We start from the raw sequence: 72,089 nt of genomic DNA, 5'->3' as shown, positions 1-72,089 counted from the left end.
GACAAGACGGAAGACGTTGCGCATGCGTGCAGACATAGCGGAGGTCTTTCACAGCACCACCTAGCTGCCTGGCATGCACATCCAATTGAATTCCACACATTTATGCGTCACCGTATAGACGCAGATTTCCTCCTTGAAAACGGTCGTGTAGACGCGGAAAAAAGTGAGAACGAAAACGGACTTTTGCGTTTTTGTTTCAGACCGTCCCCGTGTAAAGTGGGCCTTAGATCTACATTTGTTCAGCAGTGTTTGATACAGCAGGTCTGCTTAGCAAAGAGCTAATATCATTAACCAGGGTTGCATTTGCAAGGTTTCAATAAAATTCCAGTCCAACTCCATCTCAGAAACCACATAAAAGGCCTGAAAAATTCAGGCATTAGGAAAGGAAGTATTTTTTCCCATTTTTTTTCTCAGCTTTTGTGTGGGAAACAAGGTGAGCATGGTGCAGATGCATTTCTGATGTCCAGATATTATCCACTCCATAAATGCCCCTTTCCTCTCCTGATCTTAAATATACAGTATATTGCAATATGTCTGAATAGAAATGGTTCTGTGCATCATAGACACTGTGTATGTGTTTCGACTTTGCCTTTGTTTGGGGGGGGGGATTAATTAAATTTAGTTCCCATTATTTGCTAAAATAAATAAATAAATAAATAAAAGACCTTGGCAGGTTGGCAGGCGTGCAGTATTTTTAAATCCAATTTTGCATTATAACCACAAACTTGGCAAGTTTGTCGTTGACTGTCTTGTTCTCTGCTCCTCCTCCAAGCATATTAACACTTGTTGCAGTTCCCATTTTTGACCACTAGATGCAATAGTGTTTGGCACTGAATGAGGTGGTGAGCATGCTACCCCATAATTGTGCATCATCTTGGTTCCAAAATAATCCAAAAATAATCCATCTTAAAACATTACTGATGGACCATCTGCAATTTCTGGCAGATATTTATAGAAAACATTTTGGCCAGACAGACTTTCACGACGTGTTAGCAACATTAGCTTCATAGCCCCTCAGCAAAACTGAGAAAGAGATTTGGCTCTCTTGGTTATCAACTGATTTGACATACATTTGGGCTGGAAAATTGTTTAAATTTGTTCTTTGTTTGTTTATTCTCATTCTCAACTCTCCTATCTGACATAAATAATCATATTCAAAGTGTTAATGTGTGTGTGCGCATACTCACAATGCCTGAGCAGTGCTGGCAGACTGTAGGCTTGAAGCAGTTCGTGGCAGTGAATGTGTGCACAAAACCCATCTTACAGTTTAGTATAGAGTTGGCCTTGGCGAAATAGTCAATCATCTCCTGTCGGCTAATTCTGCCATCCCTTTAGGTGAAAGTCAGAAAGATAGAAAAGTGAGGCTCATCTATATAGTACATGTATCAGAATGTGTGAAAAAAAACCCTGAGAAACCCATCTGACTCAACTCACTGGTTTTGGTCAAGGTCATCAAACTTGCTGAGGTAAGGAAAGTTGTTCCTGATGCTTTCAAACTCTTCTTGAGTGATGCAGCCATCCCCATCCGTGTCAAAGTTTTTAAATACGGACTGAAAAAAAACCCCCAATAAATAAAAACCAAAACAAAACAGTGGCTCAGAATGTGCTGGCTTAGTTTAAAAGAAATCACAAATGAAAAATGAAAAGTCATGGGTGAATAACTTGCCTCAACCATCTTCTCTATGTGTTTGTTGATGATCACTGGATCAGCCTTGGGTTTGATTGAAGACGCCCACTCCTCTATTAAAGGAGATTGCGGCTTTGAGCTGGACGCCTAACAAGCCAAAATAAATAGAGAAATCAGTATAGCAAAATATCGTATGGCACTGATGGATTTGTACAAATGACTCCTGTCTGAGGCCTAAAAGGAATAATTACAGGGTTGTAGTCCAGTTTCCTAGCTTCAAGCCCAAATAAGTGGGTTATACAATCAAAATCAGTACATTAATCTGTCAAAGCCATGTTGTTAACAGTAGTAATTTGATTCAAATTTTTGTCACAAGGTTCTGATTGGTGCTTTATGGAGAACTGATGCCAATAGAAGGGACTCACTGATAATTTCAGGCTGCGTGGTTCTCTCTGCAGTGAAAGCTGATAGATCTCTTCCTCTGTGTTGAACTGGTCCAGAGACACCTAAGCTCATTGAAAAAGAAAAGCTTCCATTACAATACACAAACGAACGTTAAATTCAATCAAAAAAAAAAAATCTGATAATTAATTCATGCTACAAAATTTCAGGCATTGGAAAAGGATACGTTTTTCAACTTTTTCTCAGCCTTTACATTGGAGGTGCATTTGTAATGCTTAGATATTATCCACTCCATAGTCCCCTTTCACTTTTTCAGTCTTCATAATATATCTTACAATAGAAAAGGTTCTGCACATCATAGACACTCTGTCTGTACTAACGCTTTAGCTTTATTTCCAGAAATGTATTAAACTTAATTCCAATTCGTTGCAATAAAACAAGAACTTGAGGCAGTGGAGTATTATTAACTAGCCCAATTTGGAGTAAAAACAATGAACTTGGCAACCCTGTGATTAACTGTCCTGTCCACTGCTCCTTCTCCACTGAAAATGATCATACACTCTCAGAAATAAAGGTACACAGTGGTACAAATATGACACATTAAGGTACACAAATGTACCTTTCAGTTTGATGTACCTTAAATGGTACAAAACTGGACCTTTGTGGTACGACACTGTACCTTTCAAGGTACAAAATTGGAGAAGGTACGTGTTTGTACCTTAGGGCATGGTACTTTGAGCTGCTAGGGGGAGGAGTCCAAAAAGCAACTAACGGTCCTGCTCTAGATGCTAGCGCAAGACAAAATTCTACTACTACTTGCGTGGTCACCTGAAGGATGGCGACTTTGTCCGCCCTCTCCACCGAAGAGCTTTTGGACTTCTTAGTAAAAGCGGGCCTGGAAATAACAGACGACGACAGAAGGAAATTTACAAGTGAGTTACCATACTGTTGTTCTGATTGTGGCTAGTTCTACTGAATTAGGTGGTTCCTTGAAAACCTTTCAGAAGCCTTTCCGTTCAGAAGCCCCCGTCAAAGAAGTGATCATGTACCTTAAAGGTACAAATTAACTTGTCTCTGTGGTGGTACCATTGTGGTACAGATTTGTACCATTGTTAAAGGTACAGCATTTGTACCATCCACTCAAGGTACAAACTTGATCTTGAAGGTACAGATGAGGCACTTAAAGGTACAAAGCATGAAGGTACAAATATGTACCCCTTTTGAAAGGTACAGCTCTGTACCCTCTAAAGGTACTGTCACAGAGACGAGTTTGTACCTTTTAAGGTACGGATCTGTACCTTTTTTTCTGAGAGTGTACTACAAGCATGATGCAACACGGTTCCTCCCCCAGCCAGGCCTCTGTTAGTGCTTATTGCAATTCCCAAAGACAGCAGCTAAGTTGATGGTCCTCATTCTTAGCCCTGGACTCACAATGAGCAGGTTGAGGAGATCAGGATTGGCATCTATTTTAGGTGGAGTGGCCTGGATCAGTGCCAGCTCCTGCAGGATGGCGTAGAGTTGCTGTGTCTTGGTAAGGTTGACTCGGGTTTTCTCCGGATCCACCCAGTCTGGAAGGGCCACATGAACAGCAATCAAGTCTTTCAGGTGCACACCCAGGATGGGGAAACGGAAGCCGGAGCACTCTGAAAAGCGCTGTCGATAGCGGCTGTAGTTCCCGCTGGACGTGATCAACTCCAAAAGTCCCTCAAACAGCTGATAAAACATAATGGGAACTGTCAGAAATGTGGCAGTGTTAAATAGTCAGCATGATAAAAGACAAAAAAAGAATGGAGTGATATAAGGAGACACTCTTGAATGGACATGCATGGGAAATACTGCATTTGTTGGCTTGACAATAGGACCACTTCTTCTTGGAAGACATTATAAAATGTGCTTCCAACATGGTTATTCATACATTTGCCATCACTTTCATATGGGAAACAAAGATACATTGGGAAAATCCATGCTTGAGTGGTTTCTAGATTTGTAAATAGGCAGACTTTACCTTTCGAGCATCACTACTAATAAGAGCCTGAGTGTCTTTTAGTCTGGAGATGGAACTGTTACTCAGACCCCCTACCACTGCCATCAGGGTGTTAAAGTTCTGTAGCTCCAGCAACCGCTAAAAATAAAAAAAACGTGATATTATTGGACCTGTATTCTCAGACGATGCCTCGCAAAGTCAAGAGTCTTGGTCTAACCTGGGCCACTTTAATGAAGTCGCCGATGACTGTGGCTCTCTGCTGAGCTGTAGGTTTACTGAGCACCATCATTTGGATCCACTGTGACACCCTGTTGAAGAGGGTGATGAAGCGCTCCAGGATGGGATTATCTACAGTGCAGCCCTGCATCACAAAGCTGTGGTAGTCCTGGAACTGGAGACATTCAATTTTCAATTAAATTCATTTCATTTGTACCTTTAATAATAGCTATGGTCAGAAAGATGTCTTATAGAAATCCAGATGTAGATTTAGATCCCAATGAGCAACCAGAGGTAACAGTGGAAAGAAAAAAAAAACATGGAGAAGAAACCTTTTGAATAACAGAACCTATTCTCTTCTGGGTGACACCTGATAGGAGCATAAATTATTACTTTTCTACAACTCTAAACTATGAAGTCTATAAAGTATTTGAATTCCAGTGGTTTAGCCTAACTAGCTTTGTATAGCTAATTAGCAAGCGAGTGGTTATTTTACTAGGAAGATAAGTTAATTAGCTGACATTTAACAGTTATTCCATGAAATCGAGTTGTACATGAGCTGATAGCCGACGAAGCATGTAGCGCCAAGTTGACTATAAGACAAGTATGACGAGATTGAGTGGAATAACTGTTTTATTCTAACCACATTCATTGGATTTTGAGAAACAGAGCGTTTTTATTTTTTTGCAAGTTTGATAAATAAAAACTTTATACAAAACGACTGACAAAATCATTTCCGCTTAGAATATAAACAAACTGGCTAAATGACAGGAACGATTTGTGAAAAATGCGATAATAATAATTCTTGAAAAATAAAAAAATATGTTCTTACCATCAAATACTTTTATTCCATATTTATTTTGTTGCGCTTTTTTTTTTTGGGGGGGGGGGGGGTGTTCGAGTAGAATTTTTATTTCATCCTCAGTTGGTTCAGCAAAACGCTCCACCATTTTGTTTTTCTCTACTCATGGTATATGAGCTGATATCCTAGTAGTAGAGTAGCCAATCAGAGTGCGCGATTGCTCATATCCAGTGAATGTGGATGGAATAATAGTTGATAGTCAGTGTCATGTTTTCTAAACCACATGAGTTAATTGGATTGGCAATGGATTCCAATGGCAGTTTACCACATTTAGGAAATGGTATGGTCCATTTTAGAGGTAACTATATCTAACTTTCTGACACAGCTGAGGAAATATTTTTCTGACATCTACTATATATTTTGTGTGTGTGCAAATTTAAGATCCTCCTATTTTGTCTTTGCTTTCATGAAGGATGATTATGTTTTTATTGTAGGGATCAGACCTTCCCAAACAACCCTTCTGAGTAATTGTCACACTTTCACACTTCTTCAGGTTTGTGCCTCACCAGGATCTTGCAGAAGGATTTGTACTCCATATAGGTCAGGTGTTCAGCCAGGGTCGAGGAGTCCAAGTGGTCAAAGAGCAGGGAGGTCTTACTCTTCTTCTGAATACTCGAGGTCAGCTGCCGCTTCCACTCGTATGATGGACTGAAGAGAACAAAAGATAATGTGCATTAGCAAACTCATGTGGTCAGTTATGTGGTTATCACAGAGCTTTAACCATTTCATGACTACTGTACCTCACTAGGGGGGAAACAAAAAACATTAGTAGTAGGCCTACCCAAAACTGACATACACAGCTGCATGAATTGCTTCACTGGATCATTTACAGCAATGATTCTCAACCCCAGGGGTCCATGAGGAATAACAAGGGGGTCTATAATTTTTTTTATTGTTGTTGTTACTGCAGGGGAAATCACAACCTACCATTATCAAAGATGAGTTCTTATGCGTAGTTATTAGGCTGTTTGACTGGTTGCTTAAATTAAATGGGTTTAATTTGAACATTAACTGAAAAACTACGAGGGCTATAAATAATGTCAACTTGGACCTGTTTTGTTGGTTGAAATTCCTGGAATGAAAAGCTCCAATAAATAGCATTTTAGGTGCCATTTAGCACAGCCAATCCACCTAAAAGAAGAAAATGGTTCCTGGTTCAATCCTGAGCTTGGGTTATTGTGTGTGTGTGTGTGTGTGTGTGTGTGTGTGTGTGTGTGTGTGTGTGTGTAGTTTCACACATTCTTCTCATGTCCATATGGTTTTTTTCCTAGGTTCTCTGTTTTCTTCCTACCTCCCAAAAACATGGGGTAGGATGGATGAATGGATGGATACCCTTACAAAAAAGAAGTTTATTCAAGTGTGCTTCTAGTATACATATTTTAAACTAAAAATAAGAGCGTATGCTTTCAGTTTACTTTTTATTTTCTTATCAGAGATATACTTAATAAAGTTATACATAAGTATACTTGGCTTATACTGAAAAGTATATAGAAAAGTCTAAGTAGATTAAGCTTACACTTAAACTTTTGATCAAGATATACTTAACAAAAGTGTAATAAAGTATTAAAATATTTGTGCCTTATATTTAAGTGTACTTGTCCTGTAGTTGTACTTCAGCATTGTTGACTCTAAGGTATGTCTGTGGTTCCATATAAGGTTTCTTTTCTTGTATTATTTCTCCTGAGTGGGATAATTAATTTTATTTATTTATTTATTTATTTTTCTTTAGAGCTTGGATGTCAATTTCAGTTGTCACTGCCATGTTTTTATACTTTGGCATTAATACAATGTTGCTTTACATTTTGATCTCATCTCATCTCATTATCTCTAGCCGCTTTATCCTGTTCTACAGGGTCGCAGGCAAGCTGGAGCCTATCCCAGCTGACTGCGGGCGAAAGGCGGGGTACACCCTGGACAAGTCGCCAGGTCATCACAGGGCTGACACATAGACACAGACAACCATTCACACCTACGGTCAATTTAGAGCCACCAGTTAACCTAACCTGCATGTCTTTGGACTGTGGGGGAAACCAGAGCACCCGGAGGAAACCCATGCGGACAACATGCACAGAAAGGCCCTCACTGGCCACGGGGCTCGAACCCAGGACCTTCTTGCTGTGAGGCAACAGCGCTAACCACTACACCACCATGCCGCCCTTACTTAAGTATACTTAATAAAATGAACTTGAAGTATACTTCTTTTTGATAAGGGTAGATGGATAGATAGGCAGCCTAGATTGCCCCTAGATGTGAATGTGTGCATATATTGGACCCCGTGATGGACTGGTTCCCAAGATAGGCTTAGGATCTGCCACAACCCTGACCATGATAAAGCAGTTTCTGAAGATAAATGAACGAATGCAGAAGTTACTTAAATCTCCAGAACACATGGATATGTGGATAACTGATAGGATCTTGATGTTAGGACTATCTCCCTATGCTTGAGGTGACTCTGTACATAGAAAAGAACATGGATGGCTGTAGTGTGATGTCTGACTCACACACTGTCTATGTCTATGAGTAGACTACGCCTCACATCACCATTCTGCTCAAGCAGCTCTTTCAGACAGCGGATCTGCTCAGCTAGCTCCGGGTTCAAGTCAAACTCCGCTGGGAACTCGCTCATCCAGTACCTGAGAAGAGGAGAGACAGTGAGAGGGGAAGAACGAGAGAGAGTGTGGAGCTTAGCAAGGCATGAAATAGGTCTCCATGCTACATGAAAACAATGAGTGCTTTGGGCGGTCTCGCCACAGCCATTTTCTGTGCGCTAGGATGCTATAAGGGTGCATCAAACAGAACAGGCTTTATTTACAGGTCAGCAAACAAATAAGATTTTTGATTTGATTTTCAACTTACTTGACAAGATGACAAATCTGAGAGCAGCAACCAGCAGAGCAATTCTGAGACCTGTTATGCTGTTACGGTAAATCTCCATTTTGTCAGTGTAATTCAATACAAGAAAGGTTTGAAAAATGAACATGTGACAGTGCCAGGCATTTCTCACAGTGACAGCACCAGCACATGACAAACTGCACGCAGTGCAAAAAACTTGACATCCAAGAGAGGTAAATTATGCCTTCCAGTCAGTTATGATGTTAGGAGGATGAAGTATGGGACGCAGACTGCGCAGTAAATAGAGGTCCGTAAGATATCGGTTGTGTGTTATGTGTTAATCTACATCACAATATTGGTGACTGATAATACTGATAACGCAGAGACCTGTAAATTACAAAGAAGTTCCTTAATTAAAATTTAAACTCTTCAGCATGATTTAAAAAAAAAAACAAGCAAGTTTGCATTAGGACATAATTTTTAAATTTGTACAGTATTATACCACAGCACTGTTCAATTCTTGACTCTGATTGGGCAGAAGGTGTTGATTAATTTTCTGCAACACTTGTCATGACAAAAGCACTAGGTTCAAGGTTTATACTAATGCGCCGGATCTAATACATTATCATTTCGTATAGTAGAAGCTCATTCAGGGCGGCACGGTGGTGTAGTGGTTAACGCTGTCGCCTCACAGCAAGAAGATCCGGGTTCGAGCCCCGTGGCCGGCGAGGGCCTTTCTGTGCGGAGTTTGCATGTTCTCCCCGTGTCCGCGTGGGTTTCCTCCGGGTGCTCTGGTTTCCCCCACAGTCCAAAGACATGCAGGTTAGGTTAACTGGTGACTCTAAATTGACCGTAGGTGTGAATGTGAGTGTGAATGGTTGTCTGTGTCTATGTGTCAGCCCTATGATGACCTGGCGACTTGTCCAGGGTGTACCCCGCCTTTCGCCCGTAGTCAGCTGGGATAGGCTCCAGCTTGCCTGCGACCCTGTAGAAGGATAAAGCGGCTAGAGATAATGAGAGATGAGAATGAGAGAAGCTCATTCACAGGGACTTGTATGGCAGGTGATCCACATAATCTAAGCTTAATCACAAACAAATTAAAATAAGTGTTGTTATTTCACAAAAAGAAATGTCTAATTGTTGATAGGGTATTTTTATTCAAGGAGTCTCCAAAGGTAAAGCTCCTAACTAACATGACAAACTGTGGATTTTTGTCTTTAAAGCTAGATGGCTTTTCGATTTCATAAAATCGGTGAAATTTAATACCCTCTGAAATGTGGGCATCTCATCTCATCTCATTATCTCTAGCCGCTTTATCCTTCTACAGGGTCGCAGGCAAGCTGGAGCCTATCCCAGCTGACTACGGGCGAAAGGCGGGGTACACCCTGGACAAGTCGCCAGGTCATCACAGGGCTGACACATAGACACAGACAACCATTCACACTCACATTCACACCTACGGTCAATTTAGAGTCACCAGTTAACCTAACCTGCATGTCTTTGGACTGTGGGGGAAACCGGAGCACCCGGAGGAAACCCACGCGGACACGGGGAGAACATGCAAACTCCACACAGAAAGGCCCTCGCCGGCCCCGGGGCTCGAACCCAGGACCTTCTTGCTGTGAGGCGACAGCGCTAACCACTACACCACCGTGCCGCCATGTGGGCATTGTGATATATAAAATTTTCCAGCTGGGAGGTCCGTATCATGAAATACCGTGACCGAGGTCTTGAAAATACTGACCAAGGCCTTTGGGCTGAGGTCAGTATTTTCAAGGCCGAGGTCATGGTATTTCACGATACGGACCAACCTTAAGCTGGTAAATAATTTTTTTTCTTTACCAAATTCTAACAGAAAATGAGAGCACCCGAAAGGGAAACCATATTTAGAACAAACCTGCTACAAGCTCGTTTTCGGCTTTCTTCTGAAATGTTTTCTTTTATTTTGTCTTCATCAGGGTAGTAAAACTCGCTTTTGCTCTGAACACTGTCATTATCACTATCCATGCTGTAAAATTAATGCTATTATACTGAGAAATGCGAAAATAAATGTTGACAAAAAATTGCTATTATGTTTGTTGTTGTTGTGAACGAGCGAGTCGCCAAAGGTCCATAACCAGGGTCCGGATCGTAGGATTCCGGACTGCTCGCAAGCCAATCAGAGCGCACGATTTGATGGCAACCGGACCGTGAAAAAAATAAATGTTTATTTCTGTAATATCTCACAAAATATCAGGCTTTGTTGATATGGTATTTTTATACCATATCAACATACATCTTTTATATATCTGTGGCTGGGAAGTTATTTAATTTGAGGGGATTACCTAACAAATAATGTACATGAAATCACTGGCTTCGCACAATCAAGCAGACAGAGGAAGTCTATGTGCACATGCGCAGGTTTACCTCTGACCTGGCACTGACAGTTGCATCACTCTGTTGCTAAACGAACAGCTGATCACACCGAGGTCCTTGTTGACTACTGATATTTATTAGTTTGGTCCTGCGTTTCCATTCCTTCACAACATAACATCTTTTCTTCTCGCTTTTCATTACTATAGTCGGTCTTTCACGTTTCGTTCGCGCACACACGTCCTCCATGTTTCTCTCCTGTTTCAAATTTCTATCCCACAATGCCTTGCATGAACGGTGAAAGCCCACCACATCATGTATGATGTAGTATCTTGAATTGGGTCATGGTGAAGCAGGAAAAAATAGTGGAGAATTTAGGGCCATGTGGCCTTAAATTCATTAATTGTTGTAATTTTTAAAAAGCCTAATAAAATTGGCGGTCTGTGATTTGAATTCAGTAGCTTTCATTCCACTAAACAAAAATAATTCGGTGTCAGGGAAAATTCTTTTTATGACCTACAGTACACTTGAAAAATCTGAAAGGCTGTCTAGCTTTAAGTTCATGAGAGAAGAAAAAAAATGAAAATATGTGAGAATCATGAGAACACGAAAATAGGAACTAACTCATTTCAGGGACATTCCAAAACTTTACATGCAACTATAAATAGATTAAAAGTATGCCATGTCATTTACTAATTATTAAAAAAAACCCCTAATTGTTAGCAATTGTTGAAAGCATGCCAAGAGATGCTGTTGATAGAAAAAAATCAACTTCAGGATGATAAAATCAGTCTACTTTGCATCAGGCTATACAGTTTTGTAGCTGTCAAAAATATGTACTCGGAGGAAAACCCCTGGCTTCCCCAGAAAAAATAAACAAATGAAGTGGACCATGAACATCAACCAACTGTGACAAGGACGTCTTCCTACTTACATGTCAATCATTTCAGAAAACTTCTGCTTTTTCACTAGCATTTAGTAGTTATAGTTTAACCAGTATATGTGTTTTGGTTGCATGAGTTTAGATGGAACACTGAAGTGCAATTTCATGCTGTTTCAAAATCGCAAAATCGTCAATATCCCTGACCGCACCTTCGATTTTGGTGAAATTACTCTAATGTAGGACAAACTTTAAAAGTGACATTATTTGTTTTATTTAAATAAAATGTTCATGATATAAATCTATTGTTATCACAGTGTGTTGCAGTCTAATGGCAAGGTGCTATTTTTGTCCATACAGTGTATAAAAGGATACTTGAGAAGGAGTTTCTTGGCAAAGTCAGTGGAGGAAATGTACCAGGGATGCATCATGAGGAACATACGCACTGCCGAGGCATCCTTTAGCACTCCTTCATCATCTGTATAAGAGAAAGAGAAAGAGCTATATGAGTGAGGCCTGGGTGCATGATTAAAATGTGACTTAAGTGTCTGCCCTCATATCTGTTCCCGAATTAATGAGAAAGACAAAATTGACTGGTTTGGAAAAGAGACCTTCATTCACACTGACACAGAAAGTGAGGGAATCCCTCTAATCAGCACAGAGAAATGTCTGGCCTGCTTCTCAGCTGCTTGATCAGTGAGCTTACACGAGAGTGAGTGCGACTACTGACCGAACGCTTTGATGCAGGCTTCCACCAGTTCTTCCACACTGGCTGACTGATCCGATAATATGCTCTCCATCTTCCTTTGCTTCTCTCTCTCTCTCTCTCTCTCTCTCTCCCTCTCTCCTCTCTCACCCTCTCCCTCTGCTCCTGTTTTCCACCTCTCGATTTTCCACGCCTCTCTTTGATCCGTCTTTGTCACTCTGCAAATACTGTTTGGCAGAAGCGTGTGAGGCAGTGCAAACATTCGAAAATAAAAAAGGAGCTCAGAACAATTTATATGGATATGAGCACCATCAGTAATTCTCATGCAACTAGAAAAGCTCCCGCACCCCCACTTTTCGGAGATGGCTTAGGTTCAAACAACAGTGTATTATATAAATAGGTAATCATCAAATATCAATAAAAGGAATATAACAATCAAAACATTACTAAAACATATTAATACTTATACGATAAGTTATACTCACTCACTTTAAAAGTTTGGAGCAGAAAGATGGTCTGGTTATCCTTTAAAAAAAATCCAAAAAAGCCACAATGTACTTGAAAATGTGCAAAACTCAAGACAAATAAGAGCAGGGGATCACAGTGATCACATCTGTGTGTCACATTTCGTTTCCGGCCTGTTGTGAAACCTGCAGTCCTTGCATTTCCTGTTGTTAACCAAATGGGTTCCTTTCACACGTCTTCAACAAAACGCCCTTAAAGGGTTCAAAACAGTTCCACAGACTCACAAAGTTTCTCAGCACAACCTGTAACACAAATAGATTTGGTTAAAAGTTAAAACTATTACCATAAATAGTTACAATTATTATTATTATTATTATAATCCTCAGATTGCTGCTTTTGCTCAAACACACCCACTCAGTTGCTTGCATCTTGTCGGGTCGTACTTGTGCACAGAAGTGTGAGATGCTTCAGTAACTGTTCTTAAGTATTATATTGGCATATTTATACTTCACTTATGAAACTGAATACTCTCGCATAATTATATTTTTGTAAAAAACAAAACAAAAAAACCCTTTTTACTCCTTACATTTTTTAATGTAGACCTTTGAAGTAATTGTTAGAACTCAGAAAGGCCTCTTCTCTCATCTAGTCATTGAAATTTTTCTACAATCAACAATCGTATCATTTCATTGTCTTCTTCAGAGACTTTCTCGTATTACACAATGCAGTTAGTGTTACAGCTATCCATGTGTGTTTGCATATGGACAAACCACTGCAACAGTGTTGAATTTCAGGATGAACATGCCTGTCCTGTTTCAGTAAAATGTTTTAATATGATGGAGTAAGCAAAAAATCATCTCCTTTGATTCCATAGAGGATATGAACTCTACGATTTGAGGTAAATGTTGCTAATTTGGAAAATTGATATAATAAATTATATCCATTGGACTGATTTCTTTGCTAATAAACACCAAGTTAGACTAGCATCAGTTCCTGTAGCTAATATAACTGGCTAGGAAGCAAATCACATTCGAACTAACGATAATATTCTCACTTACAGGACATTTAACTTCTGATTAATTCAAGCAAGCCTACAGAGACCGAATTATGTTTTCAGGCAAAACATAACTAATAAAAGTTGCTCTTCAAACATTTATTTTTCAGTTTTAATGTAATTTGCATCATCACAGGATCATAGAAATCTCAAACGCTATTGGCAAAATTGAGGAGATATTTATTTGAACTATGAAAGTGTATTTTTACCCAAGTTATGGGTTGCATTTTTATAGATGATCATTACCATATGTATATAAAATACTTATTTTAAATTATTTCGATTATATTTTATCACGAGGGTGTTTATCTTTTCATATTTACATTTATATCTTCATCACAGGATCCCAATCAGAAACTCCTTTAACTTTAATTCACTGCACCACATCAGTGCAGATTTATTTCATCTTCATTATTTAAATAAATGCAGTAATATTTTGTCTATTTATTGGAACTATAGACCTTTTTATTCATGAACCTCCACTGACAAAACACGTTAGATCCCAGTTAACGTTATGCCGACTTGTTTTTGACTTACTGAGATTTGGGTTAAATCTATACAATTCAAGTAATCAGGCAAATTAGCTAAAATAACTATATAATAAATATAACTTTTTAAAATGATATGTTGTGATTCTCACTATTGTGCTGAAAGTTAAAAAAAAGTAGAAAGCGCGAGGGAATATTTCAAAAACTGCTGATCTCATGGGTGTTTTTTTTTGCACACAGCAGTTTCTAGATTTTATACAGAACTGTGTGAAAAACAAACAAACAAACAAACAAACAAACAAACAAACAAACAAACAAACAAACAAACAAACAAACATCCATTGAGTGGGTGAGCAGGAGTTCTTCAGACATAAACGCCTTGTTGATGAATAAAGTCAGAGAAGAATGAGCAAACTATTTTGAGCTTATAGGAAAGCTATGGTAACTCATATAATGACTCTTTACAACTGTGGTGTGCTGAAAAGCACCTTAGAATGCACAATGCATCACACCTTGAGGTACACCAGCAGACAAACACACTGGGTTCCACTCCTGCCAGCGAAGAAAAGGAATCTGAGACCACAGTGGGAACATGCTCAGTGAAACTAGACAGATCAAAAAAATCAGAAAAATGTCACTTTGTCTTACATAATTGGCTGATTGGACAATTGAACTGGAAGAAAACTCGGTACAGTGCCTTGCAAAAGTATTCATCCCCCTTGCTGTTTGTCCTGACTCCTGTTTTGTCACATTACAAGCTGGAATTAAAATGGATTTTTGGATGGTTAGCACCATTTGATTTACACAACATATAAATTCCACTTTAAAGGTTCCCATTGTTTTTTTTTTTTTTATTGTGACATAAACAATAATTAAGATAAAAAAACCAGAAATCTGGAGTGTGCATAAGTATTCACCCCTTTTTTGTATGAAACCTCTAAATAAGAGTTGGTCAAACCAATTCACTTCATAAGTCACATAATTACTTGATTAAGATCCACCTGTGTGCAATCAAAGTGTCACATGATCTGTCACATGATGTCTGTATAAATCAACCTGTTCTGGAAGGACCCTGACTCTGCAACACTACTCAAGCAACATGAAAACCAAGGAGCACTCCAAACAGGCCAGAGACAAAGTTATGGAAAAGTATAGATTAGGGTTGGGTTATAAAAAATATCCCAAACTTTGAATATCCCAGGGAGCACCATTAAATCCATTATAGCAAAATGGAAAGAATATGGCACCACTACAAACCTGACAAGAGAAGGCCGCCCACCAAAACTCACAGACCGGGCAAGGAGGGCATTAATCAGAGATGCAACAAAGACACCAAAGATAACACTGAAGGAGCTGCAAAGATCCACAGCGGAGAGGGGAGTATCTGTCCATAGGACCACTTTAAGCCGTACACTCCACAGAGTGGGGCTTTATGGAAGAGTGGCCAGAAAAATGTAATTGCTTAAAAAAACAGGTTTGAAGTTTGCGCAACAGCATGTGGCAGACTCCCCAAACACATGGAAGAAGATTCTCTGGTCAAATGAGACAAAAATTGAACTTTTTGGCCATCTTGGGAAATGCCATGTATGGCGCAAACCCAACACCCTGAGCTCACCATCCCTACAATGAAGCATGGTGGTGGCAGCATCATGCTGTGGGGATGTTTTTCATCTGCAGGGACAGGAACGCTGGTCAAGACTGAAGGAAAGATGGATGGCACTAAATACAGGGCAATTCTGGAGGAAAACCTGTTTGAGTCAGCCGGAGGTTTGAAACTGGGACGAAGGTTCACGGTCTAACACAGGGGTGTTCAAATTGATCCATAAAGGGCCGTGTGGCTGCAGGTTTTCATTCCAGCCATGCAGCAGCACCCTGATTTGGCTTATTCAATTAACTGACACACCCACCCTTTAATCAAGGGTGGGTGTGGCTGCAAGTATTTGACTGTGTGAAGACAGTTCAGTTGATTGAATGAGCCAAGTCAGGTGTGCTGCTGCATGGCTGGAATGAAAACCTGCAGCCACACGGCCCTTTATGGATCAATTTGAACACCCCTGGTCTAGCAGGACAATGACCCTAAACATACTGCTAAAGCTACACTGGAGTGGTTTAAAAAGAAACATTTAAATGTCTTGGAATGGCCTAATCAAAGCCTAGACCTCAATCCAATTGAGAATCTGTGGCATAACTTGAAGATTGCTGTACACCAAACGCAACCCATCTAACTTGAAGGAGTTGGAACAGTTTTGCCTTGAGAAATGGGCAAAAATCTCAGTGGCTAGATGTGCTAAGCTAATAGAGACATACCCCAAGAGACTTGCAGCTGTAATTGCAGCAAGAGGTGGCTCTACAAAGTATTGACTTTTTATTTATTTATTTATTTATTTATTTATTTATTTGGGGGGATACTAATGCACACTCCAGATTTCTGTTTTTTCATCTTAATTATTGTTTGTGTCACAATAAAAAAACAATGGGTACCTGTGGTAGGCATGTTGTGTAAATCAAATGGTGCTAACCATCCAAAAATCCATTTTAATTCCAGCTTGTAATGCAACAAAACAGGACAAACACCAAGGAAGATGAATACTTTTGCAAGGCACTGTAGAGTGCATGCCTCCACCAAGCCACATTTTATCAACATCAAAATCAACTCACTTGAATCTAGGATAATACTAAAACTTACACCAAATTTCATCAGAATCCGTTCACTACTTTTTGAGTTACTTTGGAAACAGCAAAAAAAAAAAAAAAATCCTTGATCCGCATACATATCTGGATTTGCATCAAAGTCTAGTCAATTGTTCCTTGGCTCATGCTTCCTCAAAAGTGCATCAAATTTTGTTCACTCTTTTTTGAGTTATGTTGAGAACAGACAACCAACTGAAGGCAAAAACATAACCAACAAAGTTGGTGAAGGTAATGAATGAACAGCTGTAGAGTTGTTCCTTATAAAGTGGTCGGTGAGTGTGTACTGCTGCATGTCATGTTCACATAATTTTCACATTATTCTATATCTACTTTTTAAACATCCATATTTAGATCTTCAGCTATTAAAAGTTTCCTTTAAGTGAATACAGTTGCTCTAAACTGCATGATGTGGTCTGATTGTTACTGAAGCCACTTTAGGTCACATGGGGATGCAAGCGCCCCTTGCTGGCTGTGTAATGAAGTGAACTCACTATTACTGACTAATATGACATTCCAGTTCTTTTTGAGTCTGAAGCTTGCACTGGTACAAAGTCACTGTAACAAGTAAACAACTATCCTGAAAGAATGACCACAGGATGCACAAAATCAAGAATGTTTTAATTCTTTGCTCATCGCTTCATGGGAATTTGTGCACTTTCAGAAGACGTGTTTGTCTTTAAAGGTGCCCTTCCACCAAAAACGTTTAATACTGGCTCTTTTTGAAATACCATAGTTCACTCCGAGTTGCATATGCATGCTGCATGTGAAAATGTAATTCTACTCCCATTCCCTGTATTAGCTTATGAAAGAAAATAGTTGGAAAAACGAGCGGATCTGAAAAAGCCCTACAAACTTACTGTACGTCACTTCGAAAATTAGTATTCATGGCCTCGCCCGCCTTGGCTTGCGACCGCCCATGGGAAGAAAGTTCGTATTTAAGCGCGAGGAGAGATAGCAGAGCCCATCTCATCAGTAGCTAACGAAGAGGACCTAACAGCAAGTTGAAAACATGGCTGAACAAGTTCGTGCCTGTGTTATTTGTGGCAGTAACACATCAACGTTGCATTTCTTGCCCAAGATAGAAGAGGTGAAGAAGAAATGGTTGGAATTTATCTTTGGAACACCACCAGCGAAGTATAATGCAACGTTAGTACTGTGTTCTGATCATTTCAACCACAGTGACTTTTCAAACTTCGGTGCCTTCAGTAGTGGTTTTGCTTCGAGGTTGTTTTTAATACCTGGATCTGTACTGTCAAGACGATCGACCACCAGCTCACAAGCTGTAAGTAAAACATGAACTTTTTGTTCAAAGGTTTTTGTTACAAAATAGCATGTTCATATTCTCCATGTTAGCATGCATGACATGGTCACAAGCTAGGCAGGGATGAGAGTTTTCTGCTTTTCGGCGGATTTCTGCTTTTTCTGAGTAAAAAACAACCTTTTTATATTATGCCAAATCCATTGAGAAATTTTTTTTATTAATTTCGGTGGGTTAGGGTATGTTCCTTCATGCTGTTCAAACTTTATTAACTCCAATGATGTTTACACATTATTTGTAAGTCACCATCTTTAGTCTTGTTTAAATCTCGTTGAATGTGATGTAAAATTCGTGTTTTCTACATTGTTATTGGTCAAAACATCGATGTCGAGACCATAATAGCCAATCAAAACAGTTTTTACAAAGACACCCACATCCGCTTGTTCTGACCCACTGGAAGTAGTGTCACAGTGCTGTTAGCCAATCAGAGGTAACACGTTTACTGATGGCTGTTAGCCAATCAGAGGTAACACATTTACATGTCATGAATATTCATAAGAGCTGAAATCCTGTCGTTCTCCTGCCACCCACTACTCCACCAAACTAGAACAGCCTGAAACAGGAGAACCACAGCATTTTTTTCACCAAAACCGGCTCACAGGGCATTCATTCATACTAGAGACCACCGCACAATTAATGAAAAAACGATGCAATGAGACCTTTAAGGTGATTTTATTGCATTTCTTTTTAATAGCATATGAAAATAGCCAAGTATAAGTTACAAAATTCAATCTACAGACTTAACTGTAACCTTTAAGATCTGCACTTATAACGCTTCATTCTGTAGGCTTATATACTCCTCTGTATTTCCCAGGATTTCTCTGCTTCTTAAGATGCTTCATAAAAACAGCCTTAACGAGTCTGTAGCTCATACCGGCCACTGTTGTTGTGTGTGAGCTTGAAATCCAATCAATCCTGTAGGTGGAGTAGCGATTTTTGTGAAATTGCATATGACCCATGTAGCCGCATCCATGGCAGGTGGTGCCACCTGTACCATGTACCTTTTCATGCATGAACAACTCTTGTTTGAATATGTCTTTAGAGTCTTCTGGGTGAGTTTCAGTGAAAAACATCCTAGCAGTTTACGAAGAGTAGCGTTTAATGTCACGAGTCACCCAAAAATTTTAGACGCCCATAAAATTGTAAATATGACAGGTGGCACCATCATCTTGACAGCTTTTATACATACCAACCTGGGGAACAGTTCATATGAGTTTGATCAAAATCTGAGCACTCCTGTAGGAGGAGTAGCGATTTTTGTGAAATTGCATATGACCCCTGTGTAGCCACATCCATGGCAGGTGGCACCACCTGGTGAACAATTCTTGTTGGAATATGTCTTTAGATTCTTCTGGGTGAGATTCAGTGAAAACATCCTTGCAGTTTACAAAGAGTAGCGTTTAATGTCACGAGTCACCCAAAAATTTGAGATGCCCATAAAATTGTAAATGTGACAGGTGGCACCATCATCTTGACAGCTTTTATACATACCAACCTGGGGAACAGTCCATATGAGTTTGATCAAAATCTGAGCACTCCTGTAGAAGGAGTAGCGATTTTTGTGAAATTGCATATGACCCCTGTGTAGCCACATCCATGGCAGGTGGCACCACCTGGTGAACAATTCTTGTTGGAATATGTCTTTAGATTCTTCTGGGTGAGATTCAGTGAAAACATCCTAGCAGTTTATGAACAGTAGCGTTTAATATCATGAGTCACCCAAAAATTTCAGACGCCCATAAAATTGTAAATATGACAGGTGGCACCACCATCTTGGCAACTTTTATGAACACCCACCTGGAGAACATTGTATGTGAGTTTGATCAAAATCCCATCAATACTGTAGGAGGAGTAGCGATTTTTGTAAATTGTGGATGGACGATGACGGATGACGCATGATCGCATAAGCTCATCCAGTCTGTCCGGCAGCCGGATGCGCTAAAAACACCATTTAATGCATCAAAAATCCATGAATACATCATTTAACCATGGTTGCAGGGTGTTTCATGTACCCTTTCATGCATGAATTATCTTTTCTCTCTCCATTTATTGTATGATAAGACTTCTCCAATTATCCTGAACCATACTGTTCCGGTGATGGTTTGGTCATTTGAGATGCTTTAAAAGTCATTAAAATTATAAACATGTCCATGATTTGAGCTAACCTTATTCTTTACAGCAGTACTGTACTGCACAGTTACATGCATATAGTATGTAGTATGTATATATGCATCATAAATATGTGTGATATATTATTCATGACTATTTTTTAAGCTTATAAAAAGTCATGTAGTTTCTAAAAAGCAGTTCTGTTGCAAGGGCTTAGGAAACATTTTGAATTTTGAAATTAAAATTGCAAATTCAAACTGTCCCAGTTTACTTGATGAACTGACTCTACAGTTAAACATCATCAGGTAATAAAAGATGTTGATGTTATGCATTTTATTTTATTACCTTTTATTACCCCTCAGAAAAAACCTAAGCAATATACAATTATATACACAACAGTTTGGATTGTTATTGCTTTTCTTATATATTTACAGTACAGCTCTCCTGTAGGTCTTGCAACATTAGATGAGATAGTGATATCTTCTGGCATTCACAAAGCATGCCTTTGAAATATCACGGCCTTTACAACAGGTCACACAGAGCTATTAATGTCTCAGTCTTCTCTGCTTCTCACACAGCGTCGATCAAGCAGCATGGGATTTTGGGAGTTGTGGTTTCACACTGATGTTACGGCTTTTCCTGGAAATAAAATAGCGTTTACCTACTGTACAATTTACAACACTCAGTTTATAAACTCTTGAAATCATCCTAAAGTATACTCCCTTATTAGAGGCCCTAATATTTCTGTTCCAGAGACAAAAACTAACAGTTCATAAAACCCCGCCTGTTTATGAATATTAATGAGGTTGGTTTTAAATCAGCCCAGCTGTCAGTGTTGAAGTGGCACTGCAGTGACAGCTTTGGGCTTCTGTTAAGATCAGTTCTGTGTGTTTACTGTACTCGGGCTCATCCACCAATATGTCCAGGCCGCTGTCGGACTATGACAAAAGGAAACAGATTTCTGTAAGAGGTCTAGCCGGTGTGGAGAACGTGTCGGACCTGAAGACTAACTTCAACCGGCACTTGCACTTCACACTGGTGAAGGACAGAAATGTGGCCACGAAGCGGGATTACTACTTCGCCCTGGCACACACAGTGAGAGACCACCTGGTGGGCAGGTGGATCCGAACCCAGCAGCACTACTATGAGAAGGACCCGAAAGTAAGTGAAGTTCAGAAAAGTTTCCCAGGGGCCCATAGAGCTGAAAAGATATGTGCATATATTTCTTAAGTCTAAAATATAGGCTATGTCAAATATATTTACTGTATGTACATATAAATTTTTTTAACATAATAATCAGATTTTTAACATTTTTTTCACTGGTGTGGAAAAATATATAAATGAGAGGCATTATAAACCTGAAATAAAGTGTACTAAACTGTACCATTCCTTGTTGCTGGGGTGAGAACCCTTTCTGTATCTTTCGCCTAGCATGTATCTTTTGCCTCGAAAGGTGTGTCCAATGTACCTTTACTTACCTTTAAAAGGTGAAAAATGCATAATTTATTTCTATTTAATATTTTGAAGATAGATGTAATATCAATTCAAGACACTTCTAAATCTGATTTAGATGTCCACGTTCACATATTTTCTAAAATAATGCAGCCACCACGAAACATACCACATTTCATATTTTGTGTTTTCTTGATACAGATAATGCCCTTTAGAATGAGCAATAAAACCAAACATGAAAAATGTGTGAAGTGTAAAAATTATTTTGAAAAAGTCTGTTTTTATCACAAGAAAAGGACAAAATATTTCAAATTCGATCATCACATTTTGAAAAAAAAAAGACATATGATGTCATTCTCTAATTAAAGGCTTACTCTGGAGAGCTTAACCTGAATATGGCAAGGTAATGTTGATTTTTGATTTATCTCCTAAATTCAGAGATGCAATCATGTCCATCATTGCTCATCCATTCTACACCTGTTGAGTCAGCAGTGTTCCTCGCCAAATTCTATAAACATGAACCTCATCTAATAAGAAATGTTTCCAAATTCAAATAAGTGAGGAGAATTAAATTTCATTCATTCATTCATTCATTCTCTATACCACTTATCCATTGTGGATCCCGGATGAACTGGAGCCAATCTCATTTGACATTGGGCAAGAGGCAGGGTATACTCTGGACAGGTCGCCAATCCATCGCAGGGCTAACACAGAGACACAGACAGCCATTCACACTCACACTCGCACCTATGGACAGTTTAGAGTAGCCACTTGACTTAATCTGCATGTCTTTGGGTTGTGTGAGGAAACCAGAACACTCAGAGGAAACCCGCTCAGGCACAAGGAAAACCACAAACTCCACCCAGTCAACCAGCAGGTTCAAACCCAGAACCTGCTTGCTATGCGGCAACAGTGCTAACCACCGCACCACCATACCACCCCATTAAATTGCATTCATATTTTTTTTTTCAAAATAAAGTCATAAGAAAAGATACAAAAGCTATTCATAATTCTAATCTTTTAACCTGTTTAAATCACACTCAGTCCATTTTTTGGCCTTTCCTGTAGATATAACTAAGAAAAATGTGGTTTAATAAGCCTTATTCTCAAAAGTGTGCAATAAAATTAAATCACTCAGATAAATAAGTAAAAGAGTTTGCGTTTAATTTTCATCTAGCCAAATAAAAGGTTACTCAAGGATCATTTCACTCTCTTATACTTGTCATGTGATGTGTTATTTAGTATTATTACATTTCTACAGCTCATTGGCAGTACCACAGCTTTGACTCGTCAGGGCATTTGTGTTACATTAATGTCGCCATAAATATCCATGCTTGACCTTCTCTGACCTTTTTACTGATAAAAACTTCACCTTGGCATGATCTGGAAGATTCCATACACCAACTCAGGAAATCATCTTCAGTGAAAAAGAGTACATTGATCCGAATGATCTCTGAGTATATTAGAGCAGTGTTGCACACCGACTTGCAAGGCTGGATGATAAAGTGTGGGTCATAATGATCACCACATCTTCCTGACATGATGAAGAGAATTCCATTCAGACTGACCTCTGAGTCTTTTTTTTTGTGTCCACAGTGCTAGCGTTCTCACTGGGAGGGAACAGTGATGCGCTCTGAATAAACTATAGTTCTGTTGACAGAATTGCAGAACTGCAGCGTAATGCACCTTGATGTTATAAAGGCATTGCATACGTGTGCTTGCAGTCACTGTCCAAGCCTTATCCTTCAGGTTACTTTATAGAGACACAGTATGCAGGGTTTATTTGTTTCTAATATGCAACTAAAATGGTTTCAGAGTTTCTACTCACATTATATTAAAATGCAGATTCGATTTTGCTCCGTTTTAATTTGATGCTACGTTCAATACATGTTTAGTGGAGTCAGCTCATCTGAAACCCAATGAGCTGTTGCACTTAATGCAAATTACAGCTGACATCAAGCATATGTTCCTATTAATGTTTCCAATTTTCCAATTTGAAGTGCCAGTGCACACTTCATGTTAAATATCTACTCTGTGTTGTGTTTGTGTACTAACGACAACGTAGGCATATTCTAGCCACATTATTAGTGAGAAATAGTTCAGTTCAGTTCCAGCACCTCTGACCTTATGTTCCCACTAAGCCCAAGGTTACTGGGAGTTTAAGGTATCTTCGCTGCAAAGGTCAAGAGTCATTCTCTCATATAATCAAAGGTCACCAAAGGAACCTCCTTCTGTATGGGCTGGAAATCTCAGCCAACATGAAATCAAGCCCAGCAAAGTGGATCATATTGACTGAAATTAAGTCGAAGGAATGTATGATGGTCAAACCATCCATTAAAATTCAAACTTTTTTTTTTAATTCAAACTTTATTGCCATCTCTAACTGTGACAGTGCAGGCTTGCAGACTCCATAACCTTTTCTACTGACCCTGGGGTGGTTATTTTTACTGCAGTCAAAATGCCACTGTTACATAACACCAGTGACCTTCCTCTCCATGCTTACACCAGTCTTAGACCCCATACACCCCCTCCACGCCCATTTATACTGGGCCATATCTCCAACAGTGAGAGGAAAAACCCCTGAACCACATGAGCTCCAATAAAACTGTTGGTCCATGCAAGCTAGTCATTAGATTAATGGACCAGGGAAAACTAAAAATTCTAAATAAAAAAAAAGAATAAAAATCAAATAAACATTCAAAACTAAAAGCAAAAAGAATAAAATGAAAGAAAATAAATTGAAATAAAAATACATAAGAAAATCATTAAAATAAAATAAAAAAGATAAGCTTACAGTAGCCAGATATATTGTATTTCTTTTGATAAATGCAAATTTAAATGGAAATAAATTATATTCAGTAAAGTGAAAAAAATAATGATAAAACAATACTTTTTAATCAATATGACACTTCATCAAATCCAAAATCTCATTAAAATTATTACATACAATTTTTATGTTAAAGTATATTACTGATATTAAGCTTTTATGATCAAATATATTAAGTCCTCCATAATAATTAATCATATAATGACAAATTCATTTAAAAAACACTTATTAAACATGTGGTGTTCCTCTGATTTCTCGATGTTAGGGGCTATGTTTAAAAAAAATGTGTCATTACAGTATAAAACCTATTAATTTTAAAACTCGGTTTTAGCCTGCACCGCACTGTGCAATGTTAATGAGATACTTACCCAATTTATGCTGTATATCCCCCCCCCAAAAAAAAACAAAACAAAAAAACCCTCTCAATAGGGCCCATTAAGCAAAGCCTGTAGTCTGTTTTTCTTTCTTTTTGTGTACTTTTGGTACAGTCATGAAAAAGACAACCTACAATTATCAAACTTATTATGCTTTTTAATGAGTTCTTATAGTTATTAGCCTGCTTGTCATGTCAAATGAAATATATGGGTTTAATCCAAATGTAAATAACTCAAAAAAACAATCTATCAATACTGTCAATCAAAGCCAATTATGTTCAGACAATAAAAGGTTTAGAAAGCGCTATAGTGCTAGACGATAGCAAAATATTGTTATTATTTCCACACAATGGTATTATGAGCCCAATATGTGATTATGTTCATATGATAATTCCTTACTGAGTGTTTTTGAAGATCATTGAGAGTGAAAGTATGTGATTGTAGTAGCTAAGGTCAGGATCAAATGGAGGACTGGAGCTGTAAGGTGGCCATTACACCACCATGCACTCTTAGTTGGCATGTTTGGTGAGGAAATCTAAAATGGTTAGTCTGTTAATATTTTTGCTATATCTATCCAGATGGTTAAGAGTCATCCTCTTTATGAGCTATTTAGCAACTTCCATCCATCAATCCATCCATCCATTATCTTTAGCTGTTTATCCTGTCCTACAGGGTCGGAGGCAAGCTGAAGCCTATTCCAGCTGGCTATGGGTGAGAGGCGGGGTACACCCTGGACAAGTCACCAGGACATCACAGGGCTGACACATAGAGACAACCAATCATTCACACTCACATTCACACCTACGGTCAATTTAGAGCCACCAATTAGCCTAACCTGCATGTCTTTGGACTGTGGGGGAAACCGGAGCACCCGGAGGAAACCCACACGGACACGGGGAGAACATGCAAACTCCACACAGAAAGGCCCCTTCGGCCACTGGGCTAGATCCCAGAACCTTCTTGCTGTGAGGTGACAGTGCTAACCAGTACACCACTGTGCCACCCCTGTTTAGCAACTTCTCCAGTCAAATAATTTAATACTGGCAGTGCTTGTGCTGTATACTAAACCTTATACAGTTGGAATTCCTTGGTCCATCAGTGGTCCATTAACCAGACCTCAAAGTAACATCACAGCATATTTCTATCATGAATCACAGCTGGGTGTGAGGCTTGTTGTTGCTTTGTTTAAGGTTTTTATGGTGCACATAAAAAGGTTTTTTAAGCTTCTGGATGGTTCTTGGTAGACTCTCTGGAATAGGCATGATCATGTGTTAGAAAAGCCAGCAGATGCTTCACTTTAGGGGTTCTTGTTATTTGCTATATGCTGTACACTCTTGAACATTTAAAAAACTCTCAGAAAAAGTGTTCCTCAAAGTTTTTTAGCTAATTCATTCTTATACCCTATCCAAAAACTCTTTAGTGTGCAAGATTTTATCTTTGTGTGCAAAAGTGCATGCCATTAATGGTGCTGAATTTCTTCGATCCATCATCCATAACATAATTTATCCTGTGCAGCGTCGCGGCAAGCTGGAGCCTATCCGAGCTGACTATGGGCGAGAGGCGGGGTACACCCTGGACAAGTCACCAGGACATCACAGGGCTGACACATAGGTGGGGTTTACATTAGACCATATCAGCGGATCATCAGATTAACGTTTTTAAAACGATTCGTGTGCACACAGCAACGCCAATACACGGATACGCTCGGCTCCGCAGGCAGCCTGCGCTCCAAATCACTCCGCCCTGAACAGCGAGTGCCCTCTGGAGGGTGCGCACTCTGGCCCTGCGCAGCTCACAGAGCGCGCGAGTGAAGCGCATGAGCAGTGATTCGGGACTGAGCCGCTGTGTGTGTGATCCCAGTGCATATCGGGCATGCGCATCACTTACCACTTGCAAGTGGAAGGATGGCAAGTCTAAAGACAATCATAACTACACAATGGGCAGTATTTGCATCAGTATTTGCAGTATTTTCATACTTTTATACTCTTTAATGAAAGGTGATACAAGGCGGAAGTCCGCGCCGTTTTTCAGCAGTCGCGTCACATGACCAATGCCAGCGAATCAGGAAGGTGGATGTCACAGTGATGTTGTCCAATGACAATGCCAGCTAGAGCTCAGCACAGCGTATCCGCGTATTCTCAATGTTTACACAGCACCGGACCAGACAAGATTGGATTGAACACGTGGACCCTGGCGGATTCCCGTTTCCCGGCGTTTCCAGGCATTTTAATGTAAACGGACAGTGCATCCGCGAAGAAAACGAGACAGATACGGTCTAATGTAAACTTGGCCATAGAGACAACCAATCATTCACACTCACATTCACACCTACGGTCAATTTAGAGCCACCAATTAGCCTAACCTGCATGTCTTTGGACTGTGGGGGAAACCGGAGCACCTGGAGGAAACCCACACAGACATGGGGAGAACATGCAAACTCCACACAGAAAGGCCCCCATTGGCCACTGGGCTCAAACCCAGAACCTTCTTGCTGTGAAGTGACAGTGCTAACCACTACACCACTGTGCCACTTGAATTTCTTCCTCTTATAAAAGATTTGCGTGTAGGCAAATAATGATTTTAGATTTTTTTTGTAAACAGGTTCTTGGAAAGCCAGACTCAAATTGGTCAATAAATCACTGGCTCCATTTGTTCTCTGTTTAATAAGACTGCATGCGCCAGCTCGTGTGCAGCCTGCAACGAATGCTCCTGATCCTTTTTCTCTATTTTCTATTTTTCCTACTTGTCTTATCTTCTTCTTTTTTTGCTATTTTTTCCTGTTACCAAAACACTATAATCAAGCCACTATGAGGGCTGCAAGAGTTTTGGTGTTTTTGCTCACAGTCGCAAAACTTTTTTTCAGTGCAGCCACGCAATAATGCCACGCCGCCTGCATTGTTTACACCAGGGATCAGCTGATCGAACTGAAGCTGGCCGCTCTAGCGACAAGACCGGAAGAGATCCCTGTGGTAATTTGGTGGAAAACAAACAGAGGATGCAGAGGAAATAAGAAGCTACAGAGGAAGAGGGTGGCTTTGAGACAACGGAAGCTTATTGAAAAATCTTATAAGCTGTGTCTCCCCTCTATCATCATGGGGAATGTGAGGTCCCTCAGGAACAAAGTGGACAAGCTGACGGCACTGGCCCAAAGTCAGATGGAGTATCGGGAGTGCAGTTTAATGTGCTTCGTGGAGACATGGCTGCACCGGGATGTTCCCGACGACAATGCTACAATCAAGGGCTTCCACATGGTGCATGCGGACAGAGGGGCAAAGGGGGAGGGCTTGCCCTTCTTGTGAACAACCGGTGGTGTCACTCAGCTCACATCACTGTGAAGGAGCACATCTGCAGCCCGGATGTTGAACTGTGTGCTGTTGGACTTCATCCATATTATCTGCCCAGGGAGTTTTCTAATGTTATCATGGTGGCTGTTTATGTTCCCCCCTCTGCAAACCAGAACACTGCTTGTGACACTATTCACTCTGCAATAGCCCAGCTACAGACTCAACACCTGAGTGCATTAATTGCTATCTCAGGTGACTTTAATTATGTTAATTTGGACAAAACACTTTCCACTTTCACCCAATTTGTGAACTGTCCTACCAGAGAGGGAAGAACAATAGACCTGCTGTATGCTAATGTTAAAGAGGCTTACACTCTTCCTCCCTCCCCCCACTGGGCAGGTCAGACCACAACCTGATTTACCTCTCCCCCTGCTATGTGCCTCTGGTGAAGGGACTGCCAACCACATCAAAGATAGTGAGGAGATGGACAGACAAGGCCAACAAGACACTGTAGGGATGCTTCGAGGTGACAGACTGGCAGACACTGTGTGAGCCCCATGGAGAAGACATTGATGGGCTCACAGAGTGCATCACGGGATACACCAACTTCTGTGTGGACATCATTGTCCCAACTAGGACTGTCAGCTGTTACCCCAACAACAAGCCATGGGTAACGAAGGACATCAAGGTCCTTTTAAATGAGAAGAAGAGGGCTTTCAGAGCCAGCAACAAGGAGGAGGTGCGAGGAGTACAGCGTGAACTGAGAGCAACGATCAGGGAGGCCAAGGAAAAGTACAGGAGGAAGTTGGAGTGGAAATTCCAACAGAACAACATGAAAGAGGTGTGGAGTGGAATGAAGACCATCAACAAGCCAACCAACAGTGAAGGAGTGGATGGCAATGTGGAAAGGGCGAATGAGCTGAATCTCTACTTCAACAGATTCGATGGCGTGACCCCAACCCACCACCACCACTCTTCTGTGGGATGGCTACAACCACACACTTCACATTCTCTCCCCTCCCCTGCCTCTTCTTGCCCAACCTCATCCCCATTTCAGGACCTCGCTCGCAACTCCTCAACAGACCCCCTGGCTGAGCACACCCTCCCAAGAAACACCTTCATCCCTCCCCCACCCGTCACCTCCACACCAATCATCAGCGAGGAGCAAGTGAGAAGACAGCTGAAGAGACTCCATGCAGGAAAGTCAGCAGGCCCGAATGGTGTTAGCCCCAGGGCCCTGAAGACCTGTGCCCTCCAGCTAAGTGGAGTACTTCAGCATGTCTTCAACATGAGTCTGGGTCTTCAGAGGGTCCCCGTGCTGTGGAAGACGTCATGCCTCATCCCTGTACCAAAAAAGCCGTGTCCCAGTCACCTCAAAGACTACAGGCCCGTGGCATTGACGTGACACATCATGAAGATCCTTGAAAGACTCATCCTGGAGCAGATCTGGCCTATGGTCCAACCACTTCTTGACCCCCTTCAGTTCGTCTACCAGCCCCGTCTTGGAGTAGAGGACGCAATCATCTACCTACTCAACAAAGTCTACGGCCACCTGGACAAGCCAGCCAGCACTGTAAGGATCATGTTTTTTGATTTCTCCAGTGCTTTTGACACTATCCGGCCGGCTCTGCTGGGTGAGAAGTTGACAGCAAGCAGGTGGATGCTCCACTGGTGTCCTGGATTGTGGATTATTTGACTGGCAGACTACAGTACGTGCGCTTGCAGTGCTGTGTGTCGGACAGAGTGATCAGCAACACCGGGGCTCCGCAAGGGATTGTCCTTTCTCCTTTCCTTTTCACTCTCTACACTACTGATTTCAACTACTGCACGGAGACCTGCCACCTCCAGAAATTTTCTGATGACTTTGCAGTGGTTGGACGTATTACCAGTGGTGATGAGAGCGAGTACAGGATGGTGGTGGACAACTTTGTCACGTGGAGCAGGAAGAACCACCTACAGCTCACCGTGATGAAGACAAAAGAACTGGTGGTCGATCTGAAGAGAATCAGGGCTCCGGTGAACCCTGTTAACATCCAAGGGGTCAGTGTGGACAAGGTGGAGGAATATAAGTACCTGGGGGTGTACTTGGATAATAAACTGGACTGGTCCAAAAACATGGACACTGTATACAAAAAGGACCAGAGCCGTCCCTATTTTCTGAGATGGCTGAGGTCCTTCAACATCTGCCGAACGATGCTGCAGATGTTCTATGAGTCTGTGGTGGCCAGTGCCATCCTGTACGCTGTCGTCTGCTGGGGCAGCGGCTTGAAGGTGAAGGACAGTAACAGACTCAATAAGATTATCAGGAAGGCCGGACATGTTGTAGGCATGGAACTGGACTCTCTGACAGTGGTGTTGGAGAAGAGGACACTGTCCAAAATAAAAATAATCTTAGACTGTCCTTCCCACCCTCTATATGAGGAGCTGATCAGCCACAGGACCACATTCAGTATACGTCTGATTCTTCCATGCTGCACAACTGAGAGACACAGGAAATCATTCCTACCTCTTGCAGTCAAGCTGTACAATGCCACTGTATAACTGTGGTACACTGTCTTACCATGTATACTGTATCCTTAACTCAGGTGCAATATATGTATATAGGAATCATTGTATATAAAATTACTTCATTTAGCTTTTACTTAAGTTATTGAACTTATTTAAATTTATTTTATTTTTATTTATTCTTTTTTCAGACAATTTTATCTTCTATTTTTAGACATGTTTACTTCTTTGATTCAGGAGCTTGGTAGCAAATTTGAATTTCCCTCCAGGGATTCTCATCTCATCTCATTATCTCTAGCCGCTTTATCCTTCTACAGGGTCGCAGGCAAGCTGGAGCCTATCCCAGCTGACTATGGGCGAAAGGCGGGGTACACCCTGGACAAGTCGCCAGGTCATCACAGGGCTGACACATAGACACAGACAACCATTCACACTCACATTCACACCTACAGTCAATTTAGAGTCACCAGTTAACCTAACCTGCATGTCTTTGGACTGTGGGGGAAACCGGAGCACCCGGAGGAAACCCACGCGGACACGGGGAGAACATGCAAACTCCACACAGAAAGGCCCTCGCCGGCCCCGGGGCTCGAACCCAGGACCTTCTTGCTGTGAGGCGACAGCACTAACCACTACACCACCGTGCCGCCCCCTCCAGGGATTAATAAAGTAATTCTGATTCTGATTCAATCACTATTATGATTTATAAAAAGTTATAAGAAGACATTATTGCAGAAATCCAGCATGTCATTTCTTGAAGTAGAAAATGCTTCTGGGTCAACATCACATTGTTTTTTCTGGAAGAACATTCCTTTAAGCCAGTTCATACCCAAATGATGTCATCTGTGTGCACCTTGGTTTGAAAACCCCAAATCAGAAAAAGTTGGGATGGGATGGAAAATGCAATTCCTGCTTTTCAGGCCTGCAACACACTCCAAAAAAAGTTGGGGCAGGGGCATTTTGGGGCTAGTAATGACGTAAAACAATGAACTAATGATGTGGTTTGAAACAGGTGATGCCAACAGGTGATTGTAATCATGAGTTGGTACAAAATCAGTATCTAGGAAAGGCCTAGTCTTTGAGGACAAAGATGGGCCGAGGATCTCCAGTTTGTCAACAACTGACTTTATGGAACAGACTGGAGACAGAAATAAAACAAAGTGCAAAAATGCATGAGAAAAAATTTAAATGTTTAAAAACAATGTTTGTCAAAGAAAGATAGGAAGGGATTTGGATATTACACCCTCTATGGTGCATAAGATCATCAAACAATTCAAGGAATCTGGAGGAATTTTGGTGCATAAAGGGCAAGGGCACAAGCCTAAGCTGAACACCTGTGATCTCTGATCCCTCAGACGGCACTGCATCAAAAACCATCATTCATCTATAGCTGAGAGAACCACATGGGTTCAGGATTACTTTGGCAAACCTTTGTGAAGCACTACAATATGGAGTTACATCCACAAATGCCAGTTAAAACTTTACTGTGCAAAAAGGAAGCCTGATGTTAACTGTGTCCAGAAGTGCTGTCGACTTCTCTGGGCCCAGAGGCATCTGGGATGCACCATCATACAGATGAATCAGTATTCCAGATCTTTTTTGTAAGAAATGGACAGCGTGTGTTCTGGACCAAAGACAAAAAATACCATCCAGACTGTTACCAGCAACAAGTCCAAAAGCCAGAGTCTGTCATGGTATGGGGTTGTGTCAGTGCCCTTGGCAAAGGTAACTTACACTTCTGTGATGGCAGCATTAATGCAGAAAAGTATATCGAGATGTTGGAGCAACATATGCTGCCTTCAAGACAACATATTTTCCAGGGATATTTCAACAAGACAATACAAAACCACATTCTGCACACATTACAAAGGCATGGCTGTGGAAGAAGAGGGTGCCTGTCCCCTCTGTCCCCAATAGAGAATGTATGGTGAATTCTCATCTCATTATGTCTAGCTGCTTTATCCTGTTCTACAGGGTCGCAGGCAAGCTGGAGCCTATCCCAGCTGACTACGGGCGAAAGGCGGGGTACACCCTAGACAAGTCGCCAGGTCATCACAGGGCTGACACATAGACACAGACAACCATTCACACTCATATTCACACCTACGGTCAATTTAGAGTCACCAGTTAACCTAACCTGCATGTCTTTGGACTGTGGGGGAAACCGGAGCACCCTGAGGAAACCCACGCGGACAACATGCAAACTCCGCACAGAAAGGCCCTCGTCGGCCACGGGGCTTGAACCCGGCCCTTCTTGCTGTGAGGCGACAGCGCTAACCACTACACCACCGTGCCGCCCGTGGTGAATTCTGAAACAAAAAATATGACAGCAATGACTGCAATATTGCAGACCTTAAAAACTTTTGGCAGGAAGATTGGGACAAAATAACACCTGAAAAGCTTCATCAGTTGGTGTCTTCAGTCCCTAAATATCTTTTAAGTGTTGTGAGAAGAAATGGCAACATTATAAAGTGGTAAATGCCTTATCGTCCCACTATAAACCACTATCTATCTATCTACAGTGGTGCTTGAAAGTTTGTGAACCCTTTAGAATTTTCTATATTTCTTCATAAATATGACCTAAAACATCATCAGATTTTCACACAAGTCCTAAAAGTAGATAAAGAGAACCCAGTTAAACAAATGAGACAAAAATATTATACTTGGTCATTTATTTATTGAGGAAAATGATCCAATATTACATATCTGCGAGTGGCAAAAGTATGTGAACCTTTGCTTTCAGTATCTGGTGTGACCCCCTTGTGCAGCAATAACTGCAACTAAATGTTTCCAGTAACTGTTGATCAGTCCTGCACACTGGCTTGGAGGAATTTTAGCCCGTTCCTCCGTACAGAACAGCTTCAACTCTGGGATGTTGGTGGGTTTCCTCACATGAACTGCTCGCTTCAGGTCCTTCCACAACATTTCCATTGGATTAAGGTCAGGACTTTGACTTGGCCATTCCAAAACATTAACTTTATTCTTCTTTAACCATTCTTTGGTAGAATGACTTGTGTGCTTAGGGTCGTCATCGTCTTGCTGCATGACCCACCTTCTCTTGAGATTCAGTTCATGGACAGATGTCCTGACATTTTCCTTTAGAATTTGCTGGTATAATTCAGAATTCATTGTTCCATCAGTGATGGCAAGCCGTCCTGGCCCAGATGCAGCAAAACAGGCCCAAACCGTGATACTACCACCACCATGTTTCACAGATGGGATAAGGATCTTATACTGGAATGCAGTGTTTTCCTTTCTCCAAACATAACACTTCTCATTCAAACCAGAAGTTCTATTTTGGTCTCATCCGTCCCCAAAACATTCTTCCAATAGCCTTCTGGCTTGTCCACGTGATCTTTAGCAAACTGCAGATGAGCAGCAATGTTCTTTTTGGAGAGCAGTGGCTTTCTCCTTGCAACCCTGCCATGCACACCATTGTTGTTCAGTGTTCTCCTGATGGTGGACTCATGAACATTAACATTAGCCAATGTGAGAGAGGCCTTCAGTTGCTTAGAAGTTACCCTGGGGTCCTTTGTGACCTCGCCGACTATTACACACCTTGCTCTTGGAGTGATCTTTGTTGGTCGACCACTCCTGGGGAGGGTAACAATGGTCTTGAATTTCCTCCATTTGTACACAATCTGTCTGACTGTGGATTGGTGGAACCCAAACTCTTTAGAGATGGTTTTGTAACCTTTTCCAGCCTGATGAGCATCAACAATGCTTTTTCTGAGGTCCTCAGAAACCTCCTTTGTGGAAGTGCCATGATACACTTCCACAAATGTGTGTTGTGAAGATCAGACTTTGATAGATCCCTGTTCTTTAAATAAAACAGGGTGCCCACTCACACCTGATTGTCATCCCATTGATTGAAAACACCTGACTCTAATTTCACCTTCAAATTAACTGCTAATCCTAGAGGTTCACATACTTTTGCCACTGACAGATATGTAATATTGGATGATTTTCCTCAATAAATAAATGACCAAGTATAATATTTTTGTCTCATTTGTTTAACTGGGTTCTCTTTATCTACTTTTAGGACTTGTGTGAAAATCTGATGATGTTTTAGGTCATATTTATGCAGAAATATAGAACATTCTAAAGGGTTCACAAACTTTCAAGCACCACTCTATCTATCTATCTATCTATCTATCTATCTATCTATCTATCTATCTATCTATCTATCTATCTATGTCCACAGTAAATCCAATGTGTATTTTTACATTTTAGCTCAGAAACCTAAGAAAAATGGCTGATTTGTTGAAAATATTGAAATAATGACCATATTTACTACAGTTGACCATTTAACCTCACTTCATTAGCTTAATTGTTTGGCAGCATGAATAAATAACCTTTGAGCAAATAGGCACTAAACTACCTAGCTTAGCATGCTAGACACCCACAAGTACACAGTGCTAAGGGTTAAAATTTTAAAGAGTGTAGAAATATTTTATGTGGGCGGCACGGTGATGTAGTGGTTAGCGCTGTCGCCTCACAGCAAGAAGGTCCGGGTTCTAGCCCCATGGCCGGCGAGGGCCTTTCTGTCCGGAGTTTGCATGTTCTCCCCGTGTCCGCGTGGGTTTCCTCCAGGTGCTCTGGTTTCCCCCACAGTCCAAAGACATGTAGGTTAGGTTAACTGTTGGCTCTAAATTGACCGTAGGTGTGAATGTGAGTGTGAATGGTTGTTTGTGTCTATGTGTCGGCCCTGTGATAACCTGGCGACTTGTCCAGGGTGTACCCCGCCTTTCGCCCGTAGTCAGCTGGGATAGGCTCCAGCTTGCCTGCGACCCTGTAGAAGGATAAAGCGGCTAGAGATAATGAGATGAGATGAGAAATATTTTATGAGCTGCGCTGCACAGAAGGTATTTTCACGAGTCAATGTTTTGTTAGGTCTCTAAGAATTTGTATTCAAAGATAAGTTGAGCTTTATTTGAGCATATGCCTCAGCTAATGTTAGCTAATTAAAATTCCAGCAGATTTTACTGAATTTTATAAGCTGAAAAAACACATTTCCTCTCTTGAAACCAACTGGGGGGAATTTCAAGGAAATATTCAAGTAGCTTTGAAGTTAAAAGAGAAGGAAGCATGTACTGATGACATCAGATGGCAATGGTTGGTTAAAATTAATGTCTCTCCGGGAATTATAAAGGAATGTTCTCTTTGTAAAAAAAATATATATATGCTTCTCGTTTATATTTTGCTGACACTTTTATCCAAAGTCATTTACAACTGAGACACGATACGATTGAGCTATTTGAGGATTAAAAGTCATGCTCAAGGACCCAACAGTGGCAGCCTTCCAATGCTGGGGCATGAAGTCAAAACCTTCTGATGAGTCACCCAAAGTCTTAATCAATGAGCCACCACTTGCCTGTTCACTACATGGTGCTTATAAATCACTCTTTTCTTTCTTTCTGTCTAGCGTGTGTACTACATTTCACTGGAGTTCTACATGGGCCGTACTCTGCAGAACACCATGGTGAACCTGGCCTTGGAGAACGCTTGTGATGAGGCTGTGTACCAGGTGCCTGATCCCCATTATTCCACAGAAGTTTAAATAAATTAAGCAATACACCTTTGATTTGTTCATTCTATTTAAACCAGTGACAAAACTTCTCTTGTTCTAGCTGGGTTTGGACATGGAGGAGCTTGAGGACATGGAAGAGGATGCTGGACTGGGAAACGGAGGCTTGGGCCGTCTAGCTGGTATGTACCCCTCTCTCCTTTCTCTTGTCCTTTAACAGTTTTAAAATGCTCATTGATTCTTTTGTCATGGTTATAAAAATTGATAGGTAAAGGGCTTGACAGGTTTTATGAACATAATTGTACATTATGGGCCAGTTTTAAGGACTTCAATTAAATTTCAATCACCATTGATGGCATAATTTCACTTAAGGACAATCACCAGTGATTGCATCATTGAAAATGGTGACAAAAGCTAAAATGCATTAAAAGAGTGTCGCTAATTGTCTCATTCTCACTCTGTGACCATCTCATCCCTCTTATCCCTACTGCTAGCTTGTTTCCTGGACTCTATGGCTACTCTTGGCTTGGCTGCTTACGGCTATGGCATTCGCTATGAGTTTGGCATCTTCAACCAGAAAATTGCTCATGGCTGGCAGGTGAGTCAAACATCACTGTGTTCCAAATAAATATACAAGCAGGTAACAAATGAATGGAACAAATTCAGCGTACAATGTGCTCCTAAGGTTTTAGGACTCAATGAACCCCTAGAACAGCTTCAATGCACCTTGGCACTAATTCTACACATCTCTAGAACTGTACTGGATGGATGAGCACCATTAGTCCAAAAGATATTGCCTCAGTTGGATATTCTCATCAGATTATTTAGTGAGCCCACATACATGTGCATGGGAGTGGGGTCATCCTAGAAGAGATCCCTCCCATCAGTAAAGAAATGCTTCATCATAGTATAATGGTGATGAGCAGTTTAAAAATAGTCTGTTGCTACCAAGATTTTGGAATAAAGCAAATAATCAGAATTATATCTAATCAATTTGTACAAACATTGGCTAATGGCAAACAAAGCAAAAGGATCAGTGCAGACATCCATCCATTATCCATAACAACTTATCCTGGACAGGGTCACAGGCAAGCTGGAGCCTATCCCAGCTGACTATGGGCAAGAGGTGGGGTACACCCTGGAGAAGCTACCAGATCATCGCAGGGCTGACACATAGAGACAAACAAGCATTCACACTCATGGTCAATTTAGAGCCACCAATTAACCTAACCTGCATGTCTTTGGGAGAACCCCGAGGAAACCCATGCAGACACTGGGAGAACATGCAAACTCCACACAGAAAAGCCCTATCGGCCACTGGGCTTGAACCCAGAACCTTCTTGCTGTGAGGCAACAGTGCTAACTACTACACCACCATGCCACCCTTCAGTGCAGACTTCCATCCATTATCTGTAACTGCTTATCCTGGGCAGGGTCATGGGCAAGCTGGAGCCTATCCCAACTGATTATGGGTGAGAGGCGCGGTACACCTTGGACAAGTCGCCAGGTCATCGCAAGGCTGACACATAGAGACAACCAATCATTCACACTCACGGTCAATTTAGAGCCACCAATTAACCTAACCTGCATGTCTTTGGACTGTGGGGGAAACCGGAGCACCCGGAGGAAACCCACACAGACACGGGGAGAACATGCTAACTCTACACAGAAAAGCCCCTGTCGGCCACTGGGTTTGAACCTAAAACCTTCTTGTTGTGTGGCGACAGTGGTAACCACTACACCACCGTGCCACCCTTCAGTGCAGACAGTGTATCTATAATGTACAAACCCTTGTTAGCTGTAAGATATATTATCTCATCTCATCTCATTATCTCATCTCATCTCATTATCTCTAGCCGCTTTATCCTTCTACAGGGTCGCAGGCAAGCTGGAGCCTATCCCAGCTGACTACGGGCGAAAGGCGGGGTACACCCTGGACAAGTCGCCAGGTCATCACAGGGCTGACACACAGACACAGACAACCATTCACACTCACATTCACACCTACGGTCAATTTAGAGTCACCAGTTAACCTAACCTGCATGTCTTTGGACTGGGGGGGAAACCGGAGCACCCAGAGGAAACCCACGCGGACACGGAGAGAACATGCAAACTCTACACAGAAAGGCCCTCGTTGGCCATGGAGCTCGAACCCGGACCTTCTTGCTGTGAGGCGACAGCGCTAACCACTACATCACCGTGCCGCCCGTAAGATATATTATGAAGAATGCAAAATGAGGCAAAACAGGACTATAGAGTGGATAATAATATTATCAGGCAATGATAAAAAGGAATATTTAAAATACTACAGATCAGAAATGCATGTGCGCCAAAGTAGCCATGTTTCCAATGGAAAAACTGTGAAACACAAGATAAATCTATCTCCCTTTTCCAATGCCTCAACTTTTTAGGCTAATATCAGGTCTTTTTGAGTGGCTTGTGAGAAGCAGTTGGAATAAAAATTTTGCTGGGACCTGGCAACCCTGGTGATCAGTCAGAATAACTTTGGATTGATTTGTAGTAACACTTCCCTCAAAGTGGACAAATAGACCCAAACCATGCCAGCAAAATGCCCCCTACAGTTTAACCCCCAGTTTATCACCTGTTTGTATATAACATTTAAAAGATTATCTTTTCCCAGTAATCACATGACAATATGTCTGACAATAACTAACAGATTGAAGAAGCTGATGATTGGCTACGCTATGGCAACCCATGGGAGAAAGCCCGCCCTGAATACATGCGCCCTGTCCACTTCTATGGCAGGACAGAGCACCATCCAGATGGAGTCAAATGGGTTGACACTCAGGTAAACCCAGTTCTTTGTAATGTACACATGTTTTTCAGACGCTATGGAAGCCATGTGATTTTTGTTGACTTGTTTGTATTGGCAGGTTGTGTTGGCTTTGCCATATGACACTCCTGTGCCAGGATACAGGAACAATGTTGTGAACACCATGAGGCTGTGGTCTGCCAAGGCCCCGTGCGAGTTCAACCTAAAAGACTGTGAGTCACACAGAACTGTGCGATAAGCTATGCAACGATTTCTTTGTTTGGAAAGAGACAGAATTGAACATAGATATATATTTTTTTCCTTTTTTATTTCTAGTCAACATTGGGGGCTACATCCAGGCCGTGCTGGACCGCAACTTGGCCGAGAACATTTCTCGAGTGCTGTATCCCAATGACAACGTGAGTTAACTTTATTTATTCCAACTCAGTATACTTTGTTCATTATCATATTAACACACACATCTCTCTGCTTCTTTGCAGTTCTTTGAGGGGAAGGAGCTGCGTCTGAAGCAGGAGTACTTTGTAGTGGCTGCCACCCTCCAGGACATCGTCCGCCGCTTTAAGGCCTCCAAATTTGGCTCCAGAGAGATTGTGCGCACTGACTTCACTACTCTTCCTGATAAGGTAAAGGATTAACATCCTTGTTCATTGCATCATTTTGCTCATGTTTTCTGAACCCAGCTTTCTTAGTCCAGGCTGCTGCATTTCAGTCCATATTTGTCTCATGTTTGCCCTCAGGTGGCCATCCAGCTGAATGACACTCACCCTGCTCTTGCAATCCCTGAGCTGATGAGGATGCTGGTAGATGAGGAGAAGCTGTCCTGGGAGAAGGTATGTGGAATCGTGAGCTCAGAACAATATATATTTCCCATGCATCTGTGGAATTTTCAATAGCACTATGTGTTGTGTTGTGTTTTTTTAGGCCTGGGATATCACTGTAAAGACTTGTGCTTACACTAACCACACAGTGCTGCCTGAGGCTTTAGAGCGCTGGCCTATTGATCTTTTCCAGTCCCTGCTACCTCGCCACCTTGAGATCATTTACGAGATCAATCGCCGCCACATGGAGGTCAGATAAGCAGCACACAGTCTTTACATGACCAGTGGCTGGTGTAGATGGGCTAGTAATGTTTTTCAAAGACAAAAAAAAATCTACCTGAGAATATTTGCTGTTTCAAAGCACGTTATTTTAGTTTTTGTGAAATCACAAAAGAGCAACAGCACCACCAATGGTCATAAGAATAACACACAGTGGTATGAAGATGTGAGGCTGTGGCTGATTTCTTTCCAGCCCAGACTGTAGATTTTTCCAGCTTGACAGTCAGTGATGCTCATGTCAGATGATTTGGGCTATGCCCATATTGCTGGCATTTCCGGAACCAGACGTCAGAAACATATTAATGGGACACCTAAATTTAAGATAATAGTCTTTTTTAAGGATGTAGAAATGGCATCTACGAGTATTGTGTTCTATAGTATACAAGATCTCAATGTTAATGTGAACTGTATATAAAGTAATCAAAGTCTTTTCAGTAATATGCATCCATGGATATATCTGGTCAGCTTGTGCTCACAGAGTCTGTGTGTGATATTTTCTGTGTGCAGCGTGTGGCGTCCCTGTACCCTGGTGATATTGATCGCCTACGCCGCATGTCTCTGATTGAGGAGGGAGGAATTAAAAGGGTCAACATGGCGCACCTGTGCATTGTTGGTTCCCACGCAGTCAACGGTGTGGCGCAAATTCACTCAGACATCCTAAAAGCGACTGTGTATGTATGACTCAGAAACACACACACACACGTCAGATATATTATATCCTGCTCAGCTTGCTTTATACACATTATGGAATGTGCTAAAAGGTTCAGGGACTTTTATGAGATGGACCCACACAAGTTCCAGAACAAAACCAATGGCATCACCCCTCGCCGCTGGCTGGTCATGTGCAACCCTGGCCTGGCTGAGGTTATTGCTGAGGTATGTATTTAAAACAATTTTCAGCTTAATGCAGTTCATCTGCCAAGACATGTTTGGTGTCTGATGTTCTTTATGCTTTAGTCTGATATTCACTAATGCTTTAGTAAACTACTAATGGAAGTTATCTCACTTTATATATTTTTCATGAATATACACTCACCGGCCACTTTATTAGGAACACCCATATATCCACCTGCTGTGTTATGCAGTTCTCTAATCAGCCGATCCCTTGACAGCAGCACAATGCATCAAATTTTGCAGATACAAATCAAGAGCTTCAGTTAATGTTCACTTCAAACATCAGAATGGGAAAAGTTGTGATCTCAAAGTGTGACTTTCTTTCACTGTGGCATGAGCCAGATGGATTGGTTTAAGTATTTCAGAAACTGCTGATCTCCTGGGGTTTTCATACACAACAGTCTCTAGAGTTTACACAGATAGAATGGTGTGAAAAACAAAACAAAAAAAACATTGAGTTGAGTGAGTGGCGGTTCTGTGGGTGGAAACAAACGTCTTGTTGATAAGAGAGGTCAGAGGAAAATGGACAGATTGGTTCGAGCTGCCAGGAAGGCTATAGTAACTCCTAGCAACTCTGTACAACCATGGTGAGCAGAAAAGCATCTCAGCATGCAACAACAGAAGACCACATTGGGCTCCACTCCTGCAGCCAAGAACAGAAATCTAAAGCCTCACTCACAACCCGCCGTACGTGCTGCTACGGGTGGTCTACGGTAAAAAAAAAAAAAAATTGGCAAAACCGTGCTTGAGACTTGCGCGACACTTGCGTGTGTTCAGCGCCGTAGAAGGTCACAGACTGCCCATAGAGACTTTTGGTCCTGCACATGCAAATTCTACGGGTCTTGCGACAAATCAAGAACGCGTACACTATGTACGGGACCCGTATTCCTTTTGTACGCCTGAACCAAGTCAGCAGCGCGGCTAGTAGGGGCTTTTTGCGATGACAGTAAGACTCATGAGTGACGCACGGTCATTGTATGAGTGACGTGCCTCAGAAATACTACACAAGTATCCACACTTGCTATTTGTGCGGCATGCAAGATAGAAGTACATCTCACTTCCTACCCCTATGTGTGGTGTGCACGCAGCACACGCGACCCGCACGCAGCGCACGCGACCCGCACGTGACACGAGGGGCAAGACTCTGGGTATATATATTGGGAGGAACCAAGGAACCGATCATGTAGCGTGTAGCATTGTGGAAAGGAAGAAGACCACGTCATTTGCTATTTTTATTACAAGCAACATAAACAGCATATATGGTTAATAAGAATTTGCCCTTTACCTTTGGTAGATTACATTTATTTAAAAAAAAAAAGTTTAATAAAATGTAATTTTACAAAAAGAAAATCAATTACAGTCAAGATGTGAGTGGAAAAAAAAATGTTTATCTTCAAATTTACAAATGAAGCAAGGTTTTTCATAACAACTGATTTTTATTTCTTTGAATTTCATTAGAAATTTAACCCATTCAGTTCAGTTTACACAACACAAGCTGAACACATACAGTAACCATTGTCAGTCTATACAACACATCATCCCCATGCTCGTCTTCGTTTTGGGACTGGCTGATGCTCCATCTCATCCTCTTCTTCAAAGTCACTGTCAGACTCTGAATTTTCAGAAATGTAATCCTCACATTCTGAAACGTCTTCCTCTACATCATCAAAAGCTTCTCTCGCTTCCAAAATCATTTGCAAGTCCATCTGAGCAGAGAATCTTTTGGCCATCTTGATCAGTTATGATCAGGAGCCACATTGGAAAAGCTATATTTATTGCGTCCCGCCCCCAATTTATGGGAACTTCTGTCTTGGTTCCTGCAAGACAGAGGGTAAAATGTGTAGGAATGTGAGAGCAGACAGGTGTCGGTGCTTGAACGGCAGGGGCAGAAACACAAAACTCACACACACACACAAACAGCAGGCCCAGACAGGAGGAGGACAGAGTGAAGGTACACACTTTTATTAGCCCTGGGTCCAGTGGACTCGAACATCCTGAATGTAATATAAATGTGTGTGTGTGTGTGTGGGGGGGGGGGGGGGGGGTGGTACAGTGTGTGGTCATCGAAAATGTGTTCTGATGTATGTTCTTCACAGAAAATGAGCCAAGGCCAATGAGTCTGAGTCTGAAAAAATTAGTAATCGTATCATTGTTCCTTTGATAAAAAATGAAAACAGGTCCCACAGACCCGAACACCATACAAGCATACCATGCAAACGTCAAATAATAAAACATGAGTATAAGGGAATAACGCATTTTATTACACTGTAAAAAATCCCAACTAAATAGCCCAACGGTTTGAGCACTGAAACACACTTTGACTCCGAGATACTGTCCTGCTCCTACTCCTGCTGAGTGGTGGGACGGGGTGTCGGGATGTCCTTGTCCTTATCACTGAGTGTGGGTGCAATCAGTTAATTATTGATATTAAGTGATCAATCTCATTAAATCAGTCTCATTAAATTTTGAAGGTTAATAATTAAAATGAATCAATCCCATTGAATCATTTAATTTGACTCGTTTGAATTGAATCATACCATAGAATCAGTCTCATTTGAAGTGAATCATTCAGTGAATCGTTTAGTGAATCATTTAGTGACTCGTTCAATGAATCATTTAGTGAATCATTCAATGAATCGTTTAGTGAATCATACCATTAATCCTGGTGCTTAATAATAAATTACCAAACAGCTAAATTATGGTATATTTCCAAATTATTACAATCACTTACCACATTACATAACTTTTATATGCACCCTTTTGAATTCGAGGGAGATTGGGGACTTCATGTATATATTGTTGTTCACACAAATAAACACAGTTTGTTTAATAAATGAATTTATTATACAAAGATAAAAAGAAAAATAATAAATCAATATATACAAGCAGTGAGGGGTGTGTGTGTGTGTGTGTGTAGGACTTGACCATGTGTTTAGTCTCGTGTAGCTAACTACACGTGGTGGAGGCCCAGCTTGTTGGTAGCTAAACAAAAGAATGTTATCTAAACAGAACAAAGGATTAGCTCTGTGTTTAGCCTTGTGTTGCTAGTGTGAGTTTGCTAAAGGCCCTATGGCCTAGCTAAAGTGTGTTTGTTAGGCCTGGTGAGGCCTACTGAGCACGTGTTGCTAAAGACAAGGGTATTAGCCGTAGCTAACTAAAAGCTAGCTTGTGGGTTTCTAGCTGAGGTGTGGTTTATCAGGCCTGATGGCCTGCTGAGCACATGGTAGGCCTTGATTAGCTTTGTGTTGCTAAGCAGACAAAAGGGAAGCTGTAGCTAACCCACTAGCTCATAACCATACTGAATCCACTGAAATCTTGAGATCAAGATGTATAATAAGAGAACTATATGTTAGTAGTAAAGAAAAGCATGCACAGCCTATCTATTAAAAAAACAATTGAGAGAACATAGAACAAAATAAATCAACACGCTGCGTGTCTAACAGTGTAACAGATAAACCTGGGTTTAAATTCACACTATTTCAATAAAAGCAAATTCCTAAGACTATCCTAATTATGCCCAAATGCCAAAATCTTACTTAATCCTGCCTTTAGCAAGATATGAAGAACTATTCGCCGGTGTAGTTTCAGGCCTCGCCGTGGGAGCACGTGAGCCGCTCGTGATGGAGGCGTAGAAAACTTTCGGGTCCAGCGGAGCACTTGGGTGGTTCCCGTGGAAAGCAGAGGATTCTTGGTCCGAACCTCAGCGTTCGTGAGGAAAAGTCTCTGATCAGAATAAGATGCACAGCGCTTTTGAGTTAAAAAGGATTCAATCGCTTCTTAACTTTTAACTGCCTGGGCTGCAGTCGTGACGTCACTTCTAATGCAAGTAAACCGGTTGTAACTCAGGTTGAGTTTAAAGATCGCGCGACTCTAGAGTTTACCTTTGCCAAGGGTAAGTAAGAAAATCGCGCTGAGTGATGGATCTTGCAAGAAAGAAGACGTCTTTTTGGGTGGAGAGCGCCTCTTTATACGTCCAGATTCATCGGAAGCCAGACGAGAGAGACAAGGATGGTGGAGCTTCCGCTTGGATTTATGCGTGCATGGCAGACTGACGTAGGTGATCCCGCCCACGCGTGACGTAGGTCACATGGAAGTTGCCTGGGAATTGTAGTTCTGACACAAGATGGCGGCATGATACCTACACTGAGCATGGCACAATGGCCTGACAGCGATGATGGGATTGCAATGTCCTCACTTCTGGGCGTCGTTAGCTGAAACATACATGAAAATCAGCATATATAATATTAATTACATAAGCATATAGATACTGAAATGAATGTTTAAAGCATGTGTATTTACCTGTGAAAATCCCTCTGGCGGGGTGCTGGGCCTTCTGCCGGCTTGAAGGCATACTTCTCCCTGTCCGTGCAAGGCTCGCCGGTGCTGCTACCATCATCATCAAATTCTTCCTCCTCCTCCCCCTCTGCTGTTTCAGGCTGGGTTACTTCACTTTTGCTCGCTTCTTCTTGAGTCCCATTTTCTAAACTTTAAACTGAAAATTTTAAAATTTTTCCCACAAAATATCCAATGTTCTTCAGTCGAAAGACAGACGCAGAATGCTGCAGACATGCTGGTTTTATACCCACTCCTGGCTTGCATCACACGCAAGGTATGAGTGATTGTAACGTGCTAATCACATGCATCACACACGCTTCACAAGTGTGACTTGAACTCATAGTGCAGGAAACTGGTAAAATGCAAGTCACACACACTCCACACTCACTGAACACACACTGATCACGTACGTCAGAGATACGCTTTCCATGGGCTAATGGCGCAATTTTTCCCACGCCTCGAGGAAGTCAGGTGTGCAACCTGTACTTGACAAGTACTTTGCCCGTACTCCTCCTCCAAACTTTCTCCCGGGTTCACCACGACCCTGCGGTACGGCTGCGAGCTACCAAACTGTGCGACCTGTGCGTGTCCAAAACACTTACGGTGGGTTGTGAGTGAGGCTTTAGAATCAAGAACAAGTTCTTATTAAAGTGGCCGATTAGTGTATACCAACTTGGTCTAAACAACATTGTTCAGATATCTAAGTTTCCATTTACAAATTGAAGTTAAAATTGGAATTATATGTATAAAACATTAAGTTTTACAATTCCACATTCAAAGAGGCACAGGAAAAAGTGACCTTTGTAGTTCAAGATGGCTGCCCCAATAACATTACAGCATTCAGCTACATGTTGATATTTGGCTCATGTTTATAGGTTACAGTGAGTCATACTGTGTCCTATGGTGTTCTTAGCCTAGTACAGGGGTGTCAAGTTTATTTTAGGTAATGGATCACATTACACTTAGTCTAATGTTGAGGTAAAAAAAAACCCTCAGTTTTGTGACCACTAACATCATCGCCTTAAGTTGGAGGCACAACAATTGCGATAAAATATACGAATTAGTGACAATTTTCACTTGGAATCACACTGAATTGATATTTGAATATTTTACCACAATTGTTGTGTCTCCAACTAGTCACAGGCTGTTGCAGCCCGGCTTTCCCTCGGCAGGCAGGGAAGTAGAGGAAGCCTCACAGAAACTGACTTGAGAAGGGTTTGCGACGGCTTTGCGACACCAGTGACACATTTGCGGCTATTTTGAGAGAAATTTTCTTGCACAAATTTTTTGAACATGTTAAAAATTTCATCGACAAAGGAGCGACACTTTGCGACTCATGCGAGGAAATTGAGAAGTCCCGCGAATGTTTCAAGACACTTTTGAAACTCTCGCGAATGACGTTCGCAATTTGTCGCAAGCTGTCGCAGCCCAGTGAGATACTGGCTTCGTTTATCAGCATTTTTCTGAAAGGTACATTCTGAATGCACAAATGAACCGAATGTATAGATGACCTACAAAAAAAATTCAAGTCGTTAATAAAAAATTCCAAATTACAGTCTTATCATGTAACCGAGAACTGTTATAGAATGATTTGAGATGATATTTCATGAATCCACACAAAATATCCCATAATATTCACTAAAAAATAACATCAGACATATAGGAAATACTAGATCCATTTGATATTATATTCAAGAAATTTTCACTTGCGAAGATGTCATTGTTTTGCATTGTTGAAGTGAGGGAAAGTATACTTAGCAAAATTTACACATTTATAAATAATAATAAAAAAGTTTGAATAAGGATTCTACAGTATATGTTGCAGTGAATCCCCTAAATGAGTTATTTTGGAAACAGACTTGATTACAGAGTTTTTTTTTCTTTTTATTTGCTAATACATACAGAATTACATAATATATCATTAGTACATTTTGTCAGTAGCCAAGTTACTGGCTCTGAGTTTATAGTTTGAGTTTGCCCCCTAGTGGAATAACAGAGACTAGCTCTTTTCCATCCCCCAAATCTTTCATTTCAAGACCATTTTAATTTACAGCACAGATTCATTCACTGGATGAGCCAGATTAACCTTTTTTGGGCCAGTCCAAGTCCCAGTCTGTGTGTCTAGAAGCTCCTAGTCAAAACACAAAAAAACAATATTCATTCCAGGCATTTAGCAGACGCTCTTATCCAGGGCGACATACAACATACCCAGAGCAGCCTGGGGAGCGGTTAGGTGCCTTGCTCAAAGGCATTTCAGCCATTCCTACTGGTCCAGGGAATCGAACCAGCGACCGTTTGGTCCCAAAGCTGCTTCTCTAACCATTAGGCCATGGTTTCCCCCATATATATATGTGTATGTGTGTGTGGGGGAAACCTAGTTGCCTGATAGTGCCTGTTAAGAATGAATTTAGTGGCATTAATTTGAATGTTTTGCTACATTTTTACCTTATATATAATCTTATAACTGTTTGTGGTTGTATGTATTAGAGAATAGGAGAGGATTTCATCCGGGACCTGAGCCAGCTGAGGAAGCTACACAACTTTGTTAATGATGATGCCTTCATTCGTGACATTGCCAAAGTCAAACAGGTGAGCAAGGTTAAGAGTAAGGCATTACATTTGCAGTTTTGACGCTCGACATTACTCTAGCAGTTTTCCTTTTATTGGTTCTGCCTTTCAATCAAGGAGGATGTGCATGAATATTTAATTAAGGATAAATTTTTATCATCACTAAAGGTCAAGAGCTGAGCTTTTAGGAGACACAGAGATTAACAGTATCTCGTGTGTGTGTGTGTGTGTGTGTGTGGCCACTCCTACTGCAGGAAAACAAGCTGAAGTTTGCCACCCACCTGGAGGAGCACTACAAGGTGAAGATCAATCCCAATTCCATGTTTGACATCCAGGTCAAGCGAATCCATGAGTATAAAAGACAACTGCTCAACTGTCTGCACATTATCACTTTCTATAACCGTGAGTCCTTTTCTCTTGCTCTCCTATTTTCCAATCTATTACTCAACTTCACATCCATCCATCAGTCACATGACACATGACATTTGGTTTTAGGCATCAAGAAGGATCCCAAGAGGCAGTGGACTCCTAGAACCATCATGATTGGTGGAAAGGTGCGTAGAATCATATCCCTATAGACTTGACACTATGTAGTGCTCTGCACAGCACCCATGCTGTGCCTTGCCTAAGTATTCACCCTCTTGAACAATTCCACATTTTGTAGTGTTATAACCTGGAACTGAAATGGACTGGATAACACGTCAAGTATCTATACAAAATAGCTCATAAAATTCTGATGGCAAACTCCACTGCTGTGATGGCTCACTGCAACAAACTTGAGAATCTGAAGGTCACCATTTATACAGCTTCATTATAAAACATCCATAAGAAACATTCTTTATCAATAACTGCACATATTTCTTTTCTGAGCCAGGCAAGAAAACATCCTGCAAGCTACACACATATCCATTCAGGATCAAGAGGACAAAAAGATAGCGAGGAACACACAAAGTAACAGACAGTTATCTCAGTTCATGGACAGATGTAAATGCTGCCTAATGATTGCTGTCTGCCCCAGTACTCCATTGATAAAACACAATGCAAGAAATCATCAAAGCTGCCAAAAACACAGCACTGGCTACAAGCAATAATATGCTAAAGCCACCCTATCCTATTTTCCCCATTCTCCCTCTTGCTATCCCTCTTCCTACTAAACACACACCAAAGGCAAAAGGTATAGGAGTGGAATTAAAACCATGATTTCCAAACCAAAACATAAAAATTCTAATTAGAAACAAAAATGGACACATTTTACCAAATATGTTATGACCACATGTATGTATGGCCTAGGGACCATGATATTTTATTCTTTTATCTTTAGTAACTGGTAAGATTTTCCCAAGAAACTTTGATGACTGGAGCCATCAGAGTGGCTACGTCACTGTAGTGATATGCCAGATAGATAGAGAGATAGAGAGATAGAATTGGTCAGGACTGTGGTGTATCTTGGGGACACTGGTTGCAAATCAGGAATACGCTTGCTATGGCTTGCCAATCCATTACATGATACAGTACACACATGTATCAACAGACTCGTCACACATTCTGGCAATTTAGCATAGCCAGTCCACCTATTGGGAGGTGAGAGTAAAGTGGAGATCCATATGGACACTAGGAGAACATGTAGACAGGGACCCAAGCTCAGTATTGAACTACAGGCCATAAGATTTCATCTCACTCTATATATTTCAGTAATTTTACATGTTTACTGGTAAGATGAGTTTGTCATAACCTGACTATGCTCTTGCGATCCTAGGCTGCCCCAGGCTACCACACAGCCAAGATGATCATACGTTTGATCACAGCTATCGGTGAGGTGGTCAACAATGACCCAGTGGTGGGTGACCGCCTCAAAGTCATCTTCCTGGAGAACTACAGAGTCACGCTGGCTGAAAAAGGTGCCTTATCATATATTTGACATGCTCATACTGAATTTTCTTCCTGTTTTCTGATTAAAGTGCTGAGTAATGTAATGGAAAGTATTAAAATAGCTTGTTCATACTGTCCCTTAGCGATCCCTGCTGCCGACCTGTCTCAGCAAATCTCCACCGCCGGCACAGAAGCTTCCGGAACTGGAAACATGAAGTTCATGTTGAACGGGGCTCTGACCATCGGAACCATGGACGGCGCCAACGTGGAGATGGCAGAAGAGGCCGGAGAGGACAACCTCTTCATCTTTGGCATGAGAGTGGAAGATGTGGAGGCCATGGACAGGAAGGGGTGAGAGTATATTAACATGGGGATGGTGGAAACCTTTTCTTGGGTTAATGAGTAAAAAATGAGTTTGAATGGCTGGTGAATGGCTGTCGATTGTCATTGTGGATGGATTAAAATAAAATAGTAGGGTAGTTTCATGTCAATGTCAGCCTTACCATGAAAAATGCTGCTCACTTATATATTTAGCTGTTCTGATTAGATAGCTTATTTATTTATTTATTTATTTTTTAGTTTGTCCATCAAATATGAGTCCAGTTGGTCAAAAAATGCAAAGTTGTTTTATTGGAGATTCTAAATCTAGAGTTAATTATTTTTTAAAAATAAGGGGTCGTTTGTTAAATTTGGTACAGCCAATGAAGAGAAATTAGAGAAATTGTTTGTTTTATCATCTTCACAGAAAATCAGGTTTGAAGAAAATCAGCTGTAAACTTTGATGTGTAAACTAAATTAATGCACAGCACACATGTATTTGACTTACAAAGTCAGATTTATAGGTTCTTTTATTGTATAATATTCTGGTAATTGATACGGTACATTATAGATTTAAGAATGTACTTACAGCAAAATTAGAAAAATGATATATGGGTCTTGTTTCAAATCTCTGTCTCAGAATGAACTGGACTCATTTTGTGGTGACATGCCCCATATAATGGTTGCTTAATGACAAAACTGCCACACCACACCATTTCACCAGAGGTCAAAAGTTATGGAGAGTTTTCCTAATGTCACTATTAAGTTAAACTTTAATGTAACTTTTAAGAACATCAAACACTCAAACATATTTTGAAGTTGGACTTGGGCACTGGAGGATTTTTATTTCTTAGTTTATTCTTGAATTACATCCATAATACCGAAAATTCCAAGTAACCTAAAACACAGTGTTGTATTGAGAAGGAATGTTCTTCTTTGTCGTCTTCTTTTTATTATTATTATTATTATTATTATTATTATATGCTCTACAGATATAATGCGTCAGAATACTATAACCGTATTCCTGAGCTGAAGCAGGCTATTGACCAGATCGCAGGAGGTTTCTTCAGTCCTAAGCAGCCTGACCTCTTCGGTGACATTGTCAATATGCTCATGCACCATGACAGGTACGGTACTTTGACTGCAGCACACAAATTGTCGCGTCACTGTTCCTGCAGTATTTGCATATTTGCTTCAATACATTCCCCTTGTCATGTGTATAGAAGTAAAGGCTATCAACCAAATAACAACTCATGTAAAATTGGAAGATATCAAGAGCTCTTCCTGGTTTTTGGGTTATTTGGATATGGTTTAATGTAGTAGTAGTAGTAGTATGGCATATCACTTAGTGAGACGTGGCCGCTTTGGAAGCTGCCCTGAATTGTTTCTTGTCTATTGTCAAATGGGTTGCCTCCCCTACAGGCATGTTCAACCATTCTTTTATGTCTTGATGCCATCATCGTCTGGGTCTACCCCACCTCCTAGTGGCTTCCGTCTTACGTACCCTCAAGAATAACATGATCTATGCTTGAGTGTCTCTTTAGATGTCCAAAGTACTTCATCTTTTGTGTCTTTACAAAATTCACTAACCAATGTTCTCATCTCATCTCATTATCTCTAGCCGCTTTATCCTGTTCTACAGGGTCACAGGCAAGCTGGAGCCTATCCCAGCTGACTATGGGCGAAAGGCGGGTTACACCCTGGACAAGTCGCCAGGTCATCACAGGGCTGACACATAGACACAGACAACCATTCACACTCACACCTACGGTCAATTTAGAGTCACCAGTTAACCTAACCTGCATGTCTTTGGACTGTGGGGGAAACCGGAGCACCCGGAGGAAACCCACGCGGACACGGGGAGAACATGCAAACTCCGCACAGAAAGGCCCTTGCCGGCCACGTGGCTTGAACCCGGACCTTCTTGCTGTAAGGCGACAGCGCTAACCACTACACCACCGTGCCGCCCTAACCAATGTTCTGATATTTCTAATTCTTCTAATACCGATGCATTCATTCATTTAGTTGTTGAAGAGATTTTAAGTATCTTTTAGTAGCATTTCAACTCAAAGGCATTGATTTTCTTCTCCATTTCTTTCATGATGGTCCACGTTTCACATGCATAGGTCTCAGTAGGAAAAATACAAGTTCTGAAGATGCGTAGTTTCATCTCATCTCATTATCTCTAGCCGCTTTATCCTTCTACAGGGTCGCAGGCAAGCTGGAGCCTATCCCAGCTGACTATGGGCGAAAGGCGGGGTACACCCTGGACAAGTCGCCAGGTCATCACAGGGCTGACACCACGGGCGCAGATAGAGGGGGGGACGGGGGGGATTCGTCCCACCCAGATTTAAATTCACCTCGTTCGGTCCCCCCCACTTATAGGGAGGAAAAAACGTCTATGCTGTCTTTCTTTGCATAAGGCAAACCTCACGGAAAAATCAAAAGACTAATTACCATTCGGTTTATTGAGGTGCACAGCACCCACGTGCAATGAACCGGTGCTACAGGTGCTCTAGCCCCTGCCCCTTTTCTGTTTGCTGTCCAAAGTGCCTTTTCATAGGGACTGTTTTGTTGTTGTTTTTTTAATATTTGTAAAAGATAAGTTAGCTCCAACATCAATATTCTCTACAATTTGACAATAATATATGAAATTATAGATTTATAAAATAACGTTTTTCTATGTAAATGCGGGCATCAATCCGTGACGTCATGCATTCAGTGCGCCTCCGTGCAGAAAGCGCATGCAGGCGGTTGGCAGTGGGAGACGGTGCGAGGAACGGCATGGTGAGGTCACACTGAAAGTCTCCTTTCATTTCTTATCTGAACATGCAATACTGTGCAGCTTAGAACACAACAGTAAATGCGTAGGGTTGTTTATCATTTAATGAAGCCGCCTAGGCTATATTTAAACCGTTTGCTCCATCCATTTGATTAACGTGGCAGATTCGGAAACTTTAGTTTGAACGACGGCGTTAATAACATATTCTAGCAGCTTCGAAAACTTAAGGCTGAATGACGACGTCCACAACATATTCTATCAAGACTATTAGTAGCTTAGGTTAGTTGAGTTAAAACATAGGGAAACGTTTTCTAAATAAGTGAAAACCTGCATTATGCAAAGACGCCAAGGAAAGAGAGGATAAAGAAGCAGAAAGAGAAGGAGCTGCGGGAGGCAGCAAAAGGCAGTGGATCTCTGTCCAGTTGGGTCAGAAAGAAAACTACCTGTGTCAACTGCAACGGTAGAGCGTTCCTTTTCAAAGTTAAAGCTAGTGAAGACAAAACTCCGCAGCCTTTGTCATGAAGAAAGGCTGTCAGACCTTCGTCTGCTGGCAATTGAGAAAGATATCCATATTGAATACAGTGTTGTCATAGACATTTTCAAGAACATGGCAAACCGAAGACTGCTGCTTTGAAGAATACTGCAGCATTTAGATGGATCTCACGCTCTCACACACACACACACACACACACACACACAGAATGTTCATTTGCAATTGAAATTTAGTCTTGAATGAAGTTAACTTGTGTGAAAAATTTGTTCCAAGTGCCCTTTTTTGAATGTTGAGCCCCTGCCCCTCCAAAGGTCTTTGCACGGCCCTGGTGCACAGCAGTACAGACATAGTTGTAACTGCGCAGACTGCACAGGTTGCGAGCTTGAGCTTGCTTGCTATGGTTACCCACAACAAGTTTGACAGGCATATCGGGGACAGCGCCTCCTAGTTCAGGACCCCAACACGGCATGATGAAGGGTGCCAAAAGGCAGAAAACGATTGCATCGTTTTTTCAAAAAAAAAAAAAAAGACTGTAAGTAATCTGTGCCTTACTTTATCATATCACCTTGCAATTTTTTGATAGTCTGTTCAAAGTAATGTCGTAGTGAAAGTAAAATCGTACGGAGTAGAGAAGCCTTTCTGGTAGCCTCCTTCTTTCGGTGGCAGCCTGTAGATACAGTGCTCAGAAGGCAGTTTTAATGTTTAATCTGGCGTTCCCTGCCATAATTTCAGCGAACATATTGTTTCATAAGGAAACTTTGCGAAGAGTTGTTGGCTGACTGCTGCTCACGCAACACACAGGCATAGTTAGAAAGTCAGGACACTGGTTTACACTTTACACACACACACACACACGTAGCCCAGCCTCTCGCTATGTTTAACAGTTGGAACTTAGCGGTTTTAAAACTAGTTTTGCAGTTTCTGTGCATGATGATAATGTGTAAACTTTGGATTTCCATAGGCTATGTTAAAATGTTATCATTGTCCTGGCCTGCAGGTAGTTCCTGGTGATGGCAGTGAGGGAGGTGAAATAACATGTATACACACTACCGTTCAAAAGTTTGGGGTCACCCAGACAATTTTGTGTTTTCCATGAAAAGTCACACTTTTATTTACCACCATAAGTTGTAAAATGAATAGAAAATATAGTCAAGCCATTTTTCTGGCCATTTTGAGCATTTAATTGACCCCACAAATGTGATGCTCCAGAAACTCAATCTGCTCAAAGGAAGGTCAGTTTTATAGCTTCTCTAAAGAGCTCAACTGTTTTCAGCTGTGCTAACATGATTGTACAAGGGTTTTCTAATCATCCATTAGCCTTCTGAGGCAATGAGCAAACACATTGTACCATTAGAACACTGGAGTGAGAGTTGCTGGAAATGGGCCTCTATACACCTATGGAGATATTGCACCAAAAAACAGACATTTGCAGCTAGAATAGTCATTTACCACATTAGCAATGTATAGAGTGGATTTCTGATTAGTTTAAAGTGATCTTCATTGAAAAGAACAGTGCTTTTCTTTCAAAAATAAGGACATTTCAAAGTGACCCCAAACTTTTGAACGGTAGTGTGTGTGTATATATATATATATATATATATATATATATATATATACACATTTTATATATATATATATATATATATATATATATACACAAAATGGAATCATTTGCTGACAGCTCAGTCCCCCCCAGTTCAAAAATCCTATCTGCGCCCCTGGCTGACACATAAACACAGACAACCATTCACACTCACGGTCAATTTAGAGTCACCAGTTAACCTAACCTGCATGTCTTTGGGGGAAACCCACGCGGACAACATGCAAACTCCACACAGAAAGGCCCTCGCCGGCCACGGGGCTCGAACCCAGGACCTTCTTGCTGTGAGGCGACAGCGCTAACCACTACACCACCGTGCCACCCATGCGTAGCTTGTTGTATTTTTTACAGTTCTTCCACACATGCTTCATTTTGTTTAATTTTGCTGTTGCTTGAGTGAACCTTTTCCTCACTTCCTTGCTAATATCTCCATTAGCTGTTATTAGGGTTGCTAAGTATTGGTACGATTGGACCCTCTCCAATACTTTCCCATTGATTGTAACATTGGGTTGTTTTGTCCCCTTGTTGATTATCATAAAGCTTATGGTTTAATGTAATAAAGCAAAATGAGCGTTACTGATGTGGTGGATAAAATAGAGACTGAACACACATTCAACAAATATTCTGCAAACACTGGATAATATCTTGATATTTATAATTTGTGACAAATAGCATACAAAGTAATAAATAGCTTTTCAATAAAATAGTGTATGTTAGAAACAGAGGGATAGCATAAGGTTACGTAAACTGCCAGCACTGACGCAAGGTGTTTACAATAAGAACACTGTTATTCAACTCCTGCTAGCTAAAAATTAAGCTACTGTCAAAAAATGTGGTTTATAAACACCAAAACTTGCAGTAAATGTTTACCTATGTTATACTGAAAGTCACTTGACAAATGCTAAGGAAAACCATACACGCCCTGTTTTTATTATTCTTCCTCTGATCAAACCCCATACAGATTTAAGGTGTTTGCTGACTATGAGGACTACATCAAATGCCAAGAGAAAGTCAGTGCCCTTTACAAGGCAAGTGATGTTACCTCACTTATTATAGAGTAACTCGCATGGCTATATACCTTCTCTCTTGCTCTTATTTATTTCAATTCTAATCTGCTTCACCAAACAGAAGCCCAAGGAATGGACCAAGAAGGTGATTTACAACATTGCTGCTTCTGGCAAGTTCTCCAGTGATCGTACTATTGCTCAGTATGCTCGTGAAATCTGGGGCATGGAACCCAGTTTGGAGAAGATCCCAGCTCCCAATGACCCAAAATAAATAATGCAGGCTGCCCAAGCCCATCTCCGATTTGGACCCAACACCAACACTGCATGAGTCTTTAAGAGCAGTCTTTAAAACAGATTTTTTTCCAGAATGAATTCAGCTATGTCTGCCTGTTCATTTGTTCTCCATTGTGGCCTAACATGGTCATGGCTTGTTTTCTGTCCAAATGCTTACACACACACACACACACACACACACACACAGAGGAACTTATCAATTGTCAATCTTGATGTTATCAATCGTGGCTCCAGTCCCTCTTGTATCAGGACAAGAAGTTTATCAGTAACAACTCTTACATCATTCTGTCTGAGTGAAAATGTTAGCGCATGGTGATGGTGCACTTTCTGGTGTCACAATGTCAGAAAAAGTTCTGGTTATTTGAGTAGCTCACAAACTCTTTTATAGGGAAGTCTGTCTCTCAGGAAAATACACTGCTTGAACTCATTCATGCTTTACTTAGCTTGTCCTTGATAGTATAGCAAGGCAGTCGGTACAGTTTATAAGCATGACTGAATCGACCTAAACGACTGCTATTAGTGTTGAATGTTTTTCACTGGAAATGTTTTTTTGTAATGGAAGAAAAACTTTAAACACACTGGCAAGGTCTCATACACTAGTTTTGGACTAGCATCAGGGGGATGCCATGCACTTAAACCTCTTATTTCCTCTCTGTGGTGAGTCTTTATCCAATAAAGACAGTTTAATGAGATAAATAACTGACCACTGTTATCAGTGACATTTGTTGTCTCTGCACTACAGCTTTATTAATAAATAAAGGATATATATATAGTATATTAGGAATATAACTCCATTTATATATATATATATATATATATATATATATATATATATATATATAAAATGGAGTTATATTCCATTATATATTGGTGTGTGTGTGTGTATATATATATATATATAAAGAAATGCAATCTTGTGGGATGCAATAAAAAGCAATAGGACATCTTGGAGTGACTTACCTGTCACCTACATTCATCATTCATTAGTTAATTAGTTAACAGAGGTCTATAACCCCTGTGGTGTTGCACAAGAGGGACATGTTGCTAGGATGTTTGACCTGACCTGAAAGGCAGACCATTGCCACAACCCTAACATCAGAAGAATTTTACACTTATTGCTCAGAAACTGCTGCCCCAGAGGTATTGGTTTTGGCACCTCACTCATTCTCTGAGCAAACTGGTTACACATTTATCGTGAATGCTGTCAATTTACACCCATTTCCAGAGAGTGGTACACTCACATAGCTGTACTATTCAACTCAAGCAAACAATACCCAAATCCAATGACTCAGCTTCTCTGGTGCGCCTATGGTTACTAACCAAGCTGCTCCCTCCACGGCTGATACCAGTTCATTTGTTGTCAGTAAACCGGATACATTTGATGGCTCACCTAATCAGTGTAAAGGGTTTTTGTTACAATATTCAATATTTTTTGCGAATTCCCCTCCAAGCTCTGACAAGGCTCGTATTTCTTTTATGATTTCTTGCCTTACAGGCAAGGCCTTAGATTGGGCTACCGCAGTTTGGCCCATAGTCCAGTCCGAAACTTACGACAATTTCATTAAAGAATTTACAGTAGTTTTCGATCACGCCAATGAGGGCTGCTCTCAAGGGGAATTACTCACCCGTTTATGTCAGGGTAATCACTCAGTTTCTGACTACACTTTGGAATTTTGCACTCTTGCAGCTGGGAGTGGTTGGAATGAGCCAGCTTGACTAGTGACATTTCGCAACGGATTGAACTCTGACATACTAGTGGAAATGGCGTGTAAGGACGATGGTCTTTCACTAGAGAAGCTGATTTCATTAGCCATTTGCCTCGACCAACTGAAGCACGGGAGAGGTCTTCGTGAATCCCCTACAGTTCTAGCTGCTGCACTAACTCCTCGCCACTCATATCCACCTCTGACCTGGACTCATGAGGATCCAGAATCCCTAGAACCCATGCAGTGTAACTCATCCCATTTGTCTGCGGAGGAGAAGCAACGACACCTCCATGATGGGCTGTGTCTCTATTGTGGAACTGCGGGTCACATTCTACGTGACTGTCAAATCTGCTGATGCAGTTGTAGGTGCAATCAGTTAATTATTGAAATTAAGTGATCAATCTCATTAAATCAGTCTCATTAAATTTGAAGGTTAATAATTAAAATGAATCAATCCCATTGAATCGTTTACTTTGACTCATTTGAATTGAATCATACCATAGAATCAGTCTCATTTGAAGTGAATCATTCAGTGAATCATTTAGTGAATCGTTCAATGAATCATTTAGTGAATCATACCATTAATCCTGGATAAATTATGAATGAATGAATTTATTTATTTCGAACATGTATAAAAATGTATGTAACTATTTGTACATACAAAAGAAGGAAAATGAAAAAGTGACAAAAAAAAGAATAAATAAAATAACATAAAGAGCTAATACATTACAATACACCGCACATTGTTTGAAAAAGGAGTGGGAAGAAGTACAATACTTTTTTTAATTTCCCACCCCTTTTTAACTACCCCGAAATCCAAACTAATACACCTATAAAAAATATATACCATATATACACTTCATGATTATCCATATAAATATATAATTACAAAAATAAATATATACTACATACCATATCCATATACATATATATACACACATATATACATACACACATACATACATACATATACACACATTATATACATACATACACACACACATATATATATATATATATATATATATATATATATATATATATATATACACACATATATATACATACATATACATACATACACATACACATACATACATAAACACACACACACATACATATATATATATATATATATATATATATATATATATATATATATATATATATATATATATGTACATACATACACACATACATACAAACACATACACTTCATAAATATCTATATAAATATATAATTACAAAAAAAATATCTACTACATACTTATCCCTGTAAATATGAAGATATCTATCCCCATAAATAAATATATACCATATACTAAGCTAGTTCTAATATAACAATCAACCCTATTCTATTTATCCCTCATCATCCTCCATTAACATACTTCCTCTGCAATATACTTGTTTAAAAATATTTTTTGTACCTTTTTTTAAACAGATTTATATTTGCACTTTGTTTTATTTCTGTCTCCAGTCTGTTCCATAAAGTCACCCCACAGCTCGATACGCACATGCTTTTCATATTTGTTCGAACCTTTGGTTTTTTAAAATTTAGGTCTCCCCTTAGATTATATCCCCCCTCTCTCTCACTAAACATTCCTTGTATATTTTTCGGCAATAGATTATTTCTTGCTTTGTACATTATTTGTGCTGTTCTGAATTTGACCAGATCCATAAATTTCAACATGTGTGATTTTATGAATAGTGGGTTTGTGTGATCTCTGTATCCTGTTTTGTTTATTGTCCTTATTGCTCTTTTCTGTATTGTACATATCGGCTGCAGAGTGGTTTTGTAGATGTTTCCCCAGACTTCGACACAATAAGTCAGATATGGCAAAAATAATGAGTAATATAGAGTATGCAAAGATTTACAATCAAGAATATATTTTGTTTTCCACAGAATTGCCAAGCACTTTGCCAGTTTTGCTCATACGTATCCTACATGAGGTTTCCAGCAGACTTTAGGATCCAAAATCACACCAAGAAATTTAATTTCCTGTACCATTTCTATCTTAGTATTGTCTATTATCAATTCTACATTACAATCTATTTTATGTCTCCCAAACAAAATCAAATCAAATCAAGTTTATTTGTACAGCGCTTTTAACAATAAACATTGTCGCAAAGCAGCTTTACAGAATTTGAACGACTTAAAACATGAGCTAATTTTATCCCTAATCTATCCCCAATGAGCAAGCCTGTGGCGACGGTGGCAAGGAAAAACTCCCTCAGACGACATGAGGAAGAAACCTCGAGAGGAACCAGACTCAAAAGGGAACCCATCCTCATTTGGGCAACAACAGACAGCCTGACTATAATATTAACAGTTTTAACAGGTATAACCCTCAACTGTCCTCATGGGGCCGTCCTTCACAGGAGTGGGGCGATAAAACTCCGACCAGACACAGGGCACCAGGATGGATCAAGCAGGTCCGAGGGGCAGAAGAGGCCAGCATCTCAATCCCAGGATCAACATGTAACTCAGAGGGACAGATGGGGGGGAGAGAAAGAAAACACGTTGTTAGGTATGCCCTAAAAATGACAAGTATTAAATCTGTGTGGTAGGCTCGCAGAGACGAGAGTCTTTACATCAAGCATAACACACAACAATGGCATGTTAATATGGTAAAAAATATATCATGACCTGCTCTGGCTGGATGCTTGATTGGGTGATGGGAGCACACTCCTCAGCAATGATGAGATGCAGATGGGACCCTTAGGCCTGGCCAAGACAATTCAGTTACATTTCACCGGGTCTGGGACATGCGACAGAATGTCTGACGGCCGATTCCCTGCAGGCTACGATAGCCAGTCGAGGTCCCCACCGTCTCCACCAAAAGATTTCCTGTTGACTCCATGTAACTCAGAGGGACAGATTTGGGGTGGGGGGGGAGAGAAAGAAAACACAGGTGGTTAGGTATGCCCAATGTCACCTGAATAAGTAGGAACAGTATACATATTGCACCGAGTACAAGCAGGGACTCCGGCAACTAACTATGACAGCATAACTAAAAGGAGAGAGCCAGAAGGTAACACAGGCATGAGGGAGCCCCGGGACATAAAGCAGCCAGCCACTACACCGTCAACAAACTCGAGTGAGCAAGCGAGTGGGGACTGACAGCATCCATACATCCCAGTTTACCAAAACACTCTATGTCTGAGGACCCTCCAGATCTACTCCTTTACCTCATAAACACCATTAACAAAAGGCTTGACTAAACAGATATGTTTTCAGCCTAGACTTAAATGCTGAGACTGTCTGATTCCCGAACATTACTTGGAAGGCTGTTCCATAACAGTGGGGCTTTGTAAGAAAAGGCTCTGCCCCCTGATGTAGCCTTCACTATATGAGGTACCAGCAGATAGCCTGCACCTTTTGATCTAAGTAGGCGTGGTGGGTCATAGAGGAGCAGAAGTTCACTCAGGTACTGTGGTGCGAGACCATTTAGTGCTTTAAAGGTCAATAGTAGTATTTTATAATCAATACGAAATTTGATTGGGAGCCAATGCAGTGTGGATAAGACAGGCGTGATGTGGTCATATTTTCTAGCTCTAGTAAGGACTCTTGCTGCGGCATTTTGAACTAACTGGAGCTTGTTTATGCACTTATTGGAACATCCAGACAGTAAGGCATTACAATAATCCAACCTGGAGGTAACGAAAGCATGGACTAGTTTTTCTGCATCATGCAATGACATTAAATTTCTTATCTTTGCAATATTTCTGAGATGAAAGAAAGCTATCCGGGTGATGTTATCAATGTGAGTTTCGAATGAAAGACTGGGGTCAATAATCACTCCGAGGTCTTTTACTGCTGCACGTGAAGAAACAGAAAGGCCATCCAGAGTTACTGTGTAATCAGAAAACTTACTTCTAGCTGTATGTGGTCCTAGCACAAGTACTTCAGTCTTGTCAGAGTTAAGCAGAAGGAAATTTATAAGCATCCAGTGCCTAATGTCCTTAACACATTCCTCAATTTTATTAAGCTGGTGTCTCTCATCAGGTTTTGCAGAGACATACAACTGTGTGTCATCAGCATAACAGTGGAAACTAATACAATGTTTACGAATAATATCGCCCAGAGGTAACATATATAGAGAAAAAAGCAGTGGACCCAAGACAGAACCTTGTGGAACACCAAACTTTACCTCGGTACGTCTAGAAATATCACCATTTATATCAACATACTGATAACGATCAGTTAGATAAGACCTGAGCCAGGAGAGGGCCATTCCCTTAACTCCCACAACATTTTCTAGTCTATCCAGAAGAATGGAATGATCAATGGTATCAAATGCTGCACTAAGGTCAAGCAACACAAGTAGCGAGACACAGCCCTGATCAGACGCCAACAGTAGGTCATTTACTACTTTAACCAGTGCTGTCTCTGTGCTATGATGAGGTCTAAATCCTGACTGATACATTTCATGGATGTTATTCCTATGTAAATATGAGCATAACTGCTGTGCCACAGCTTTTTCAAGGATCTTGGAGATAAAGGGGAGGTTTGATATTGGCCGATAATTGGACAGCTGACAGGGATCAAGGTCAGGTTTTTTAATCAGGGGTTTGATAACTGCTAGTTTAAAGGATTTGGGTACATAGCCAATCATAAGAGAAGAATTTATTATTTTTAGAAGCGGTTCAATTACTCCAGGCATTATCTGTTTGAATAGATGTGTCGGTAAGGGATCTAGTACGCAAGTTGAGGCTTTTGATGTAGAGATTAATGAAAGTAATTCAGTTTCTTTTAGGGGAGTAAAACATTCTAACTGATGATCTGATACAGTTATATTGTTAACTACAAGGTCACTTTCATTGTCTAACCTTAAATTAGTAGTTTGAATTTTTTGTCGGATATTCTCAATTTTGTCATTAAAAAAATTCATGAAGTCGTTGCTACTACATACTGCAGGTGTGCATGTGTTGATAGTGGACTTATTCCTGGTTAATTTTGCTACAGTATTAAATAGGAATCTAGGATTATTTTTGTTATCTTCTATTAGGGAGGAGAAATATGTTGATCTCGCAGCACTAAGAGCTTTTCTATACTTTAGGAAGCTCTCCTTCCAAGCTAATTTGAACACTACCAATTTTGTTTGACGCCATTTACGTTCCAATTTTCGAGTGGTCTGTTTTAATGTGCGAGTGTCATCATTATACCAGGGTGCTAATTTTTTGTCTCTGACCATTTTCCTTTTTAGAGGAGCTACATTATCTAAAGTATGGCGGAATGTTGACTCTAAGCATTCAGTTGCCTGATCAAGTTCTGCAGGGGCTGACAGTGACCCAATCAAAGTTGACAGCTCTGGGAGATCATTTATAAAGCTCTGTGCAGTAGTTGACGTGAAAGTACGTTTAATACAGTAGCGTGGTGAGGTGCATATATTATTACTCAGACATATTTTGAATGAGATGAGACAATGATCTGAGATAACTTCAGACTGTGGAAGTATGACTATATTGTCTACGTTTAATCTGAATGTTAGTATTAGATCAAGGGTGTGACCACCATTATGGGTCGCTCCTATGACATTCTGCTTAATCATGACTGAATCTAAGATGGACACAAACGCTGTTTTTAAAGGGTCTTCTGGGTTATCGAAGTGAATATTAAAATCTCCGACAACTAAAGCTTTGTCTAAGGAAATAACCAAATCTGAGATAAAATCTGCAAATTCAGAAAGAAACTCAGAATATGGCCCCGGGGGCCTGTAAATAATAAGCAATGGAATTAACTGGGTAGACTTATTTTTCGAGGCTACATACATTATATTAGTATGAAGAACTTCAAATGTATTAAATTTATAACCAGGTTTGTGTGTTACACCTAGATAATCGTTATAAATAACCGCGACGCCTCCTCCTCTGCCAGTTAGACGAGGCTGGTGTATATAACTGTATCCAGGAGGACTCGCTTCATTTAATGCTATATATTCATTTGGCTTAATCCATGTTTCTGTTAAACACAGTACATTAAACTCCTGATCAGTAATGAGTTCATTAACCATTAGCGCTTTAGATGTAAGAGATCTAATATTTAATAGCCCCACCTTTAGATCAAAGGTGCTGGCAGCAGCTGTACAGTCAGTCTGATCTAATTTTATATTGATTAGGTTACTGGAACAAACTCTCTGAAAATTTCTACCTTTTTGTTGAGCTCGGGGAACAGACACAGTCTCGATGTAGTGGGCCCTGAGTGACGACTCTGTGCAGCTAGCAGACAGTCGGTTTAGCCTGTTCGTCTGCTCCCTGGCCTTGGCTCTGGATTGTCAGAAATTAACTAGGCCTGTTCTGAGACTATGACCTATGCTGCAGGAAATGAGAGCAGCACCTTCCCGAGTGGGATGGATACCGTCCCGCCCTAACAGGCCAGCAGTGCCCTCAAAATTAGCCCAATTATCTATAAAGCCCACACTGTTTTCAGAGCACCACCTGGACAGCCAGCAGTTCAGCGACCATAACCTGCTGTAAGCTACATTGCCACGCCGCATTGGGATGGGGCCAGAGCATACTACAGCATCGGACATCGCCTTCGCTAATTTAAACACCTCTACAAAGTTACTCTTAGTAACCTCAGACTGACGAAGGCATATATCATTAGCTCCTGCATGGATAACTATCTTTGAGAACCTGTGCTTGCCTAGGACCCTAAGATTACCTGCTATGTCCGGCGCCCTGGCTCCCGGTATACACCTGACTAAAGCTGCTGGTGCCCCTAAAGGCTGAGCTAATTTCACGTGCTGTATGATAGAGTCCCCTATAACCAGAGCTCTTTCAGGTTTCTCAGTGGGTGCATCACTAAGGAGAGCAAACCTGTTCGACACGTGACGCGGAGAGGAGTGGTGCTCCCGTGGGCGAGCCTCAGCGGTAGCTTTGGCTCTACGCTTATGCCGCCGAGCCGTCACCCATTCGCCCCGCTGTAAGGGCTCTAATGCCGGAGTTGGGGGATTGCTAACTCCACCTAGGGCGTCCAGACTTTCCCTAACAGAAACTACACTGTTCTCACGCTCACTAACCTGCTCTAAAGCCTGGACACGCGCTTCTAGCACTGAAATCTTCTCCGTCAGAGAGCTAACTAATCTGCACTTATCACAAGTAAAGCTAATAGAGCTATCGCTAGTGACGGAGGAAGAATGACTAAACATCCTGCACTCAGCACACTGAACAGGCTGAAGGTGTGCCATGATGAAAAGATTCACGTACCTTAAATGAAGATCTGTTGATATTAAAGCAGATCAGATGCAGATCAAACAACATAATCTTTGTTTTGCTTAGATTTAATGATAATTTATTTTTGTCAAACCATAGTTTTAGTTTATTTATTTCAGTTGTGATTATCTCTAAAGTCTGCTGCAAATTCTCACCGGAACAAAAAATATTGGTGTCATCTGCAAACAAAACAAATTTCAGTTCTTGCGAAATTGTACATATGTCATTGATGTATATTGTGAATAATTTCGGACCTAATATTGACCCCTGTGGTACCCCGCATTTAATGTTCATGAAATCAGATTTATGGTCACCTATCTGCACAAACTGTTGCCTGTTTCTTAGATAGCTCGACAGCCAACTCCACCCAACTCCCCTAACACCACACTTTTCTAGTTTACTTAATAATATACTATGATCAATAGTATCGAATGCTTTTTTTAGGTCCACAAATACTCCAATTGCTATTTTTTTATTGTCTATACATTTTGTGATTTCCTCTATTAGTTCCATTAGTGCCATCGATGTTGATCTGTCCGTTTTGAATCCATATTGACTGTCTGTAAGGAGGTTGCGTTTTTCAATGAATTTGTCCAATCTATCTGAAAAAAGTTTTTCGAGTATTTTGGAAAATTGGGGGAGTAAAGAAACAGGCCTGTAGTTTTTGAAATGGTGTCTATCTCCAGTTTTAAACAATGGTATCACTTTTGCAATTTTCATTTTGTCTGGAAATGTACCTGATTGAAAAGATAAATTGCAGATGTGGGTGAGTGGTTTCACAATTCCCTCAATAACTGTCTTTACTGTTAACATGTCTATATCATTCCAGTCTGCAGAAGTTTTGTTTTTACATTTTCTTACAATTTGGATAATTTCTTCCTCATCAGTTGCAGTTAGAAAAATTGTACTTGGATTTCTGTCCCCCATATCTTCTATGTTCCCACATTGTGTTGTCTCAGGTTCCTTTATTTTTGCCGCTAAATCTGGTCCCACATTTACAAAGAATTGATTAAAACCATTCACCACATCCTCCATATTATTTATGGTCTTATCATTTTCAGTGTAGTACTCCGGGTAATTTGTAGTTTTGGATCCATTTCTCACAATACCATTTAATACAGTCCATATACCTTTAATATTGTTTTTATTTTTCTCCACTAATTTATTATAATAGTCTTTCTTACATATCCTCATAATATTAGTTAATTTATTTTTATATTTTTTATATTTTTCCTCTGCCTCTATAGTTCGATGCTTTAAGAATTGTCTGTATAATATATTTTTCTTTTTGCAGGCATTTTGTAGCCCCTTGGTGACCCACGGACTATTTGTATATTTATGTATATTACTGTATTTCTTTATAGGACAATTTTTATTATATAGTTCATTGAATATTATTAAAAATTCCTCATATGCTTTATCAACATCTTTTTCTTTATAAACTACAATCCAGTCCTGTATTATTAAGTAATTTTTTAGTGCAATCATGGTTTCTTCAGTTTTCACTCTTTTATATATTTATAATTTTTAGTATCCTTTTTCTTGCTATAATTACAGTAATATACATTAAAAATAGGTAGGTGGTCACTGATGTCTGTTAATAGTAGACCGCTCTCTATATTATTTTCCAGGATATTAGTAAATATATTATCTATTAAAGTGGTGCTGTGAGAAGTGATCCTGCTTGGTCTGGTAATAGTTGGGTACAGTCCCATACTGAACATTGAATTAATGAACTCTTCTGTCATTTTGTGTTTCTTATGATTTAAGAGGTCGATGTTAAAATCACCACAGATGTACATGACCTTCTGAGTTGATTTTATAAACATACTTTCCATCCAATCTATAAAAACTTCTATGCTTGATCCAGGACATCTGTATATACAGCTCACCATTATATTTTTCATTTTTTCACAGCATATTTCTATTGTAATACACTCCATCCAATCATCAACAGCTACCGTCATTTTATTATTAATTTTATATTCCAAACTATTATCAACATATATTGCCACTCCCCCTCCTCTTTTGTTCTTTCTATTGATATAATTTAATTCATACCTGTTCAGTTCAAAATCTACTCCCATCTCATTGTTGATCCAAGTTTCTGATATGGCTATTATATTGAATGGAGTATTGAACTGACTGAGATATTCCTTCATTTTATGGAAATTGGCATACATACTTCTGATATTGAAATGAATAATTGATATCTTATTTCCGTCTCTGATCTTTGCATTGTATTGATATTCAGTGTAATACCGGCAGCTGATATTGATGTTGCTGAAAAGATTATTTTCCAGATCAATATTATTTTCCATATCTTGTATTTTGTGCTCAGTATAAAGGAAAGTGTCCAGTTCTTGTGTCCAGTGTCCAGTCCTTGTGTCATGATTGTAAATTGCTTTATTTGGCTCCCTCAGAATTTGTCCAGTTCCCCAATATCTCGGATGACCAAGATCTTGGCCTCTTCTGGAGATCCCTTCAGCTTGATGAAAATCTTGCAGTTTTGTGTCCAAGTGTTTTGGATTTTCCCCTGTTTCCTTAGTAGTCTCGCCTTTTTTGCAATGTCTGCATTTTTTTTTTGTTAAGTGCTCATTTAAAAAAACATCTGAGCCTTTCAGTTTCTTCCCTTGTTTTAACAGTTGCATCTTATGCTTTCTGTTAGCAAATCTCATTATTACAGCTGGTTTGCCTGTGTTGCTTCTCCGTGGGAGAGGGTGACATGCTTCAATGTTATTGTTTTTTACCTCAATCCCCTTGGAGTGCAGGAATACTAACACCTGTTTCTCCACAGAGTTAGCATCCTCCTCATTCAGTTCCTCTCCATCTCTTCTCGCCACTGCTCCAGCATATGAGTGGGGTTGAATTTGCAGTCCGGTCACAATGATGTCATTCATCCGGGTGTACTGCTCCAGCTCCTCCACTCGGTTCTCGAGAATGGCGATCCTCTTTGCCTTCTCTGAATTCTGCAGCCTCAGAGCTTTGACCTCTTCTGCCAGGTCCAGGATGGTCTTCTGCTGCATCCTGACAGCAGAGATTTCTTCCCCCAGAAAGTCGAGGGATTTTTTAATATCATCTATCTCCTCGACCGTAGGAGCTTTCTTCGGGGGCATTGCGTTTGTTGTTATTACGCGGCCCGTTCCCGCGCTACCTCTCGGCCTGCTCCCGTGCAGCTTCGCTCCCGCGCAACCTCTCGGCCCGCTCAAATTACCAAACAGCTAGATTATGGTATATTTCCAAATTATTATTGATCACTTACTATATTACATAAATCTGCACCTTTTTGAATTCTTTGCGATTGGGGACTTCAGATATTGTTCACACCAACAAGATGAATACACACAGCTTTGATAATAAATGAATTTATTATACAAAGATAAAAATAATAATCAATATATACAAGCAGTGAGGTGTGTATAAATGTGTGTTTATGTGTGGTGTGTGTGTGTGTGTGTGTGTGTGTGTTAGGCCCCTAGGCCTGACCCAAGGTGTGTGAGTATGAGGGAGCTATAAAATTTGGAATGTTCTTATCTGATGTTTTGGTATGTTGAGTGTGGAGGAAGGGCTTGACCATGTGTTTAGACAAAAGGCTAGTTCTGTATAGCTAACCAAAATGTGTTTGAGCACGAAGTAGGCCCAGATTAGCTTCATGTTGCTAAGCTAAGACAAAAGGGAAGCTATCTAAAGTGTATCAGGCCTGGTCAGGCCTGTTGAGCATGTGTTTTCTCAGTAACAAAAGGATTCCACACTCATAACATTACCCAACCCCTGAACTCTTAATAAGATCAAAATGTGTGTTAAGAGAATTGTTAGTAAGAGATAAAAGAAAAACATGCACAGCCTATCAACTGAAAACAAATGAGATTAAACAAACAGAACAATTCAATTCGACACGCTGCGTAGTTACGGTAGAACAGAAATGTAAATCAAGGCAAATGTGTATAAAACAAAAATTACTCTGTATACGGCTGAAGCTCTTTATCCAAATGTGCAACAATTACATGCTAAAACCAGAGGACAATAGATGTGTAAAGCAGAGTCTTATACAGATATGGGAGTAGATTTAGTTGATTCAATCAGTAGCCTAAATTTAAAAACTGTAGTAAAAGGCTAAGAAGCATGACTTACAGTGAGACTAACTTTGAAACAGAATAAATGTACAGAAATTAAGGAAATAATGAAGGAAATAAAGAGGAAATCTGATTGGTATACAACCAACAGGTTACAGTTATGCACAATTAAATTAACAGGATAGGTTCACCACGTAAATAGAATGAGATACTTACCAAACATGTCTTAAAGTCTGCACTGTCATCTCCAAGGAGGACTGGAAGGCCACGAAGAACCACTGTGCGCCTACCAGTGATGTCTAAGACCTGAAAAGTAATTTAAAAATTAAAGAAGGAAAAAATAATAGAAAAAAGCAAATAAATATACAATCCTTATTATGTATTAAATGCCTACCTCTGTTTTGAGTTGCTTTAGAAACTCCGAAAGTGTTTGACCAACTATTCCACGCTTTGACTTGAAAATATCGAGGAAGCGTTGAGCATGCTGATCAAGGGCTGTGAAGAATTCTTGCTTCAGATTTTTGCTTGAGATTCAATTGAACTCTGCGAGAATCTAAAAACGATAATGGGACAAAGGAGTAGAAACCAAATTTTGTGATGAATTAAGTACAATACATTTTGATACATGACAAGTTTTAACAGACATGCACCTGAACAGACTAAAAATTACCTGAGACTCTGTGAAGAGAGCAGGCCACCTTTCCATGGTCTCACTCACTGGAGGTTCAGAGTGTACCAACTCCTTTTTTCGCAGTGCAAACGTAGAGTCCATCAGCTGAGATACAGTTAGGTCCATAAATATTTGGACAGAGGCAGCATTTTTCTAATTTTGGTTCTGTACATTACCACAATGGTGTAGTGGTTAGCGCTGTCGCCTCACAGCAAGAAGGTCCGGGTTCGAGCCCCGTGGCCGGAGAGGGCCTTTCTGTGAGGAGTTTGCATGTTCTCCCCGTGTCCGCGTGGGTTTCCTCCGGATGCTCCGGTTTCCCCCACAGTCCAAAGACATGCAGGTTAGGTTAACTGGTGACTCTAAATTGACCGTAGGTGTGAATGTGAGTGTGAATGGTTGTTTGTGTCTATGTGTCAGCCCTGTGATGACCTGGCGACTTGTCCAGGGTGTACCCCGCCTTTCACCCGTAGTCAGCTGGGATGGGCTCCAGCTTGCCTGCGACCCTGTAGAAGGATAAAACGGCTAGAGATAATGAGATGAGATGAGACATTACCACAATGAATTGTGAACAAAACAATTCAGATGCAGTTGAAGTTCAGACTTTCAGCTTTAATTCAGTGGGTTGAACAAAATGATTGCATAAAAATGTGAGGAACTAAAGCATTTTTTAAACACAATCCCTTCATTTCAGGGGCTCAAAAGTAATTGGACAAATTAAATAATTGTAAATAAAATGTTCATTTCTAATACTTGGTTGAAAACCCTTTTTTGGCAATGACTGCCTGAAGTCTTGAACTCATGGACATCAACAGACGCTGTATTTCCTCCTTTTTAATGCTCTGCCAGGCCTTTACTGCAGCGGTTTTCAGTTGCTGTTTGTTTGTGGGCCTTTCTGTCTGAAGTTTAGTCTTTAACAAGTGAAATGCATGCTCAGTTGAGTTGAAATCAGGTGACTGCCTTGGCCACTCAAGAATATTCCACTTCTTTGCTTTAATAAACTCCTGGGTTGCTTTGGCTTTATGTTTTGGGTCATTGTCCATCTGTATTATGAAACGCCGACCAATCAGTTTGGCTGGATTTGAGCACACAGTATGTCTCTGAATACCTCAGAATTCATCCGGCTGCTTCTGTCCTGTGTCACATCATCAATAAACACTAGTGACCCAGTGCCACTGGCAGCCATGCATGCCCAAGCCATCACACTGCCTCCACCGTGTTTTACAGATGATGTGGTATGCTTTGGATCATGAGCTGTACCACGCCTTCGCCATACTTTTTTCTTTCCATCATTCTGGTAGAGGTTGATCTTGGTTTCATCTGTCCAAAGAATGTTCTTCCAGAACTGTGCTGGCTTTTTTAGATGTTTTTTAGCAAAGTCCAATCTAGCCTTTTTATTCTTGAGGCTTATGAGTGGCTTGCACTGTGCAGTGAACCCTCTGTATTTACTTTCATGCAGTCTTCTCTTTATGGTAGATTTGGATATTGATGCACCTACCTCCTGGAGAGTGTTGTTCACTTGGTTGGCTGTTGTGAAGGGGTTTCTCTTCACCATGGAAATTATTCTGCGATCACCCACTACTGTTGTCTTCTGTGAGTGTCCAGGTCTTTTTGCATTGATGAGTTCACCAGTGCTTTCTTTCTTTCTCAGGATGTACCAAACTGTAGATTTTGCCACTCCTAATATTGTAGCAATTTCTCGGATGGTTTTTTTTTCTATTTTCGCAGCTTAAGGATGGCTTGTTTCACCTGCATGGAGAGCTCCTTTGACCGCATGTTTTCTTCACAGCAAAATCTTCCAAATGCAAGCACCACACCTCAAATCAACTCCAGGCCTTTATCTGCTTAATTGAGAATTACATAATGAAGGAATTTCCCACACCTGCCCATGAAATAGCCTTTGAGTCAATTGTCCAATTACTTTTAGTCCCTTTAAAAACAGGGTGGCACATGTTAAGGAGCTGAAACTCCTAAACCCTTCATCCAGTTTTAATGTGGATACCCTCAAATGAAAGCTGAAAGTCTGGAGTTTATGTCCATGTCCATTATATAACTATAACTTGAATATGTTTCAGTAAATAGGTAAAAAAACAAAACAAAATTTGTGTCAGTGTCCAAATATATATGGACCTAACTGTATCAGAGTACCACTTGGCCAACGTTTTTTCATCTCATCTACAAGCTCCTTACGTTTATACTCCAAAGTATTCTCATCCTCACCTTGAGGGAAATTGGGAAGAAAATTTATTTCAAAACGCTTGGGTCTTCTGAGACTTTTCAAAGAGTCTTCTTTTCCCCTCTTTGCACCAGATATGGCTACATCTGAACATCCAGCACGGCGGAGTTTGGTACGATAATTGCCCATTTTGAACTTTAGGCTGTTATTCCAGCCATTCACAGAGCCTGGTTCAGTGAGACATGG

At 40.6% G+C, this 72,089-nt stretch overlaps 2 protein-coding genes across 7 annotated transcripts in view; one reads left to right on the top strand and one right to left on the bottom strand.

The window, feature by feature from the left end:
* The window catches only part of rasgrp2 (RAS guanyl releasing protein 2 (calcium and DAG-regulated)), a 22,490-nt gene extending 9,969 nt beyond the window's left edge, over nt 1-12,521 (bottom strand). For 2 of the 6 annotated variants that reach the window (XM_060936292.1, XM_060936295.1), the window contains exons 1-13: nt 12,351-12,520; nt 11,886-12,088; nt 11,531-11,633; nt 7,948-7,998; nt 7,593-7,724; nt 5,598-5,739; nt 4,231-4,404; nt 4,035-4,151; nt 3,461-3,742; nt 2,053-2,133; nt 1,667-1,774; nt 1,435-1,550; nt 1,188-1,329 (exon numbers count right to left, since the gene is read on the bottom strand). In XM_060936292.1, the coding sequence (XP_060792275.1) occupies nt 1,188-1,329; nt 1,435-1,550; nt 1,667-1,774; nt 2,053-2,133; nt 3,461-3,742; nt 4,035-4,151; nt 4,231-4,404; nt 5,598-5,739; nt 7,593-7,724; nt 7,948-7,998; nt 11,531-11,633; nt 11,886-11,955 (1,518 nt within the window). In that variant the 5' untranslated portion in view covers nt 11,956-12,088; nt 12,351-12,520. Of the gene's footprint in view, nt 1-1,187; nt 1,330-1,434; nt 1,551-1,666; nt 1,775-2,052; nt 2,134-3,460; nt 3,743-4,034; nt 4,152-4,230; nt 4,405-5,597; nt 5,740-7,592; nt 7,725-7,947; nt 7,999-11,530; nt 11,634-11,885; nt 12,089-12,346 lie in introns of those variants that run through there. The other 4 variants (XM_060936294.1, XM_060936293.1, XM_060936296.1 and 1 more) reach the window with 4 other exon arrangements.
* An 8,310-nt stretch (nt 12,522-20,831) lies between these two features.
* Nucleotides 20,832-56,084, top strand: pygma (phosphorylase, glycogen, muscle A). Its single transcript, XM_060936291.1, has 20 exons — nt 20,832-21,147; nt 35,854-35,955; nt 36,059-36,137; nt 36,450-36,553; nt 38,633-38,764; nt 38,850-38,961; nt 39,065-39,147; nt 39,229-39,372; nt 39,487-39,579; nt 39,671-39,817; nt 40,354-40,517; nt 40,608-40,722; nt 47,563-47,664; nt 47,898-48,045; nt 48,139-48,197; nt 49,400-49,541; nt 49,656-49,863; nt 50,823-50,957; nt 55,667-55,733; nt 55,834-56,084. The coding sequence occupies exons 1-20, from the start codon at nt 20,905-20,907 to the stop codon at nt 55,981-55,983; spliced, it is 2,529 nt and encodes an 842-aa protein (XP_060792274.1). The 5' UTR covers nt 20,832-20,904; the 3' UTR covers nt 55,984-56,084.
* Nucleotides 56,085-72,089: the final 16,005 nt, after the last annotated feature.

Source organism: Neoarius graeffei, chromosome 12 (assembly GCF_027579695.1).
Source record: "Neoarius graeffei isolate fNeoGra1 chromosome 12, fNeoGra1.pri, whole genome shotgun sequence".
Classification (NCBI taxonomy): Eukaryota; Metazoa; Chordata; class Actinopteri; order Siluriformes; family Ariidae; genus Neoarius; species Neoarius graeffei.
This window is presented reverse-complemented; position numbering and strand designations above follow the sequence as displayed.

Coding starts and splice junctions, on each gene's coding strand:
- pygma (XM_060936291.1), top strand. CDS start 20,905: ATGTCCAGGCCGCTGTCGGACTATGACAAAAGGAAACAGATTTCTGTA. Junction 21,148..35,853: donor ACTATGAGAAGGACCCGAAA/GTAAGTGAAGTT, acceptor CTTTCTGTCTAG/CGTGTGTACTACATTTCACT. Junction 36,554..38,632: donor AAATTGCTCATGGCTGGCAG/GTGAGTCAAACA, acceptor AATAACTAACAG/ATTGAAGAAGCTGATGATTG.